The sequence below is a fragment of the Rana temporaria genome, chromosome 2 (genome assembly GCF_905171775.1).
Source record: "Rana temporaria chromosome 2, aRanTem1.1, whole genome shotgun sequence".
NCBI classification, from domain to species: domain Eukaryota; kingdom Metazoa; phylum Chordata; class Amphibia; order Anura; family Ranidae; genus Rana; species Rana temporaria.
The window spans coordinates 391,712,702-391,773,649 of NC_053490.1; the positions used below are offsets into that span (position 1 = coordinate 391,712,702).

Here is a 60,948-nt window from a genome sequence, read left to right on the forward strand (position 1 = left end):
CCCATATAGAACACCTGTCAGTGCCTATCAAAGTGCCCATAAAAGTGCCAATCAGTGCCCTTCAGTAATGCCTGTCAGTAGCCTCTCATCAGTGCTGCCTATCTATTGGCATCTATCAGTGCCCATCAGTGCCACCTATCACTGCCGCCTATCAGTGCCATCTATTATTGCCCATCATTTTTTTCCCCCCAAAAAATTATTTTTTAGTTTGTTTAGCAAAAAATAAAAATCCCAGCGGTGATCAAATACCACAAAAAGAAAGCTCTATTTGTGGGAAGAAAATGATAAAAATGTAGTTTGGGTGCAGTGTAGTATGACCGCGCAATTGTCTCTGGTTCCCACCAGTGGCAGTGCGTCCATAAGGGTACACGGGCGCCGCCCCCTCTCTCCATCCACCCCCTCTATCACCAATGGATAGATTCTTGGTAGTAAGGGTTAACTTATCGCATTTCCAAGTGAAGACTCCGACTACAAATAACATTCATTAGAAGTACACAGATACACACCAGTATGGGAATAATACAAGCTTCCGGGCCCAACATTTCAAGTCCTGAGCTACTAGCCAGGCCTTAAGGGTTACTTGCCACCAGTTGGCCTACCCAACCCCTACCGTGCCCCACCCCTAATTCCGCCCATAACCACCACTCTTGTAAATTATCTCATGAAATTACATTTAAATATTTAATGCAGAATTAGGTTACAAAAATATAAATTAACAACAACTTTATGAATGCAGCCTCACCATTGCCCATCAATGCAGCCTCACCAGTGCCCATAAGTGCAGCCTTACCAGTGCAGCCTCACCTGTGCCAATGAATGCAGCCTCACTTGTGCCCATCAATGCAACCTCACCAGGGCCTATCAATGCAGCCTCTCCTGTGACCATCAGTGCAGCCTCACCTGTGCCCACCAATGCAGCTTTACCAGTGCCCATCAATGCAGCCTCACCTTTGCCCATCAATGAAGCCTCATCTGTGCCCATCAATGCAGCCTTACATATGCCCATCAATGCAGCCTCACCTGTGTCCATCAATGCAGCCTGACCTGTGCCCACCAATGCAGCCTCACCTGTGCCCATCAATGCAGCCCTGCCTGTGCTCATCAATGCAGGGTGACCAGTGCCTACCAATGTAGCCTCACCTGTGCCCATCTTTGCAGCGTGACAAGTGCCCACCAATGCAGCCTCATCTGTGCCCATCTTTGCAGTGTGACCAGTGCCCACCAATGCAGCCTCACCTGTGCCCATAATTGCAGCATAACCAGTGCCCATCATTTCAGTGTCACCAGTGCCCACTAATTCAGCATCACCTGTGCCCATCATTGCAGCATGACCAGTGCCCACCAATGCAGTCTCACCTGTGCCCATCATTGCAGCCTCACATGTACTCATCATTGCAGTGTTACCTGTGTCTAACATTGCAGCCTCATCTGTGCCCACCATTGCAGCTTCACAAGTGCCCATCCGTGCAGCCTAGCCTGTGCCCATCATTGCAGTGTGACCTGTGCCCATCACTGCAGCATGACCTAAGCCCACCAATGAAGCCTCACCCGTGCTATCATTGCAGTCTCGCCTGTGCCCACCATTGCAGCCTCACCTGTGCCCATCATTGCAGTGTGACCAGTGCAGCCTTACCTGTGCCCATCATTGCAGCGTGACCAGTGCCCATCAGTGCAGCCTCACCTGTGTCCATCATTGCAGCGTGACCAGTGCCCATCAGTGTAGCCTCACCTGTGCCCATCATTGCATCGTGACCAGTGACTATCATTGCACAGTGACCTGTATCCACCATTGCAGCGTGCCCATCATAGCAGCCTCGCCTGTACTCATCATTGCAGCCTCGCCTGTGCCCATCATTGCAGCGTGACCTGTGCCTCGCAATGCAGCCTCACCTGTGCCCAATATTGTGGCATGACTGGTGCCCACCAATGCAGCCTCGCCTGTGCCCATCATTGCAGCGTGACCAGTGCCCACCAATGCAGCCTCACCTGTGCCCACTATTGCGCCTCGCATTTGCCCCATCATTGCAGCATGACATGTGCCCATCAGTGCAGCCACACCTGTGCCCAAAATTGCTCTACACTCTCTTTTCCTAGCATGGGCTGTGAAGGTGTAACTGAATGCCACCACTTCCCCTAAACTGGCCATAAAATGATTGAAGGGCAATTCAAAGCTGCCTGTAAGTTGGTATGGTCAAATCTAGCATCCCAGAATGCAACCACATCCTTTCAGTAAGACTTAGCAAAGGTGTGGATGAAGGTTTTCAGCCTCACAAACCAAGGAGACAGAATCATGGTGCCAAAGGACACAGGAAGCACTTACTGCTCTGGTAGAGTAACAGGGAAAGTTGGATTAAACTGGCCTTAGACTGATCAAAATGTATTCAATTTGCAGGGACCATAAGAGTTTAGATGAGCGTGTGGTTGTCCCTGCCTAACAGAAGTTAATCTTTTGATCGACTTCTATTAAAGGGACATGCTGGGAAAAAAAATTGTCAATCAGCGACTGCAACTACTCATCAGTGCATTCTGACAGTGGCAGGTCCCACTGTCAGAGGAATACACGGCCTAAGTTGGGAGGATTTGAATAAAGAAAAAGGGACTGTATATGGTCAACTATAATGAACTGCTAGATTTTTAGTAATAATTCAGAGACAAGAGAGACATTTAAATAGAATACTAATAAGGGGTGGGCAACACAGCAGTGAAATATTAACAAACCCTCCAACAACAGCATAACAACTACTTGTAAGAAGGGCCGTTAGCTTGCAACGCAAGAGCTGCCTAGAGGACCTTACAGCTGAAGTTGGCATCAGAAGAGGACTGAGCATCCACCTGGTAAAACTTGGTGAACGCGTGAACTGAAAACCAATTGGCCGCCTTGTAAGTCTCTTTAAAGCAGAGGTTCACCCTAAAATAAATTTTCTAACATTACATGGAGCTCACTCTCGACATCGACAGTATGACGATTTTTATTTATTTTTTTGCTGTACATACCTCTTATAGCTATTTTCTTCCCCGGCTTCCGGGTAGTGCCTCCCGCGGGAGTGGGCGTTCCTATGCAGCAGTTAGTGATTGACGTGATGACAAAAACTACCCACCCGTCGCATAAGGAGCGTTACGAGTTGCCGAAGGAAGCCGAACGTCGGTGTGCAGGCGCCGTAGAGTGCCGATTCAACGTTCGGCTTCTTTTTTCGGCAACTCGTGGCGCTCCTTATGCGACGGGTGGGTAGTTTTTGTCATCACGTCAATCACTAACTGCTGCATAGGAACGCCCACTCCCGTGGGAGGCACTACCCGGAAGCCGGGTAAGAAAATAGCTATACGAGGTATGTACAGCAAAAAAAAAAAATCGCCATACTGTCAATGTCGAGAGTGAGCTCAATGTAATGTAGACATGTGCAGGATGAAAAAAATTGTTTTGTTTCGTTATTTAATTAAATTAGTTTAGTTTGTTGCATTCATTACATTCGTTTTCGGGATTCATTTCGTATTCGAAAAAAATTCTACCGCATTCGAAAAAACTGTACCGCATTCAAAATAATTCTAACACATTCGAAAAAAATTATCAAATTCGAAATAATGCTACCACATTTAAACAAAACTATATATAACCATTTCCTGAAATTCAAAATTCGTATAGAATTAAATCAAATTTGAATAGAAAAGATTAAAATAGAATCGAAAATACTAAAAAAGAATAGAAAAACAATAGCACAGAACAGAAAAAAAATATTTTATATATATTTATATAACATCTTCTGAAATTCGACTTTCGTATAGAATAAGATCGAATTCCAATAGAAAAGATTAGAATAGAAAATATTATAAAATAACAGACTAGAAAAACAATAGAACAAAAGCGAATAAAATATTATATATTTTATTCTATTCTGTTCTATTGTTTTTCTAGTTTATTAACTTTTCTATTTTCTATTCTATTCTATTCTTTTCTATTCCAACTCGATTTCATTCTATATGAAATTTGAATTTTGGAAAATGGTTATATGTAAAAAAAAAAAAAAAAAATCGAATGTGGTAGTTTTTTCTAATTTAGTAGATTTTTTTCAAATGCGGTATTTTTTTCTAATTCAGTAGATTTTTTTCAAATGCGGTAGAATTTTTTCGAATGCAGTAGATTTTTTCTAATCTAATAACATTTTTTAAATTTGATCGACTTCAAATTCTAATATGAAACTAATCTTTTATAATCTTTTCTATTCAAATTCGATTTCATTCAATAAGAAATTCGAATTTCATATAAAATGAATTCAAATTCGAATAGAAAAGATTAGAATGGAATAGAAAAGAAAAACAAGAGAATAGAATAAAATATTTATACTATTTGAATTTCGGTAGACTGTCATGTTCTATTTTATTACATTCTATTAACTTCTATTCTTTTTGATTCTATTGCTTTATTGTTTTATATTCTATTTTATTGTAGTTTTTAGAAAATCGATTTCTATTTTTTCAAATTCGATTTTGTTTTCAATTCGATTTCAATTCGAATTTCGTTCGCGTTTTTTCAAATTTGTTTAAATTCGTTCATTTTGTAATTCGGATGCATACGAATTTCCGAATTAAAAATTTGTCTGAATTCGAATTAGTAACGAAACAAAATGCACATGTCTAATGTAATGTTACAAAATTGTTTTTAGGGTGAACCCCCGCTTTAAGTCTATGAAGCTGATGCCGGACGCTAAAGGTTCAAGAGGTACTCACTGATCTAGTGGAGTGCACATGACAGGAAGGTGGAACCTCATCTGTAGCCTTTAGGTTTAATGATGAACTGCCTAAGACACCTAGTAATAGAAGCAGACTATCCTTTACAGGGATCTTAAGGAATGGCAAAAAGGGGGTCAGTCATTTGGAAAGAAGCCACAACTGAGAAATAAATTGGAACAATTCCCACCACATGCAAACAATGAAAGGATATGCCCTCGGGATGCGCCTGTGCAGGGCAGAGAGATGGAAGCATTATGTCCTGGTCAAGGTGAAAGGGTGAACCACCTTGGAGAGTAAGGAGGCCTAGGCCCCAAGATAACCTTTTCACTGTGTAACACCGGAAAAGTTTCTGTACAAGATAAAGAGAAAGCTGCTACCTCAGAAATTCGCCTCACAGAGGTGATAGCAAGCCTGGTCCTGAAAGTCCAAGAAGGCACCTACCTACAGTGACTTTTAATGGTAATTTCTAATTCCTTTATAGAGTAAGGTGACCAGATTTTTAAAATGAAATCCGGGGACATTTTTTTTTTTTTTTTTTTTTATTATTGGCAAATGGTAAACAATTTTATAAGCATATTTTCCTTAAATGATATATGTGGATATATTTAGAATTTTTTGAGATATGGCTACCAAATGTTATGAAAATAGCTAAGGAGCGCACTACGTAAAAAATGCAGGGCTAAGGAGCGCTCAGGAGCATGCTGCATAAAGAATACAGGGCTCAGGAGTGCACTACATAACGAATGCAGGGCTCAGGAGTGCGCTACATAACGAATGCAGGGCTCAGGAGTGCGCTGCATAACGAATGCAGGGCTCAGGAGTGCGCTACATAACGAATGCAGGGCTCAGGAGTGCGCTACATAACGAATGCAGGGCTCAGGAGTGCGCTACATAACGAATGCAGGGCTCAGGAGTGCGCTACATAACGAATGCAGGGCTCAGGAGTGCGCTACATAACGAATGCAGGGCTCAGGAGTGCGCTACATAACAAATGCAGGGCTCAGGAGTGCGCTACATAACGAATGCAGGGCTCAGGAGTGCGCTACATAACGAATGCAGGGCTCAGGAGTGCGCTACATAACGAATGCAGGGCTCAGGAGTGCGCTACATAACGAATGCAGGGCTCAGGGGTGCGCTACATAAAGAATGCAGGGCTCAAGAGTGCACTACATAACGAATGCAGGGCTCAGGAGTGCACTACATAACGAATGCAGGGCTCAGGAGTGCGCTACATAACGAATGCAGGGCTCAGGAGTGCGCTACATAACGAATGCAGGGCTCAGGAGTGCGCTACATAACGAATGCAGGGCTCAGGAGTGCGCTACATAACGAATGCAGGGCTCAGGAGTGCGCTACATAACGAATGCAGGGCTCAAGAGTGCACTACATAACGAATGCAGGGCTCAGGAGTGCACTACATAACGAATGCAGGGCTCAGGAGTGCACTACATAACGAATGCAGGGCTCAGGAGTGCACTACATAACGAATGCAGGGCTCAAGAGTGCACTACATAACGAATGCAGGGCTCAGGAGTGCACTACATAACGAATGCAGGGCTCAGGAGTGCACTACATAACGAATGCAGGGCTCAGGAGTGCACTACATAACGAATGCAGGGCTCAGGAGTGCATTACATTAAGAATGCAGGTGGTTCGGCTCCCACCTATGATAGATAGCACACGTGTCGGCATTGGACAAGTGTGCTGTCTGTCAAAGGAACCATACCAGGATGTGGGACTTTGTGATAGCACCCGGCAATTCAGCTCTCGGCTGGCTTCCGAACTCCGCCGCTCCAGCCCTCTGCACTGAAATTCCTCCAAGTCTCCCTCTGAATGCTAGTCACCATTCTACCACGTTCAGATGTGTGGCACTCGGGGTGGACCACCCTTCCTCTGCCTCAGCACCTGCCCTGCAATCCAGGGACAAATCTGGGGACAGACAGGCTCTGGGGACAGTGTCCTCAATCCAGGGACTGTCCCTGGAAATCGGGGACATCTGGTCACCCTATTATAGAGGGCAATAGTGGCCCTTTTGCTGGAGAATAAGGGAGCAATGGGCAAAAGGAGCATAGTAAAATGTCCTCTTTGGGATGGACAACTAGTATTTTCAGAAGTTAGAAATACAGAGACTGTCATTTGCTAAGTACAGGTTTTCTTTAAATTGAACTTTTCAAACGGTTTTGTTATTCAAAATGATCCACGTAGGCCCAAAATGTATAAGGAGCATTAACTTCTAACCAGGTTGATCTAAATTATATAGTTTGGTTGTAATTTTGCTGACCTAATCTGCCTCTAAGGCCATACATGGGCCAAATTTCGAAATCATTTTCTTTTGAAAATCTTATCCAAGAATTTTCGATCGTATTTTGCACCATTAGTGGGGCTGCAGCAACAACCGATTTTTGTGCGGCCATTGAATTTTAATAATCGGACATGTTGGAAATTTTTTGAAATACAAACGATTTTGTCCGAGAAATGTAATCGAAAAAGAAATGCGCAAGAAAAGAAAATTCCCGGAAAGAAAAGGATTCCCAGCCACAAAAATAATTTTCTGTAGCAACATGAGGTGAAATTGAAGGCTTAGGTGGTTAAATTTCGAAATCAATGGTGGTACCATTGGATCACAAAACGCACAAATTTTCGAAAGAAAATAATTTTGAAATCCGATCATGTATGGCCAGCCTAATGCTGCGTACACACGATCGGTTAAACCGATCAGAATGGTCTGATGGACCGTTTTCATTGGTCAAAACCGATCGTTTGTGGGCGCCATCGGTTATTTAACCATCGGTTAAAAAAAAGCCAACTTGTTTTAAATTTAACCGATGGATTCCTAACCGATAGGACAAAATTGATCGTTAGTAGGCACGACCATTGGTTAAAAATCCACGCATGCTCAGACGGGAGCGCTCGTTCTGGTTAAACTAGCTTTCGTTATGGAGATGGCACATTCTACATTTTTCAAATTAGTGCCTTGTTTATTGCAGCGCATTTTTTTCTTCGTTCTATTGCTAGAATAAAGACGTTGAGTGAGTGAGAAACTTGTAAAGCGCAACACATGCGAACTAAATCGCCGTTGTTTTGCTGATGGTATTTAGGCCCCTGTCACATTTATACGACTTCAAAGTCGTGCGATTTTACCGCGATTTTGGATCAGTACAACTTCGACTTTGCCACAACTTTGGCATTAACCAATAAAAAAATACATGGTGTGAGGCAATTCCTTTTCCTACCACCGCAGTTGTCATTGCTGCTGCGGCAGTAGCAGTGCATGAGGAAGAAGAGGAGGAGAGGCGGAGGCGGAGAAGACGTTGATATTGGGTACATCCCATCATTGCCAATCGTAAAGATAGGGGTCAATTTTGGGTCCTCTATGATGAAGAATGAGAAGAATGCTCCTTACATTGGTGGTCAGTGGGAAGGATGTCCCTTACATTGGTGATCAGTGGGAAGAATGTCCCTTACATTGGTGATCAGTGGGAAGAATGTTCCTTACATTGGTGATCAGTGGGAAGAATGTCCCTTACATTGGCGGTCAGTGGGAAGAATGTCCCTTACATTGGCGGTCAGTGGGAAGAATGCTCCCAACATTGGTGGTCAGTGGGAAGAATGTCCCTTACATTGGTGGTCAGTGGGAAGAATGTCCCTTACATTGGTGGTCAGTGGGTAGGATGTCCCTTACATTGGTGGTCAGTAGGAAGAATGCTCCTTAAATTGGTGGTCAGTGAGAAGAATGTTCCCTTCATTGGTAGTCAGTGGGAAGAATGTCCCCTTCATTGGTGGTCAGTGGGATATTGTCTTTGTAGTTTGGGTCACACAAATCATAAATAGCTGGGCACTCACGGATAAATCGAATGATTTGGTCATTATCGAGGACGTCTCTTTTTTTTACCTGTTTGGAGCACATTGTCCCTGAGGGAATAACCAGGAAGTGAATGTGTGGTGGAAAAATGTGCTTGAGAGGGGCTTCTATGCTGAAAGGATTGGGTGGGACAAGGGTTAAAAAGCTGCTTGTGCTTACAAACTTGTACTGAAATCGTGTCTATATTATTCAGGTACCATTTGCATGCTACTTGAGGGTTTATTATTGGGGTCTATGGACATAAAGTCGCATGGAAGTTGGACCAAAGTAGTGCAGGGACTACTTTGAAGTTGGCACTACTTAAAGTCGTGCCAGTATGAATGGTGTTCATTGAAAATCATTGAGAATGACTTGTCATACGATTTTTGCAGTACAAAATCGTGAGACAAGTCGTATAAGTGTGAAAGGGGACTTAGAGTTCTCCCACACTGACTTATTTTATTTTTTGCTTGTGATCTCATGAATAATCCTTTATTTTTTTTTATTTTTTTTAAATAAGCCAGATCTCCAAAACAAATTTTTTGTATTCCACATTGTTTTTTTTTAATTTCGGGTATTTTTTTTCTCAAGTTATCACAACAATGCCCCCACCCCCCCTCGAGGAGGTTGTGTCCTTTGTTAATTACACATTGTATTTCTGACATGTTTGATGGCTATTCACCAGAAAAAAACACAATAGACAAGTATTTAACTTAAATTAAATCTCCATTTATTCTGGAAAAAAAAATTCAACATGAAGGGCAACAATTGACCAATCAGCCAAATATATACAGACTTTGGACACCAAAGGCACATTCCACCATGATAAATAACATCAAGAGTCCCTCTAATTTGGGTCACAATGTGCTCCCCAAATCCCAGAAATCAGAAGCAGATGTCATACATGACCCCAAGCTGTGGTACTACAACCTCAGATTTCTGGCAGTTCATCTGGAAGCCAGGGAATCCCTTTCTGGTCTTCCTTGCAGCCTTCCCTCCACGCTTCACTGAATTTTGTGGTCTCAGTCAGCAGGCCCCTGGAGGTGTGACTCTGGGTAAATACAGGAAGTGAACAGGCAGTAGCGTCAGCTGCCCACACAGTTAAAATGGCTGCAGCCAGACATAGTGGAGGGAGCTTTTAGCAGCATATTTGGCAGGTACAAAAATCACAGTATATATATATATATATATATATATAAATAAACAAAATAATATGCAACGTGGTTGGAGGGAAGATTCAGAATAGCAAAGATGTTTTTATTACTAATTATGTGAGCAGACTGCAGTTTCTCTTTAAGCAAATGACAAACCATGTACAAAAAATCTAAAAAAATCAGGAAAGGGGAAGTAGGTCAAAGCGAGGTCAGGCAAGGGGGCAGAATGGTAAAGGGAATAGCAGGTCAAGGTAGAGGTAGAACAGATAGCAAGAATAGGGGCATGGTCACACTGCTACATTATATAAAATTTCCCTTTAGGATTTACCAAACCAAATAATATGAGGTCAAACCTAAACACTTTCAATTTGTATGCAATCAGACAGGCCCTTGCACTACATAGTTGAAGGGAAATGTAATAAGAAAAAAACTGTAAACATTTATGGCCAGGCTTTTCTGGTTTCAGAGGTGGGGGTTAAATAGCCTCCCAGTAGACAGCATCAGATAGTAACTAACTAAAGATATGGCTTGCTGCTGGGGGATAACCTCTGATGGACACTAGCCCAATCTAGACCATTGACCACTGGCAAGTGTTCTTGTTGCTCACCATGCTCCTGATACAAGTCAACTCAGACTATATACTTGGACATTGGTCTGATGTACCCACCTAGAAATTATATTAGAGGGTGACATGCTCCCCCGTAACCCTCCAGGATGACAGGGAGTCAATCTTTCTGAATAAAGCTGTGGCTAAAAGATAGACACAGACAATATAGAACACAGCCAGGCAACAAAAGAAAATGTTTTTCTGGTGAACTGATGTTGGACACTGGGCATGCATTGGTGCCAATACCAAGCATTTTCATGAGTACTCGTGAAAATGTCTCTGGTACCGATACTTTGCGGTGCAATTTGCGTCAATACAAAATTAATGGGCGCAAATTGCACTGTAAAGAATCGTATGCAATTTCCCCCACCGGTCATGTGTGTGTAAAAGCGAAAAGCGCCATCTAGTGGGCAGTTTATTAAAAATGATAGAACTCACACTGAAATCTTTAAATACATTAAGAAGGGGAACAAGGCTCAGGAGGAAGAACACAGGGACATGACCTAAAACTAGCAGGAGGAAAGTTCAAAAAAGTAATTTTAGAAAGCATTTTACCGAAAAAGTAGTTGATGCTTAAGATACTAGGAGATCCATTTAAAGTTTAGAGGTGATAGTCACAAGGAAAGCCACTTGGTCAGGGAAAAATAAATAAAAAAGAGGCATGTTCTTGACTGCCTCTAAGGTAGACCTTGAAAGAAACTCCAGGACTAGGTTCAAACCTATGGGAACAGAGGGGTTTTTGATAAGGGATCTATGTAAGTGACACCCTGGACAAAGATCTTAATCAGAAAGTTGGACTCCAGGAGGTCTCTGGACCAGGCTAGCCAATGCAGAGCCCTTAATTGTTGATGGTACCAATGCCTAAACACTGGTCCATAGGTCAAAGTCCATGGGCACTCAACCTAAAATAAATCTCCCAGGTCCGATAGAATGGTTGGTTTCAACTTGCACACCTTTAGCTTAATTAATCACTATGGCAAAATTGTTGCCATTTTCTCTCGTTTTTCCTTTAACGAAGAATGCAACACAAAGGAAGGCCAGTAGTATGGGAACTCTTGTAAATGGTTTTAGCATTTCATTCTTTTCATTTAGTATGCTGCCACTCAAAAGCCAAAATAAAAAACATTTTTGTCCTACCTGCCAAATCCTCATCTTGGGAGTACATTCTGGGATAAAGGATAGTATGCAATAGAAACACTACTTTATACAGCCAGCTTCAGTATTGAACACTAGAAAAGCAGAGGAGTAAAGACAGTCCAGTATACCCATGCCCACTTGCACCTTGCCTCAATTTAGTAGCAAGCCATGAAAGGAGTGGATCATAAAACTGTAAGAACAGAGTAGACAGATTGTTGTCCTGTTATGTACTCCAAGAAAAGGATTAAAATGGATTATAAAGCCGAAACATTTTTTTTTTTTTTACAAAGAACGGATTAATAATATAATATGTTTAGTCATCAGTACCACTCTCCCCACATCCCCTTTTACCTTTTACTTACCCGAGCCCTTGTTCAATAAAGCACTGTGGCGTCTGCAGCTTGGACCAATGTACGTATGCATGCATGAGCCATATCTATGTGATCCCTGTAGAAACTGGAAATCACTGTAGTATGAGCACCTTTCAAAACATAAAAAGGAAAGATTTTCCCGGTTCCAGGGATACAATCATGATCCACCACACCAAGGCAAGCCTGGTCTTGCTGGTTAAGCGTGCAGGAGGATACAGAGACTAGACCCTCCAGTTCCATGCTGCCAGAAAAGTTGAGTTGCAATGTTGTGGAGTAAAATTGGGCATATGGAACTGCCTTGAAGGGGGACACCAATAAAACCAAAACACTCATGCAAAAACAGAGGGTCCTATGCCTCCTGAACTGCAGAGTCCAAAAGTGGGAGCAGAGGCAGAAGCTTGCCCAAAATAAGGAAAACCTTGGCAAGGGCTGTGCCCAATATCAGGCCTGGATACTCAAAGCAATGAGACAGTTCTAGTGCCGATTTCTGAAGATTTAGGTTCTCGCTGAATCACTATATGGCTGCACAGTCCAATCAGAAATTGGCTGCCAAAACATGCCATAAAAGCAAGTGCAGGCAAGGCATTTTCAGAGAGCCCAGGCTCGTGACCTTTGGCAAGATCGATCCAGGTTAGTCAAGTCTTTCAGAATGCCTCTGGGCAGTCACATGACCTCCTGCCGCTCTCCTCCCCCGATCTAAGGGCTACAGGGGTCGGGGCAGAGATCAGTGGTGCCGTGACCTCCCGGCTGCAGTTGGTGATGGGGGGGGGGGGGGGCTGAGGGTACCGTGACCGCACAGAGGCTATGTGAAAAAAAAGGATTTTTGTACTCACCGTAAAATCCATTTCTCTGAGTTCATAGACGGACACAGCATCCTTTGACCTTAGGGTTATGTTCCTCCTACCAGGAGATTTTAGGCAGAATTCTTACAGCACCCAAGGTGTTAAAACTTTCCTTCATGCCGCTCCTCCCAGGGGGCGTGGCTCCCCCAGGCATAACCCACACCCTGCTTCAGCAGCTTCAGTTCGTAACAAGCAGTACAAACCAAGGAGGGGTGGGTGCTGTGTCCGTCTATGAACTCAGAGAAATGGATTTTACGGTGAGTACAAAAATCCTTTTTTCTCTTTCGTTCATAGACGGACACAGCATCCTTTGACCTTAGGGACGTCCCCAAGCAGTGTAAAAAAAAAAACGAGGGGTGGGAAAAATAACGCAGCAAACAACAGGTTACACCCCAAACAAAACCGGAGTTACTCAACGGAGGAACTCCAACCTTAAACTGCCGCCTGTAACACCCTGCGGCCGAATGAGGCATCAGAAGATGCACTCACATCCACCTTATAAAACTTTGAAAAAGTGTGGACCGACGACCAGGTCGCAGCCTTACACACCTGTAACACAGAGGCTTGGTGTCGGAAAGCCCAGGAGGCTCCAATCGCCCTGGTCGAATGCGCCGTGACCCGAAAGGGAGGCGCCCGCCCCTTCAGGGCGTAGGCCTGAAGCACAACCTGTCGGATCCACCTGGAAATGGTGGCCGACGAGACTGCCAGGCCCTTACTGGGACCGGACACAGACACGAACAGCGAGTCCGACTTCCGGAACGGAGCTGTCGCCGACAAGTAAACTCGAAGGGCCCGAACCACATCCAGAGAATGTAAAACGGCTTCCTTCGGGTTCTTCGGCTGAGGACATAATGATGGAACAACAATGTCCTCGTTAATGTGAAAGGCCGAAACGACCTTCGGAAGAAAAGAAGGTCGCGGGCGCAGCACCGCCTTATCCTGATGGATGACCAAGTAGGGGGCCTTGCAAGACAAGGCCGCCAGTTCAGACACTCGTCTGATAGAGGTAATAGCTACCAGAAAGACCACCTTCTGCGACAAAGTCAGCAAGGGGATCTCCCGAATGTCCTCAAAGGGGGCACGCTGAAGCGCCGAGAGGACCAAGTTCAAGTCCCAAGAAGGTAGCGGAGGGCGCACCGGGGGGCCACATGCCGGACCCCCTGCACAAACGTGCGAACCAAAGAGTGCGCTGCCACGGGACGCTGAAAATAAACAGCCAGAGCAGAAATCTGACTCTTGATCGTGCTCAAGGCAAGAGCCTGGTCCACTCCCCGCTGTAGGAACAGCAGGATCCGGGACACCACGTAAGTACGGGGGTGCCACTTCATCTCCTCACACATAGAGATGTACGCTTTCCATGTACGATGATAAATTTTTCGAGAAGTGGACTTCCGTGCACGTATCATGGTAGAGATTACCGGGCCCGACAGGCCCCGGTCCTTCAGTACCTGGTTCTCAACAGCCACGCCGTTAAAGCCAGTGACCGTAAAGCAGGATGGAAGATCAGGCCCTGAGACAGGAGATCTTCCCTCAGAGGCAGGCGCCAGGGGGCGTCTGCCACCAGACGTACCAGGTCCGCGTACCAAGAGCGACGCGGCCAATCTGGGGCGATCAGGATCGTTGGAATCCCTTCGGCTTCCACCCTGCGCAGCAGGCGGGGTAGGAGCCTTAGAGGAGGGAAGGCGTAAATCAGGTGATGCTGACCCCAGGGAGCCACTAACGCGTCTGACGCGTCTGCCCACGGGTCCCTTGACCTGGCCACAAACCGTGGTACCTTCCGATTGAGACGGGACGCCAGAAGGTCCACGTCTGGAGTGCCCCATTTTTGACACAGGATTTGAAAAACCTCCGGGTGGAGAGACCACTCCCCTTGATCCAGAGTCGTGCGACTTAGGAAGTCGGCTTGCCAATTCTGAACCCCCGGAATGTATACCGCTGACAGGGCCGGAACGGACCTTTCGGCCCACCGAAGTATGTGAGCGACCTCCGTCGCCGCGGCCGAGCTCCTTGTGCCGCCCTGATGATTGACGTACGCCACGGCCGTGGCGTTGTCGGACTGGATCCTGACAGGACGGCCCTGCAGCTCCAGGGACCACCTGACAAGGCACAGCTTGATCGCTCGGAGCTCCAGGATATTGATCGGCAGGCGGGACTCCTCCTGAGTCCAACGCCCCTGGGCTGACTGGGTGCCCCAGACGCCCCCCCAGCCGAAGAGGCTGGCATCCGTCGTGACCACTGTCCAGCGGCACGGAAGAAAAAAAGACTTCCCGGACCGAAGAACCGGAGACGTCAGCCACCATGCCAGGGAAGACTTGGCCAGATGGCTCAACCGAATCTGGCGATCCAGAGAAGATGGGACCCTGTCCCATCGTGACAGAATCTCCTTCTGTAGTACCCTGGTGTGGAATTGGGCATACGGAACCGCCTCGAAGGAGGCCACCATCAGACCCAGAACCCGCATGCAGAAGCGAAGAGACGACCACTTCTGGGTCGACAACTGTCTCACTGCAGATTGCAGAGTCCGCAGTTTTTCCGATGGGAGGAACACTTTTGCCTCCCCCGAATCCAAAACCAGCCCCAGGTGTTCCAGCCTCTGGGACGGAACCAACACTGATTTTTTGAGATTCAGAAGCCAGCCGAACTCCTGCAGAGTCCGACACGTGATGGACACGTCCTCCTCTAACTCTGAGCTTGAAGAAGCTCTCAGGAGAAGGTCGTCCAGGTATCCCACGATAGCGATCCCTCGCTGCCTTAGCAAGGCCAGGATCGGGGCGAGCACCTTGGTGAACACCCGTGGTGCCGACGCCAGCCCGAACGGGAGGGCCACGAATTGATAGTGGTCCTCCCCGATCGCAAAACGCAGACACCTTTGGTGGCTTGTGCAAACGGGGACATGCAGGTATGCGTCCATGATGTCCAAGGACGCCATGAAGTCCCCCTGGTGGAGGGCCGCTATGATAGAACGGACCGACTCCATCCTGAATCGCTGCACCTTGACAAAGGAGTTGAGGGCCTTTAGGTCCAGGACAGGGCGAACCCCTCCCTTCTTGGGAACCACGAACAGATTGGAGTAGAACCCCCGAAACCGTTCCAGCGAGGGAACCGGCACAACCACCCCTCTGTCCAGAAGATCCTGGACAGCCCCGGACAGGGCTAGCCGACGATCCGGAGGAAGCTGGAGGTTGGATGGAAAAAATCTGTTTGGGGGACAAGAGAGGAACTCTATCTTGTACCCCGAGGCGACCACCTCGCAAACCCAACGGTCGGTCAGAAGAGAGTTCCACCGATCCGCGAAGTCGTGAAGCCGTCCCCCCACCCAAGACCCGGGCGGGGGCAGACCTTCATGCGGAAGCAGGCTTTTCCGCAGGCTTGTTTGGTTTGTTAAACCAGGGGCGCTTACGCCCGGCAGCAGGGGCTTTTGCCCCCTGCGGACCTTTTCCAGCCGCGCTGGGCGCACGAAAAAAACGCTTAGGGGTAGTAAAAGTAGGACCTTGCTTGCGGCGATGTTCCTTACCCTTCCCCGACTGAGGGAGCAAGGTGCTCTTGCCTCCAGTGGCATCCTTAATGATGTCATCCAGGGATGCCCCAAAGAGCCGTCCGCCTTTAAAGGGCAAATCCACCAAGGCCTTTTTTGAGGACTGGTCAGCCGACCAGCACTTCAGCCATATAAGGCGGCGCAGAACCACTGCGTAGACAGAAGCCCTGGAAAGCAAAGGAATCGAATCCATAGCCGCCTCACAGAGAAACTTCTGACCCTGAATCAACTGCTCAGCCAGGTCCCTAGAGGACTCGGAAGCACCCTGGACCTCCAGATCCTGCAGCAGGAGCTTCGCCCTTTCGGTTAGCGTCTGAGCAACCAGGGCGCCGGCCAGAGCCGGCCTTACCGCCGAACCCACCACCGAGAACAGGGAGCGGGCCACGGCCTCCACTCTCCTATCAGCGGGGTCCTTGAAAGCAGGAGCCCCCTCCACAGGCAACGTAGTAGCCTTACTCAGTCTGGACACAGGAGGGTCCACCGACGGAGGAGTGACCCACTTTTTTAAAAAGTCCTCCTCCAGGGGGTAACGGGTAGCAAAGCTTTTAGGAACAGTAAAAGCCTTTTGCGGTGTATCCCATTCCTTATGCAACAAATTGTCCAAATAAGGAACACAAGGGAATACCTTAGCGGTACGCGGTGGTTTGCGGAATCCAAAAGGGACTGACACCGCTGGTGTCTCCGCCACATCCTCTAAATGAAGAGTCTCACGTACCGCAGTTATAAGAGCTCCAACAAATTCCTTGTCAGCAGACTCCGCAGCAGAGTCATCCTCGCTGTCCATGTGGGTTAAGCCCGCATCCTCTGACATGACAGAACCAGAAGCAGCAACAGCGTTATCAGATTCTGCGTCAGAGATATCCCCAGAAACAGCCTCCGGGGGGGGGGGCGCTTTTTTACCCCCCAACCGAGCACTGGCAGCTTCAAACCTGGTGAGAAAAGACTCCAGGACAGCCGACACCGATTCAACAGATGTGGCAGGGGGAGGGGCGCTAAGGGTTAATTCCGGCATTGTGAGGAATGAGGGGCCTGATTCAGGCTCCATATTGCAGCTGCCGTGTCACCCCCACTGCCAATGGCAGGAAAAAAGTCCCCCACAGGTCACCTCCCGGCCGCTAGAGCACAGTCTGGGGCCCCCTGAGACTCACCACCCCCCTGGTACAGCGCGGTCTGTGAAGGACAAGTGTGTGCTGAGGAGAAGCTGCAGCGCTGCGTCTGTCCCCTCAGATGATTCGCGGTCTTTTTTCCCCACCGAAACGGCCACTAGAGGCCGAACTAGTGCTGAAAACGGCGCCGGCCACAAGAAAATGGCCGCCGAATAATACAAGCGCGGCTCCGGCAAAATGGCCGCCGTTGCGCAGTTTTAAAAAGACAGTGTACCCAAAAATGACAGTACACCAAAACAGTACACAGCACACACAAAAATGCCCAGAATGTCCACCACAGTCCCCTGCAGTGACACAGAACAGCCCCAGCCATACCCGAGTGAAAAAAATATGAGCCCCAGAGAAAAAAACCCCCTGCACAGCCGTCACCCAAAGGGGGAAGGAGGGAGAGGAATAAGGGAGAGAGGAAAGCAGGGGAAAACCCTCAGTCGACCTCCCAAGGGAAAACATTCCAGCCAGACCACTTACCTGAGTAAGGGGCCACTACTTACCTGTCCTGCGACTACCCGGCTGGAGGTATCCCAGACAGAACCAACGTCCGCGAACGGCATGGCTGTCGGCCAGACACACTGTGACAAAGCCATAGAGACCGGTCATATGTGTGCCCTAGAACCGAAGTTCCCCGGCCGCCCCTGGAGCAACGGGGCCCGTCGTGGACGTCCCAAAGCGGAGCTGAGGGCCGGCACACGCTCGAAGGCCGAACCTGGGGGGACTACAAGGGTCGAGGACCCAGCCTGTCACCCAGTCGGCTGTTGATAGAAGAATCGCAGGATTCAAAATAAAAATAAAATAAAAAAGCGAGAAAAAACTCGCAAAATGCAAAAAAATTTGCAAGAAAAAACTCCAGAGTCCAGGACTCCAGAGAGAGCCTGACTCTCCTGACGGTTAGGCAGAAACAAACTGAAGCTGCTGAAGCAGGGTGTGGGTTATGCCTGGGGGAGCCACGCCCCCTGGGAGGAGCGGCATGAAGGAAAGTTTTAACACCTTGGGTGCTGTAAGAATTCTGCCTAAAATCTCCTGGTAGGAGGAACATAACCCTAAGGTCAAAGGATGCTGTGTCCGTCTATGAACGAAAGAGAAAAAAGGAATCAATTGGCATTATTTTAAACATACATTTACACTGTGTAGTATACCTTGGTATAAGAGGGGCTGGCAGTAATCCTACTCTGACTTTACAACTACTTCAACTGAGGCAGGCTGGGAGTGGATGGGGTATACCAGGCTGTCCTTCAGTTTTGTCTTTGCCCAATTCTCCAGAAGGTGGCAGTGGTTTCAGATTATTATTCTTTGTCCTATAAAGAATACCAAGAAAAAACTATTTTCTATTTCTGGCAAAGGTTTACATAAAACTGTTAGTTCATTCTCAGCATTAGTCTGACACTCATTGTATGCAAATAAAAGGTAACCACTTGCTTACTGGGTACATAAACCCCCTTCGTGCCCAGGCAAAATTTCAGCTTCCGGCACTGCGTCGCTTTAACCGACATTTGCGCGGTCGTGCGACGTGACTCCCAAACAAAATTGACGTCCTTTTTTCCCCACAAATAGAGCTTTCTTTTGGTGGTATTTGATCACCTCTGCGGTTTTTATTTTTTGCGCTATAAACAAAAAAAAAAGAGCGATAATTTAAAAAAATATATATATTTTTTACTTGTTGCTATAATAAATATCCCAATTTAAAAAAAAAAAAAAATTCTCAGTTAAGGCCGATACGTATTTTGACGTATTTTTGTAAAAAAAAAAAAAAAAAAAAAAAAAAAAAAATCGCAATAAGCGACTGGTTTGCGCAAAAGTTATAGCGCCTACAAAATAGGGGACAGAATTATGATTTTTTTTTTTTTACTAGTAATGGCGGCGATCTGCGATTTTTATTGGGACTGCGATATTGCGGCGGACGTATCGGACACTTTTGACACAAATTTGGGACCATTTACATTTATACAGCGATCAGTGCTATAAAAATGCACTAATTACTGTATAAATGTGACTGGCAGTGAAGGGGTGAACACTAGGGGGTGAGGAAGGGGTTAAATGTGTATTCTGGGTGTGTTCTAACTGTGTGAGGGGAGGGGGGTGACCGATGCTGTGTCACCATGTACAAGGGACACAGATCGGTCTCCTCTCCTCTGACAGCACGTGGAGCTTTGTGTTTACACACAGAGCTCCACGTCCCTGCTGTGTTCCCGACGATCGCGTGTACCCGGCGGACATTCGCGGCCGCCAGGTACACGCATCGGCTTCCCAGCGATGCGCCGGGACAGTGTTTACCCGCTGCGCGCCCCCCAGAGGAGCGCGCGGGTAATGCACTTTAAATGACGTCCAAAGACGTCCATTTGGCACCTGAGAGCCGCGCTGTTGACGTCTTTTGTCAATAGCGCGGGTCTCAAGTGGTTAAACTTCTGCATTCAGCCTATCAAAACCAATTTATGGACCATAAAATATGAACGCCTGCATTTCTGAAAGAAATAGAAAATGCAACATTTTCCCAAAATTACCAAAAAGACCAGACATGTCATGTAGAAAAACCAAAGCAGGTTACATTTATCCTGAGTATATATAAAATAATACAAGCTGCATGAAATAGTTTATTAAATAAAAATATATCTAAAACAACCAAAACACTGTTTTACATACAAAAAAACACAGATTCCAGGTCCAACCGTGATGTCAGAATTCTTTCAATAACCAAGTCAGTAGTGTGCAATGTAGGCCTTTCCATTTAAACTTGTTTCTTAATGTCCAGGATAAGGATTTACGTTGCCTGCTTTTAATTCCAATAATTGGAGTCCTCTTCATCCTAGAAAAGCCATAACCATGCGAAGCAGGCATGGTGATACAGGCCAGTTTCACTGTGTAACACAGTTATCTCCCATGTCCTGGGCATAACAATCACTTATGGTAGTACGTAAATCCTCAATGTCCTTTTTAAGATGGTCTATTCCATTCTGATACCTTTCAAAAGACAGTAAATCTGATGGTTCTTCTTGGTCTTCTACAATTGATGTTGCTATTGAAAAGAAGAGTGTACAGTTAGCTTGAACAAAATGTCAAGAAATAACTACATATATCTGTATACTTGGATACACAAAAATATCAGTCTTTGAAAAGTCGGTTCTTGAAAATGACAGCTATACAGGTATTGACATGGTTGTGTCCACTTGGGAGAGTGGTGATGTGAATAGTGCCATCATTAAAGTAGATCTCCAAATAAAATCGCAACAAACCTCAAAACCTACAATTGCCTACAGGTGATGCATCAAAAGCCTTAAAGGAGTTGTAAAGGTAAAAGTTTTTTTACCTTAATGCATCCTATGCATTAAGGTAAAAAAACATCTGACAGCACCGCCCCCCCCCCGAGCCCCCGTTTTACTTACCTCACCGTTCGAAAGTCCCGGGCGCGTGCTTGTCATCTTGCTCGGTTCCCAGCCTGGCCGTCGATTGGCTAGGCTGGGCGGATTGATAGCAGCACAGCCATTGGCTGGCGCTGCTGTCAATCACAGCGGATGACGCGGCGCGCCGGGCCGAGTGATACAGTCGGCGGCTATGGCCGCTGCTGTATCACGGGAGCGCGCTCGCAAAAGCTTTCCACCATGCGAGGGAGCTCGCATGAACGTGGAAAGCTTTTGCGAGGAGGAGCCGAGACAGCCACCGAGGGACCCCAGAAGACACGGATCCGGGTCACTCTGTGCAAAACGATCTGCACAGTGGAGGTAAGTATAACATGTATGTTATTTTTATTTTTTTTAAATTGTACCTTTAGTGTTCCTTTAACAAGTTATCAGTTTAGCTACATGGGTCTTAAAACTATGGCCCTCCAGTTGTTCAGGAACTACAATTCCCAGCATGCCTAGTCATGTCTGAATGTCAGAGTTTTACAATGCCTCATGGGAAGTGTAGTTCCGCAACAGCTGGAGGGCCGTAGTTTGAGGATCCCTGGTTTAGCATGAACTGTGGCCAATAATTACCGTTCTCACTCCATCCTATTATGTGTAGCACAATTGTCATTTTCATATGCAGGCGCACACGACACATGGGTAAGAGAGCTGCCGCTCCAGGTGAGCTCACTAGGGTAATTGATGTCCACTCAGAAGCAGATGGGTGCTGGCAATGCACAGGATGTGCAAAAACAATAAGGATATGGACAGCCGCACTCCAGTAACTTGAAAAAAGACGTGCCCTTTATTGGGTACAGGAAAAAATGCACTACAGATATCAGCACACAGTGGGATAAACAGCTGACGCGTTTCGCATTGAGTGTCAATGCTTAATCATAGCTATGATTAAGCATTGACACTCAATGCGAAACGCGTCAGCTGTTTATCCCACTGTGTGCTGATATCTGTAGTGCATTTTTTCCTGTACCCAATAAAGGGCACGTCTTTTTTCAAGTTACTGGAGTGCGGCTGTCCATATCCTTATTGTTTTTGCGCACACGACACATGGCGGCGCGGAGAACTTTTTTTTGTTTGATGCTACTTTTTTTTTTACAATTCTTGGTCATCAGAATAACCAATTTTAACGTAGACCTGGTGGTGCCAAAATGACTAACAGAAAGCCAACAGTTAGCTTGACAGCAGTAAATATACTCCTGGCTGCTACAGAACTAGTCAGGAGTGTGTTGAAAATTCCTTCCATCTGACCGCTTCTAGGGTTGCTCATCTGTCCCTAACCACGGGTGAGTGGATACAGGCGAACAGCGACAGCTGCTGTCAGCCTGTCACTACTTTGTAAAGGCTGAACGGCCACCTCTAGTCGCATACATCGCTCATCCCAACTGCAAGGGTCAACTAAATTCTTGCCACTGGGATCTTGTCAATGCATGTAATCACCCAAGTGAGGGAGGCCCAAGTCCAATCCAAGAGATCACCAGCACACCATGTTTAGATAAAAAGACAGGACATTTTTCAAAGCAAAATTTCAAGACCACTAAGAGCCTTTTTCTTAAACAGCAGCGGCTGGGCAGATCCACTCATTATAAAAGCTAAGTAAAGAGGGTAAAACCATTGGAGGAGGCAGAGTGCGAAACGCCACTTAACAGACCTTGAAAATTACACTCTGGACTAGGGTTGCCACCTCACCCCTTTAAAACCGAACACATATGAATGACACAGGCTCTGTGGCCGATTAAGGTGGTAATTAAACTCACTTGGCGACTTATCTGCATTAAAATTAGCCTCCGAACATGTGTCATACATATGTGTTCGGGTTTAAAGTGATGAGGTGGCAACCCTACTCTGTACCTCAGCAGCTGATATTTTTCCTGGGACCAGGTGGTAAACAGGCATTACCCTGCTTTTGGAAGCTGGTGTGTCCCATCCCTCTGAAGAGGCCTTGGCACCAGTCTTAGCTGGCTTGGAGGGTAATTTCTTCTTGTAAAGGTACGTTACGGTCTTAGACTTGGCATTGAAAGACTGACAGGGATGAAAGGAACCCTTCCTAACATGAGTTTTCGAAGATCTACTGGTAGGAGGCACAGGCCTTTTGATTCTGGAGATTACTCTGAAACCCCCCCTTAATCTCCATAATGTACTGATCCAAAGAGGGGCCAACTAGGCATTCGTTTTTCAAAAGGGAAACCACTTAAAGCGTTTCTTGCATGGGAGCTCATCTAACAAGCCATTGACAGTGCGAGTGTAGACAAAGGCACCCCCAAGGATGGAACTAGAATGATAGGTCATGCACTTAGTCCAGGCAGCAATGGTTTGACAGACTGCCACGAACACATCCTTAGGTTGCACGACAGGGCCTGCGAAGAAAAAGAGCTTTAAAGAGTGCTTCTAAATCCTTATCTACTGGTTTTTGACGCAGAATTATCCTCAACAGGGATTGCGAGGGTCTTGATAAGACAAAATATGGTACATCTACTACAGGAAGTGACCACTAAAGGAAACTTCTCCAACGTGGCCCATACAAATACTAGGCGTCACTTGGGGGATGCGCACAGGAACAGGCGAGCCGGTGACTAAATTTAGCATCAAGAAAATTTAACCCTAGCCATCCAGGACTTCTGCTGCAACCGTCAGAAGAGACTGACCTCTTGGATGCACGCCAAAGGGATTCCAAGCGAAAAGGAGAACCATGGGCTGAAAGATGAGGATATGATCTGCCCCCCTCTCCACCTTGGCCAATCAGCAGAGGCCTTGTACCCTTTGATAAAAATACAATCCAAAATGGCAGAGAGGCAATACAGTTGACCCTATAGCCACGAGAAGAGGGGAAAGTCCATCATACTACTGCCAGAAAACTGTGCTGCTTACTCTAGGTAGCACAAGTTACAAAAGTATATTACAGTATTGAGCAGCAGATGGACCATTTGGGCACACAATTTAATTCATTGGGTCCCACATGCCCAAAACTAAATTTTAAAGTGCTAGGAATTCTCTTTTAAAGTGGTTGTAAAGGCTGAAGGTTTCTGTGCATGAAGGTAAAAAACCTTCAGTGTCCAGCTGCCCCCTCAGGCCCTTCTCATTCAGCCTGCTGAGGCAGGGAAAAAACAAAACAAAAAACACCAACCATACTCAGGCCACCTTAAGCCTGCTGCCTCCATCTTAAAGGGGTTGTAAAGGTACAATTTTTTTCCCTAAATAGCTTCCTTTACCTTAGTGTAGTCCTCCTTTACTTACCTCGTCATTTGATTTTGCTTTTAAATGTCCTTATTTCTTCTGAGAAATCCTCACTTCCTATTCTTCTGTCTGTAACTCCACACAGTAATGCAAGGCTTTCTCCCTGGTGTGGAGTGTCATGCTCGCCCCCTCCATTGGACTACAGGAGAGTCAGGATGCCCACTAACACACAGCTCCTTTATCTGCAACGTAGAGAGCGTCCTGGCTCTCCTGTAGTCCAAGGGAGGGGGCGAGCACGACACTCCACACCAGGGAGAAAGCCTTGCATTACTGTGTGGAGTTACAGACAGAAGAACAGGAAGTGAGGATTTCTCAGAAGAAATAAGGACATTTAAAAGCAAAAGTCGAAGGATGAGGTAAGTGAAGGAGGACTGCACTAAGGTAAAGGAAGCCATTTAGGAAATAAAAAATAAAAAAATTGTACCTTTACAACCCCTTTAACGGCAACATGTTTACTTGATCAACTCAGCTCTATGGACTATATTGGCACATTGACAAACAATTTTAATACAAGTATAATGGTGACAAGCTTACAGTGTACTCCTAGTAGCATGGACAGGTTGGGGTCTGAGCCCTGCATTCTTTGGCTTAGCAGAATGCAGATAGATCGTAGGTCCTTTTGACAGCGAGTCATCTCTTTGAAAAGCTTGAGAAGTTGATTAGCCTCCATCTGTACAGGCTGTCCCTCTACACACGCCAGTCGCATCTGCTCTTGCAGGGTTACATTGCGCTCCATTAGGTCCTGGTTTTGTATTGCCATCTGGAAAGAAACACATATGTGGTTTATTGAGTAAATGGTTTTAAAGAACAAATGGTAACATGTGATGTTAGCAACTAATAAGAATTCATTCTTCTCTGACCTATGGGTTCTTGTGATATGGCATACTAAGCCAGAAATATTAATGTTTATTTAGTAAGAAAAAGTTTAGTCTCATCAATAATTGCAGATTTTGCATTGCAATTTTACTGTACGGTAGTTTTTGATGGGACACTTACATTCTTATGCTTGTTTTTTTCATTGCATAAATTAGAGATGGGTTAGAAACTACTAGAATATATCTTTTAGGGGGTTAGTATAATTTAGCTTTTTCTCTCTTAACAACCATTATGAGAATAAATTAAACCAGGGAATGTATAGTTCCCCTGACAGCATACAACACTATATCAACCCTTCCCCAACTACTCCCAACATGAAATTGGTTTTGAATGTAGTTTCTCTTTACAACGTATCAAAACCCAAAAACAAAATGTTTACTATATTGTAGTTTATAATCTTAAACTGAGGATAGCTACATTCGTTTTCTTTTTTTCTATCCTATTTTTCCCTGGTGATACGGCCAGTAACTCTTGCTGTCCCAAGATAAAACTCACAGTATCTGTGGAGGAGCAGCATTGTCACCCTAGGTTGCTTTCCCAATTTGGACTACAAACCCCCCTTCCCTCTACATTACACAAAAGATGAGAATTGTGAAGGCTAATAACATTGTTTAAAATGTCAGTCCAGTTACAAGAATACATGTTTTATGATGTTCATGTCACTCCGTAACGCTGATACTCGCTTCCCGCGCTGTGTTTGAACGCCGCCGACGACATATACCGAGCGCAGTAAACTCGGCTCCCCTCGCGGTTATGCGAGAGGAGCCGAGCATGGCCGAGTGTACTGCGCTCGATATATGTCCGCGGCGGTGTTCAAACACAGCGCGGGAAGCGGGGATTGGCTCAGAGACAGCGCGGGAGAACACCACGAAGGCCGCAGACGGACGCCGGACCGGACAAGGCCGCCGGGCAAGACACCAAAACTAAGTAATAAAAAAAAAATCCAGGAATTTCACGTCTAGATTAGGGGTGCGCGCTATAGGCAGATAAATACAGTATATAGAGTGACAGGGAGAGGCCCAGTCACTGAGAATATAGAAAAATGTGACACCGGATACACATTAAGGGTTAATACGACTTGTTTATGAGCAAAGAGTTGCGTTTTTGTCTCTCTGGATTCTGTAGTTCTGGATCGTAACTCTCAGTTCAGCGTCCAGAGTTTATCTGGTGCCTGCAATCTGTGCGAGTACATAGGTGTGCAGGGCTGTTATAAACTCAAATCTGAGGATCGCTCAGAGCTTTCAGTTTGGTGACCACTCCTAGTGTGGAAGATGGAAGGTCTCATCCAGGGGTCCCCAGCCAGAAGCCAAAAGACAGGGTCTCATTGAGGGGTCAGAGGTTCCCAGCCTGAAACCAAGAGACAGAGGGTCTCACTGAGGGGTCAGAGGGCCCCCCAGCCAGAAGCCAGCAGGTCTTATTCCAGGAGTCTGGTTGACTCATCAGGGTGTCAGAACGCCAATCCATAGGCCAAAGGTGGTCCATGCAGCAGGGTGAAGGTACTAAAGGCTAGAGAGACTGTGTTGTCCAGCTGTCCTGGATATTTGGCTGAGACTGGTGAAGTGTGGTACTGCAATTGAAGCGGAGTGAGCAAATGAGCCAGGTGGCTCGGCATTTTTCACTATTTGTATTCTGCTGAAGCCGGAGAAGATCCCCTGAGTGGGAAACTTTACGATGGACTATTTTGCTTTCTGCCTTTTTAATAAAAGTGTTGTTTCTGTCTGCTGTGGATTCACTGTGTGAATGCATCTACCACAAAAGCCAACTACCCCATGTCACGGTATGTATGGGGCCTTAGATTATAAGCTACTTGAGGGCAGGGGCTGATGTGTACATTACGTATCTTGCTGCAACAACAACGAAGATATGAAACAAGGAGGGTGCGCAGAGCAGGATTTTAGCTTGTAGCCTCTGGAAACCACCACCTCTAAACAAGCAACTAAGATTTTAAGTCTACGGTCTGTGAGTGGACTGAGTGCTAGGCTTGATCTTGAATTTGGAGGTTGAGGCCTAGGAGTATCTAAAGAAATATATATATATATATATATATATATATATATTTTTTTTTTTTTATTATGAGAGGTTATATTCTAATGCCACGTACACACGACCGTTTTTCGGGTTGTAAAAAATACGTTTTTTTTAGGTCATTAAAAACGATCGTGTGGGCTCCAGAGCATTTTTTACAGTGTAAAAAATGGCCATTAAAAATTGCTCTAATTTTTCACGTTGTTTTTAATGTTGTAGTTTTTTACGTCGTAAAAAAATGGTCGTGTGTGGGCTTTAACGACGTGAAAAAAACACGCATGCTCAGAAGCAAGTTTTGAGACGGAAGCGCTCGTTGTGGTAAAACTACCGTTCGTAATGGAGTAAGCACATTCATCACGCTGTAACAGACTGAAAAGCGCGAATCGTCTTTTACTAACACAAAATCAGCTAAAGCAGCCATCCGCATTGGAACTTCCCCTTTATAGTGCCGTCGTACGTGTTGTACGTCACCGCGCTTTGCTAGAGAATTTTTTTTTCACGATTGTGTGTAGGCAAGGCAGTTTTAATGATCAAGTTGAAAAAAACTTTTTTTTTTTTTCTAGACCCTCAAAAACGTCATTTTTTACAACCCGAAAAACAGTCGTGTGTACGCGACATAACAGTTTTCTGAATTCCTGCGTCCCTCAAGAAATTAGAACAACGTTCTTGGCCAAGTTAAAGACGAGTTGGCTTACCTCTTTCATTGCAGCCTTCAGCTGTTGAATCTCAGTGCAAAGAAGCTGTTCTGCTTCTTTTAAGGCCTGACCCATGCCCTCTTCATGACCGACCTGCTCTTCCAGTTCCTGCAGAGATTTAAGCAAACGGGGTCCTTAGAACAGTCACAAGTGAATTATTAGCTTGTCAATGGCATATTGCATGAAATGGAAGGTGATAAGGCAAGGCCCTCTCTGCTGTGGTTTCTTGTAAAAAGGTACAGATTGATCAACGCTACAGTGTGGGAAAACTGATGGCACTCCAATAGTGCACTCTGTACAGCAAGTGTATCTTAAGGCTCCATGCACACTGAAGCTGATAAACTGCAGTTTATTGGCGTTTTGGCTTTTTTTTTTTAAAGCCCATAAACTGAACTCTATGTTAGCCTATGTGCCCATGCACACCTGGGCGTTTTTTAGTGTTAATGAGCTTTGGAGTTAATTGGCTTTTTTCTGAACGCCCGAAATTTGCGTTCAAAGTGACATTTTTTGGCGGGGAAAAAACGCAAAACGCTGAAAAACGCTGGTGCCAGCGTTTTTTTAACCATTAAAAAAAAAGTAAAAGAAAAAAGCTACACTCAAACACCGATTAAAGCTATTGCAAAAACGCAAAAAAAAACGTTGAAAGGCTCCCTGAAAAGCTACTGGAGTTTTTTTTATAGCTTTTATCAACTTCAGTGTGCTTGGAGCCTTACGGTTCACACTAGGGCGACACGACTTCCAGAGGCGACTCCGACACGACTTGAACATGAACCACAGGGCGATCTGGGGCGATTTACAACACAACTTGAAGTCGTCTCCAGGACAGGAGACTTTCCAGTGGCCAATAAAACAACAATCAGCTCTGGGAGAGGGAGGGAGGGGTTTGCCTGAGAAATGTATGTTATCTTCCTGGAAAGTTGCTTCAGTTAAGACAGTGATCAGACTTGGAGGCGACTTCCATTGAAATCAATGGGTACAAATCGCCTACAAGTCGGATTGAAGTAGTACAGGAACCTTTTCTGAAGTCGGATCGCCTTGAGTCGTGTGTATTAACACCGCTCCCATTCACTTCCATTGTTTTTCTCTACAGCACGACTTGGGACAACTTGAGGCGACATGAAGTCGGATCGCAAGTCGGTCAACCCTGTTATCAGGCAGCAAGTAAAAGGTAGAGAAACAAATAAAAATCAAAATAAGAGCAAGCGAGGTAAAATAAATACTTTCAGAAGCTGCATTAATGACAAAAGTCCGAAAAAAAAGGATTTTTGTACTCACCGTAAAATCCATTTCTCTGAGTTCATAGACGGACACAGCCTTAATTGACCTTAGGGTTATGCTTCTTCCTACCAGGAGATTTAGGCAGAATTCTACAGCACTTAAGGTGTTAAAAACTTTCCTTCATGCCGCTCCTCCCAGGGGGCGTGGCTCCCCCAGGCATAACCCACACCCTGCTCCAGCAGCTTCAGTTCGTAACAAGCAGTACAAACCAAGGAGGGGTGGGTGCTGTGTCCGTCTATGAACTCAGAGAAATGGATTTTACGGTGAGTACAAAAATCCTTTTTTCTCTTTCGTTCATAGACGGACACAGCCTTCATTGACCTTAGGGACGTCCCCAAGCAGTGTCAAAAAAATTCGAGGGGTGGGAAAATAACACAGCAAACAACAGGTTACACCCCAAACAAAACCGGAGTTACTCAACGGAGGAACTCCAACCGTAAACTGCCGCCTGTAACACCCTGCGGCCGAAGGAGGCATCAGAAGATGCACTCACATCCACCTTATAAAACTTTGAAAAAGTGTGGACCGACGACCAGGTCGCAGCCTTACACACCTGTAACACAGAGGCTTGGTGTCGGAAAGCCCAGGAGGCTCCAATCGCCCTGGTCGAATGCGCCGTGACCCGAAAGGGAGGCGCCCGCCCCTTCAGGGCGTAGGCCTGAAGCACAACCTGTCGGATCCACCTGGAAATGGTGGCCGACGAGACTGCCAGGCCCTTACTGGGACCGGACACAGACACGAACAGCGAGTCCGACTTCCGGAATGGAGCTGTCGCCGACAAGTAAACTCGAAGGGCCCGAACCACATCCAGAGAATGTAAAACGGCTTCCTTCGGGTTCTTCGGCTGAGGACATAATGATGGAACAACAATGTCCTCGTTAATGTGAAAGGCCGAAACGACCTTCGGAAGAAAAGAAGGTCGCGGGCGCAGCACCGCCTTATCCTGATGGATGACCAAGTAGGGGGCCTTGCAAGACAAGGCCGCCAGTTCAGACACTCGTCTGATAGAGGTAATAGCTACCAGAAAGACCACCTTCTGCGACAAAGTCAGCAAGGGGATCTCCCGAATGTCCTCAAAGGGGGCACGCTGAAGCGCCGAGAGGACCAAGTTCAAGTCCCAAGAAGGTAGCGGAGGGCGCACCGGGGGGGCCACATGCCGGACCCCCTGCACAAACGTGCGAACCAAAGAGTGCGCTGCCACTGGACGCTGAAAATAAACAGCCAGAGCAGAAATCTGACTCTTGATCGTGCTCAAGGCAAGAGCCTGGTCCACTCCCCGCTGTAGGAACAGCAGGATCCGGGACACCACGTAAGTACGGGGGAGCCACTTCATCTCCTCACACATAGAGATGTATGCTTTCCATGTACGATGATACATTTTTCGAGAAGTGGACTTCCGTGCACGCATCATGGTAGAGATTACCGGGCCCGACAGGCCCCGGTCCTTCAGTACCTGGTTCTCAACAGCCACGCCGTTAAAGCCAGTGACCGTAAAGCAGGATGGAAGATCGGGCCCTGAGACAGGAGATCTTCCCTCAGAGGCAGGCGCCAGGGGGTGTCTGCCACCAGGCGTACCAGGTCCGCGTACCAAGAGCGACGCGGCCAATCTGGGGCGATCAGGATCGTTGGAATCCCTTCGGCTTCCACCCTGCGCAGCAGGCGGGGTAGGAGCCTTAGAGGATGGAAGGCGTAAATCAGGTGATATTGACCCCAGGGAGCCACTAACGCGTCTGACGCGTCTGCCCACGGGTCCCTTGACCTGGCCACAAACCGTGGTACCTTCCGATTGAGACGGGACGCCAGAAGGTCCACGTCTGGAGTGCCCCATTTTTGGCACAGGATCTGAAACACCTCCGGGTGGAGAGACCACTCCCCTTGATCCAGAGTCGTGCGACTTAGGAAGTCGGCTTGCCAATTCAGAACTCCCAGAATGTATACCGCTGACAGGGCCGGAACGGACCTTTCGGCCCACCGAAGTATGTGAGCGACCTCCGTCGCCGCGGCCGAGCTCCTTGTGCCGCCCCGATGATTGACGTACGCCACGGCCGTGGCGTTGTCAGACTGGATCCTGACAGGACGGCCCTGCAGCTCCAGGGACCACCTGACAAGGCACAGCTTGATCGCTCGGAGCTCCAGGATATTGATCGGCAGGCGGGACTCCTCCTGAGTCCAGCGCCCCTGGGCTGACTGGGTGCCCCAGACGCCCCCCCAGCCGAAGAGGCTGGCATCCGTTGTGACCACTGTCCAGCGGCACGGAAGAAAAGACTTCCCGGACCAAAGCACCGGAGACGTCAGCCACCATGCCAGGGAAGACTTGGCCAGATGGCTCAACCAAATCTGGCGATCCAGAGAAGATGGGACCCTGTCCCATCGTGACAGAATCTCCTTCTGTAGTACCCTGGTGTGGAATTGGGCATACGGAACCGCCTCGAAGGAGGCCACCATCAGACCCAGAACCCGCATGCAGAAGCGAAGAGACGACCACTTCTGGGTCGACAACTGTCTCACTGCAGATTGCAGGGTCCGCAGTTTTTCCGATGGGAGGAACACTTTTGCCTCCTGCAGAGTCCGACACGTGATGGACACGTCCTCCTCTAACTCTGAGCTTGAAGAAGCTCTCAGGAGAAGGTCGTCCAGGTATCCCACGATAGCGATCCCTCGCTGCCTTAGCAAGGCCAGGATCGGGGCGAGCACCTTGGTGAACACCCGTGGTGCCGACGCCAGCCCGAACGGGAGGGCCACGAATTGATAGTGGTCCTCCCCGATCGCAAAACGCAGATACCTTTGGTGGCTTGTGCAAACGGGGACATGCAGGTATGCGTCCATGATGTCCAAGGACGCCATGAAGTCCCCCTGGTGGAGGGCCGCTATGATAGAACGGACCGACTCCATCCTGAATCGCTGCACCTTGACAAAGGAGTTGAGGGCCTTTAGGTCCAGGACAGGGCGAACCCCTCCCTTCTTGGGAACCACGAACAGATTGGAGTAGAACCCCCGAAACCGTTCCAGCGAGGGAACCGGCACAACCACCCCTCTGTCCAGAAGATCCTGGACAGCCCCGGACAGGGCTAGCCGACGATCCGGAGGAAGCTGGAGGTTGGATGGAAAAAATCTGTTTGGGGGACAAGAGAGGAACTCTATCTTGTACCCCGAGGCGACCACCTCGCAAACCCAACGGTCGGTCAGAAGAGAATTCCACCGATCCGCGAAGTCGTGAAGCCGTCCCCCCACCCGAGACCCGGGCAGGGGCAGACCTTCATGCGGAAGCAGGCTTGTCCGCAGGCTTGTTTGGTTTGTTAAACCAGGGGCGCTTACGCCCGGCAGCAGGGGCTTTTGCCCCTTGCGGACCTTTTCCAGCCGCGCTGGGCGCACGAAAAAACCGCTTAGGGGTAGTAAAAGTAGGACCTTGCTTGCGGCGAGGTTCCTTACCCTTCCCCGACTGAGGGAGCAAGGTGCTCTTACCTCCAGTGGCATCCTTAATGATGTCATCCAGGGATGCCCCAAAGAGCCGTCCGCCCTTAAAGGGCAAATCCACCAAGGCCTTTTTCGAGGACTGGTCAGCCGACCAGCACTTCAGCCATATAAGGCGGCGCAGAACCACTGCGTAGACAGAAGCCCTGGAAAGCAAAGGAATCGAATCCATAGCCGCCTCACAGAGAAACTTCTGACCCTGAATCAACTGCTCAGCCAGGTCCCTAGAGGACTCGGAAGCACCCTGGACCTCCAGATCCTGCAGCAGGAGCTTCGCCCTTTCAGTTAGCGTCTGAGCAACCAGGGCTCCGGCCAGAGCCGGCCTTACCGCCGAACCCACCACCGAGAACAGGGAGCGGGCCACGGCCTCCACTCTCCTATCAGCGGGGTCCTTGAAAGCAGGAGCCCCCTCCACAGGCAACGTAGTAGCCTTACTCAGTCTGGACACAGGAGGGTCCACCGACGGAGGAGTGACCCACTTTTTTAAAAAGTCCTCCTCCAGGGGGTAACGGGTAGCAAAGCTTTTAGGAACAGTAAAAGCCTTTTGCGGTGTATCCCATTCCTTATACAACAAATTGTCCAAATAAGGAACACAAGGGAATACCTTAGCGGTACGCGGTGGTTTGCGGAATCCAAAAGGGACTGACACCGCTGGTGTCTCCGCCACATCCTCTAATTTTAGAGTCTCACGTACCGCAGTAATAAGAGCTCCAACAAATTCCTTGTCAGCAGACTCCGCAGCAGAGTCATCCTCGCTGTCCATGTGGGTTAAGCCCGCATCCTCTGACATGACAGAACCAGAAGCAGCAACAGCGTTATCAGATTCTGCGTCAGAGATATCCCCAGAAACAGCCTCCGGGGGGGGGGGGTGCTTTTTACCCCCCAACCGAGCACTGGCAGCTTCAAACCTGGTGAGAAAAGATTCCAGGACAGCCGACACCGATTCAACAGATGTGGCAGGGGAAGGGGCGCTAAGGGTTAATTCCGGCATTGTGAGGAATGAGGGGCCTGATTCAGGCTCCATATTGCAGCTGCCGTGTCACCCCCACTGCCAATGGCAGGAAAAAAGTCCCCCACAGGTCACCTCCCGGCCGCTAGAGCACAGTCTGGGGCCCCCTGAGACTCACCACCCCCCTGATACAGCGCGGTCTATGAAGGACAAGTGTGTGCTGAGGAGAAGCTGCAGCGCTGCGTCTGTCCCCTCAGAGGATTCGCGGTCTTTTTTCCCCGCCGAAACGGCCACTAGAGGCCGAACTAGTGCTGAAAACGGCGCCGGCCACAAGAAAATGGCCGCCGAATAATACAAGCGCGGCTCCGGCAAAATGGCCGCCATTGCGCAGTTTTAAAAAGACAGTGTACCCAAAAATGACAGTACACCAAAACAGCACACAGCACACACAAAAATGCCCAGAATGTCCACCACAGTCCCCTGCAGTGACACAGAACAGCCCCAGCCATACCCGAGTGAAAAAATATGAGCCCCAAGGAAAAAAAAAAACCTGCACAGCCGTCACCCAAAGGGGGAAGGAGGGAGAGGAATAAGGGAGAGAGGAAAGCAGGGAAAAACCCTCAGTCGACCTCCCAAGGGAAAACATTCCAGCCAGACCACTTACCTAAGGGGCCACTACTTACCTGTCCTGCGACTACCCGGCTGGAGGTATCCCAGACAGACCAACGTCCGCGAACGGCATGGTTGTCAGCCAGACACTGTGACAAGGCCATAGAGACCGGTCATATGTGTGCCCTAGAACCGAAGTTCCCCGGCCGCCCCTGGAGCAATGGGGCCTGTCGTGGACGTCCCAAAGCGGAGCTGAGGGCCGGCACACGCTCGAAGGCCGAACCTGGGGGGACTACAAGGGTCGAGGACCCAGCCTGTCACCCAGTCGGCTGTTGATAGAAGAATCGCAGGATTCAAAAATAAAATAAAAAAGCGAGGAAAAAAACTCGCAAGATGCAAAAAAAAAAAAAAAAATTTGCAAGAAAAAAACTCCAGAGTCCAGGACTCCAGAGAGAGCCTGACTCTCCTGACGGTTAGGCAGAAACAAACTGAAGCTGCTGGAGCAGGGTGTGGGTTATGCCTGGGGGAGCCACGCCCCCTGGGAGGAGCGGCATGAAGGAAAGTTTTAACACCTTAAGTGCTGTAAGAATTCTGCCTAAAATCTCCTGGTAGGAAGAACATAACCCTAAGGTCAAAGGATGCTGTGTCGGTCTATGAACGAAAGAGAAAGTCCGTTATTTTTCACAGCCATGGTTCACTAGAAATGCACGTACAAGTTCAGTTACAGAAGGGAACAGAATAATTGGTTGGTTACCTTTGCTTTATTGCACATCTGCTCCAGCTTTTTCTTTTGGCTTTCCATCACCTATAAATAAATAGACATAAGTAAGAAGTTCACTGGTTCCTTTTTGCAGGATCTCAGTTTATAGGAGTATGTACCTTTCTTAAGCCTTCCTGCTCTTTTTCATGAAATGTTATTTCCCGTCTTAAATCCTCTGCCTCCTGTAATAATCTCTTTTCTTCCACCTTCCAGTCCGTGGTTTCCAGCTTTTTTAGTTCCTTCTGTAAACTAATAAGCAGATCATTCCAAATGTTAGAAGATGGTAGAGCTGGGGTCTCAAACTAGCGGCCCTTCAGCTGTGGCGAAACTACAAGTCCCATGAGACCACCAATTTGAGACCTGTCAGGTAGAGGAAGTCATTTGGCTATGTGCATCTTATTAAATGGGTACCTTTCAATAGTATGCAGATGCTCCTGTACTTTGAAATTCTCAGCTGCAAGCTTCGCTTCATTCTCCCTACAGGTTGCTCTAGCTTCTGCCAGCTTTCTTTCTAGGTCACCCATTTGCTCCTGCATAAGGCAATTCTTCTCTTGGAGTTCCTTCATCTGATAGAAATAAAAACGTGACACATGATACAGCCTGTTAACAGAATTCACACAGCAGCATTTGTTTTACAAAGTTCTTCTGTACAATTCACTTCCTGCAACAGGTCAACTGTCCAGCAAATGTCAGTTACAAGCAGTTCCAGACTAGGTGGTCAATCAACAAGCATCAGACTGGAGCACAGCCATCTCTATCCACATACATACTGTATATAAAAACTTGCATCGCCTTCCCCGATCCGCTTCCCCTGCAGCTGCGTGGAATTAAAGCTTCATTTCAGAAGCTTTCTTGAAAAATACCATGCAACAAAATTGTTACATGATATCAAGTTTCATTATTTTGCAGACCAAAACGGGTAACCTTTGATTTGCATATTATGTCAAAGAAAACCTAGCAAATAAAAAAAATATATAATTTTTTTAAAACCATGAAATGCGTCCTTTCCTTCCTTGTCAAAGCTGGAGCTATATCAAAATACAGTATATACTTGAGTATTTAGTGCTGAAAATGCCCCCTCTGCTTTTACATGTGTGTGTCCATCTGCAGACTCGTGTGCCCGATCTCCTGGCACTGATGTCAGTCTAGTCAGCAGCCATGCAGTGTAACAAAGCCCCACCTCCTCCTCGTCCGTGATAGGCGGGAAACGCGGACTCACTGCTGGGAAACAGTAAAGCCCCGTACACACGGTTGGTTTGGTCCGATGAGAATGAACCGAAGTTCAGTTTTATCGGACCAAACCGACCGTGTGTATAGGCTATCGGTCGGTTTTCCTTCGGTCCAAAATTTTAAAACATGCTTCAAAACCGAACCGATGGACCGCTGCCCCATCGGACCAAACCGATGGTTAGTACAGAAAAGCATTGGTTCAAAACCCACGCATGCTCAGAATCAAGTCGACGCATGCTTGGAAGCATTGAACTTCGTTTTATTCAGCACGTCGTGTGTTTGACGTCACCGCGTTCTGACCCGATCGGATTTTGGACTGACGGTGTGTACACATATCAGGCCGTACGGCCACTTCAGAGGTGAACCGATGAAAACGGTACGTCGGACCATTCTCATCGGTTTTGTCCGACCGTGTGTACGGGGCCTGAGGCCGCATACACACGGTCGGTCCAAACTGATGAAAACGGACTAAAGTTCAGTTTCATCGGTCCAAACCGACCGTGTGTACGCCCCATCGGTCTGTTGTCCTTCGGTTCCAAAACAGAGAACTTGCTTTAAAATCGAACCGATGGACGCCTGACCGATAGGTCAAAACCGATGGTTAGTACACAAAAGCATCGGTTCCAAACCCAGGCATGCTCAGAATCAAGTCGACGCATGCTTGGAAGCATTGAACTTAAATTTTTTTCAGCACGTCGTTGTGTTTTACGTCACTGCGTTGGACTCGATCGGTTTTTGAACTGATGGTGTGTACGCACATCAGACTATCAGTCTGCTTCAGCGGTGAACCGATGAAAACGGTCCTTCGGACCATTCTCATCGGATGGATCGACCGTGTGTACGCGGCCTCAGTGTTCCGTCACGGACGAGGAGACGGGGCTTTGTTACACTACACAGCCTCCGACTAGACTGCATATCACAGCGCTGGAGATCAGATGGACACCGCACCAGTACATGAGGCACAGATCAGGTAGGGAGATGGGCACAGTGTGGCATGCAGCTGGGCACAGTGAGGCATGCAGATGGGCATTGTTGACCCTCTTTTCCACTTACAGTAGCTGCTGCATTTCTCACCCTAGGCTTATACTTTTTTTTACCATTATTCTTTATTAAATTTTTCTTTCAAATATTAACAATTCAATAAAAAAATGATTTTTTTTCTTCTACATCATAGAATAAATATGCAGAAAATAAGGACACATTAGATAATATACTAAAAAGCACCTCAGGGAAAAGCGATAACTGGGCCAAGGAGCCTATATCCCATGTGTTCTACTTAAAGCGGTAGTTCACCCTCACTCACATGATTTTACCATCGAGACAGGCATTGTAGCGCGAGCTACAGTATGCCTGTCCCGATTTTTTTAACCCCGGACTCACCTTGTAATCGTACATTGTAGATTTCGGCTCCCGCGGGGAATGGGCGTGCCTATGGAGAGGGAGGATGATTGACGGCCGGCCCTGGCACGTCACTCTCCCCGAAGACAGCCGGAGTAGGTCTCGGCTCTTCACGGCGCCTGCGCACAGGCTATGCGCAGGCGCCGTGAAGAGCCAAGCCTATTTCGGCTATTTCCGGAGAAGCGTGACGCGCCAGAGCCGGCCGTCAATCATCCTCCGTCTCCATAGGCACGCCCATTCCCCGGTATCTTCGATGTACGAGTACAAGGTGAGTACGGGGGTAAAAAAAAAAAAAAAATCGGGACAGGCATACTGTAGCTCGCGCTACAATGCCTGATTTTATGGTAGAAGGAAAAAAAAATTTTTTTGCGTTCATAGGGTGAACCCCCGCTTTAATTCCAGTATTATAAACGTTAAATTGTTCAATATTTCCTCCCCTCCTATTACTACTGAATTGATCTTATTACAATTAGCTTCATAGAGCAATGCGCTCGCCCGTTCTCTCTTTTCCCTTGGCTTAACCAAATCGAACTAAAGAAACGCAACACCACTGAATTATCAAATGTGCGTTTTTCCAATCAGGTATTCTATTTTAGTTATTCTCCAGCCCTGCAATGCATTTTGCCTTCTAGGGAGGGGGAACCCATTTTGTCCAGCCAAGGCCTCCACATCTTCTCAAATTCCTTAAGGTTACCTCTTTTTGTATAAACTGCTCTTTCTTTACAAATGGTCTCGTTTATTACCCAGATTCAAACCCTTACTGCCGGGGGTATTGTCGCCTGCCATCTCATAGCCATTATTTTTCTGGCTTGAAACAAGCATCTCAATATTGCAACTGTGGTACTCTTTTGCTCCTCCCATTCCTTCCTATATCCCAATATACATAGTGTGGCCTCCATCTCCAATATTGATCCGAATGTGTCACTCACGATATTAAGCACTCCCTCCCAATACCGAAACAGCTTTGGGCATCGCCACACCATACGAATAAGATCTCCGGACCCCTGGCATCTCAGACATTTATCATCCGATCTTCTGCCATACTTGGACGCTTGGGAGTATAATAGGCTCCATTTATCAACATCAGGTGGGAGACTTTCGGCGGGGGTGAAACTGATACCTTCGGTCCCATCTCTAGGATTCTCCTTCACTGTTCCTGTGTTATTTCCCCTATATCCTCTTCCCATCTCTCTCTTACCTTCCGGAGTTTAAGCCCAGTGTTGACTTTTTTGCTTATCTGTCTGTATATTTCGGATACAAGACCCTTAGTTGAGCCTACCTTTAGTATGTTTTGAAAGTGTGGCATTTTGTTCCATTCTAAGATTTGTGTCCTGAATTGGGCTTCAAAGGCATGCCCCAACTGGAGGCAAGTAAAAAAGTGTTGTGGTATGTTAAATTCCTATCTCAAGTCCATCACCGTGGTTGTGGCATTCCTGGTACTATTACTTCTCTCCAATCAGGTCCACCGGTAATAACTCAGATTTCTCCCAATTTATCTCTAGGCCTGTAAATTTACCAAATTCCTCCACTATGCTCATTGCTTTTACTTTTTAATGATTGCTCTGCATCTCCCAGGAAGAGCAGGATATCGTCCGCATATAAAGTGATTCTTTCATCTCCTGTCTTCCTCTGGAAGCCGGTTATCTCAGAGCTTGATCTTATAGAGATGGCCAAAGGTTCCATCGCTAGGGCGAAGAGCAGGGGTGACAGAGGGCACCCCTGTCTCATCCCTCTCTCCAACACAATATTTTCCGAGAGTTTATTATTAATTCTAAGCTTGGCACTAGGGTTGTCATAAAGCATTTTTATCCAGCCAGTAAATATAGGGCCAAATCCGAATTCCCCCAACACTCTCCAGATACAGGGAGTGCAGAATTATTAGGCAAATGAGAATTTTGACCACATCATCCTCTTTATGCATGTTGTCTTACTCCAAGCTGTATAGGCTCGAAAGCCTACTACCAATTAAGCATATTAGGTGATGTGCATCTCTGTAATGAGAAGGTGTGTGGTCTAATGACATCAACACCCTATATCAGGTGTGCATAATTATTAGTCAACTTCCTTTCCTTTGGCAAAATGGGTCAAAAGAAGGACTTGACAGGCTCAGAAAAGTCAAACATAGTGAGATATCTTGCAGAGGGATGCAGCACTCTTAAAATTGCAAAGCTTCTGAAGCGTGATCATCGAACAATCAAGCGTTTCATTCAAAATAGTCAACAGGGTCGCAAGAAGCGTGTGGAAAAACCAAGGCGCAAAATAACTGCCCATGAACTGAGAAAAGTCAAGCGTGCAGCTGCCAAGATGCCACTTGCCACCAGTTTGGCCATATTTCAGAGCTGCAACATCACTGGAGTGCCCAAAAGCACAAGGTGTGCAATACTCCGAGACATGGCCAAGGTAAGAAAGGCTGAAAGACGACGACCACTGAACAAGACACACAAGCTGCAACGTCAAGACTGGGCCAAGAAATATCTCAAGACTGATTTTTCTAAGGTTTTATGGACTGATGAAATGACAGCGAGTCTTGATGGGCCAGATGGATGGGCCCGTGGCTGGATTGGTAAAGGGCAGAGAGCTCCAGTCCGACTCAGATGCCAGCAAGGTGGTGGTGGAGTACTGGTTTGGGCTGGTATCATCAAAGATGAGCTTGTGGGGCCTTTTCGGATTGAGGATGGAGTCAAGCTCAACTCCCAGTCCTACTAACAGTTTCTGGAAGACACCTTCTTCAAGCAGTGGTACAGGAAGAAGTCTGCATCCTTCAAGAAAAACATGATTTTCATGCAGGACAATGCTCCATCACACGCGTCCAAGTACTCCACAGCGTGGCTGGCAATAAAGGGTATAAAAGAAGAAAAACTAATGACATGGCCTCCTTGTTCACCTGATCTGAACCCCATTGAGAACCTGTGGTCCATCATCAAATGTGAGATTTACAAGGAGGGAAAACAGTACACCTCTCTGAACAGTGTCTGGGAGGCTGTGGTTGCTGCTGCACGCAATGTTGATGGTGAACAGATGAAAACACTGACAGAATCCATGGATGGCAGGCTTTTCAGTGTCCTTGCAAAGAAAGGTGGCTATATTTGTCACTGATTTGTTTTTGTTATGTTTTTGAATGTCAGAAATATATATTTGTGAATGTTGAGATGTTATATTGGTTTCACTGGTAAAAATAAATAATTGAAATGGGTATATATTTTTTTTTTGTTAAGTTGCCTAATAATTATGCATAGTAATAGTCACCTGCACACACAGATATCCCCCTAAAATAGCTAAAACTAAAAACAAACTAAAAACTACTTCCAAAAATATTCAGCTTTGATATTAATGAGTTTTTTGGGTTCATTGAGAACATGGTTGTTGTTCAATAATAAAATTAATCCTCAAAAATACAACTTGCCTAATAATTCTGCACTCCCTGTATAGCCCCATTCCACACTGTCAAAAGCTTTAGTCACATCCAGTGACAACACGGCTCTTGATCCCTCATTCTCCGTCTGGGTTTGTAAATTAAGAAATGTCCTTCGGATATTCATACTAGTGAATCTTATTAGCTATGAATCCTGTCTGATCTGGGTGGATCAGTTTTGAAATAAGTCTATTGAGCCTAGCTGCTAAAACCTTAGCCAATATCTTGGAGTCTAAGCATAAGGGGGAAATTGGTTTATATGCGGGATCTAGGGGGTCCTTCCCTTCTCTTTGTATAACTATAATGGTTGCTTCCAGCATCAACGCAGGAAGTCTTCCCTCCACGGCCGCTCCATTTAGTGCTTTTATGAACTCTGGAAGTAATATTTCTCCATAATATTTATATACCTCCGTCGGAAGCCCATCTGGGCCGGGCGACTTTTGGTTTGCCATATCAGCTACTGCCTGCTGAATTTCTAGTTATTGGGATTTCTAATTAATCCCTTTCCTCTTGTGCGATGGTCGGTATCTCTAGCTTCCAATAAATCCAATAAATCCTACATTTCTCCTTCCACCCCCACCCCCACCCTCTGTGCAGTATAGAGTTTTTTATAGTACGCTCTAAAAATCTGCACTCTCTCCTCCTATAGATCCAATACCCCTGATAGTGGGGGGGTTTAGACTTCACCAATTGCGCCAGCATCTTTCCTACACTACCCTCTGCAAAGGAAGACTTCCGCAGACAGAGTCATCTAGTCTCAACATTCCATGCAATTGCCATCTTATAATCTTGCTGTTTATCTAGCCAAATTTTTTTCCTCCTGATGTTTGATCTATTACATAGTTATTTTCAGCCTCTAATGCCTCTCTATGGGTATTTTCCTCCCATTCTCTGGCTCTTATTAAATTTGGCCACCTGCTGGATCAGGATACCCCTGACATATGCCTTCAGGGTATCCCAGTCGCCGCGGTGCCTTCATTATTATCTAAAAAATCCCTCAGTTTGGCAGGACCTCATCTGTTTTCTTTATTAGCTCGAACCAATATGGATTGATTTTCCACTCTGGGCTTTTTTTCCCTCTAAATTTAAAGTGAGAACCATTGGGGAATGATCTGACACCTCCTCTTGGCAAGTATACAATCTTTCCCATATTCTGCAGCGCTCTATCATTCCCCAAGGCCATATCTATCCTGGAAAGCGTCGAATGCAAGCTTGAATTGCAAGAATATTGCTGGACGCGTGAATTCCGCACTCTCCACATATCCATTAATCCTACTTCATCCAGAAGTTGACTCAAGCGGCTCTTTTTTATAGGGTCAGAGTACGACAGCGCGGGAAACCCATCAACCTTTTTGTACAAGACCTCATTGAAGTCTCCTACCACTATAACCGACACTTCTTCCTTACCCAACATAAATTCATTTAATCTAAACATTACATCCATTTTAAAGCGGAGTTCCACCCAAAATTGGAACTTCCACTTAACCCACTCCTTGCCCCCTTACATGCCACATTTGGCATGTAATTTTTTTGGGGGGTTAGTGGGGGCTGCAGGAGCAGTGGGACTTCCTGTCCCACTTCCTCCTTCTGCCGAGGGGCATCGTAGGCTAATAGCTTAATCGCCTACAGGGAGGGGCTGCAGTAGGCGATCGCTTGGGACACGTGACAGGTCCCATGCGATCGCCTGTCCAATGAGAGAGCGCAGCGCCGCTCGCGCATGCGCAGTGGGTGCCCGGCCGTGAAGCCGAAAGCTGCCACGGGCCGGGTGCCCACACTTAGGATGAAGACGATGGAACGTGGAGCAGGGGAGTGTGTGTTTATTAAAAGCCAGCAGCTACACTTTTTGTAGCTGCTGACTTTTAATAAACACAAAAAATGCCTGGAACACCCCCTTAAATTGTGGGGGGGGGGGGGGGATATATAGCAGGCAGGGGGGGGGGGGGGCTTATCAGAATCTGGAAGCCTCCTTTAACAAGCCACCCCCCCCAGATCCCACCCACTTGTAAATAAAGTCATGGGAGGGGTGTCACTCGGTTACATCATTACTCAAACTCATTCACACACGCCTGGATCTTGGGGCCCTCTTGTTAAATAAGGCCACAGACCCCCACAGGTTGTGGGGAAGAGGCCCTTTTCCTCCAACATAGGGACAAGGTGTGTACGAGGGGGGTGCTGGGGTGGTCGCAGGTTTTTTTTTTTTTTACCATGTGATCAGCTGCTTCCAATCACAGCTGATCACACAAATTCCGGCATTTTCTTTTCTTAGCGCTGTCAGTGTCTGAGGAAAGTAAAGCAGATAACAACCTTTCCTGTGGTGACAGGGGAATTTACAATGATAATCAGGGTGCTGATCATCAGTGCACATTCGTGAAGAAGAAAATTACTTATTTGAATTTTACAACAGAATTTTTTTCTTTAAGATTCAGTCTTTTTCCGTTTGTTTAGCAAAACATTAAAAACGCCAGTGGTAATTAAATACCACTAAAGGAAAACTAAAAAAAAAAAAAAAAAAAAAAAAAAAAAAAGGATAAAAATTTGTGCGCAGTGTTGGATGACTGCACAATTGTCATTCAAAGTGCGACAGTGCTGAAACAGGAACATTTGCCTGGGTAGGAAGGGGATGAAAGTGCCCGGTATTGAAATGGTTAACTCAACGTTTTTCATGAATTGCAGGTGTAATGGAACGTCCCACACTCCGCTTGAGTGCTTCCGTCATATACCGCTTCCCATCAGTCTGGATATAGATATCAGATATTCCAGCTACTCACAAGCACACGAGACGAGACTTGTTTGTCTGCTGAACATGGAGTGTTTAATAGAACCAAGAATACAACCCTATATACAGTTTAAAGAGGAGGTAACCAGAACATAAATTAACATGAGCCAATTAATCATTTACCCAGACTAGGCGGCTCATAGATATGACCTTTCAGGGTAGACGTCACATCTCCTCGCTCACCTGCTATACAATACACATTATCATAAGTGTAAACACAGGACATCTTCACACAATAGCAGGGTCAATTAGCACAGAGAACAGACAGATGGCTGGAGGGGATGGCATTAGCATCTCCCAACAGTATGACTCAGTCACTCTAATATGGCATATACATGGTCCTCAGGCATACAGCTCACAAAGAGCACCGTTCCCCCAAATGCCAGGGCCCATGATCGCAAGGCAAGAGGCTAGCATTCAGTCCCCTCCAAAAGCCTCTGTCCCCGGTGAGTCTGTCACAGCAGGGATTTTTTTTAAATCCATTCTCATGAGGTAATTTATCAAAACATACCCATTTGGAATTTAACACTTTGTGAATTGAGCCCATCGTGTGGGATTTTACCTGATGTAGTTGTTTCTGGTAGTCCTGTACAGTAGGAAGATCAGCCAGGTATCTCTCCAAGGACTCAATCTTCTGCTGCTTTTCCTTGTTCTGTTCTGCCTCTTTTTGACACTTTTTTTTCAGAGAATTAATATGCCGCTCTCTTCCTTTCACCTAGAGGGAGGGGGAAAAAAAAAAAAATCAAGGAGGTGTTGGGTCAGTTTTATTGTAATATTTTTTGAAAAAAACACACAAACAAACACACACACACACACACACACACACACACACACACACTTTCCCTTTCTGCTAGTTAAAAAAAAAAAAAAATAGATTACAGTGGCTGCCATATTTTTTTTTTTTGACAGAGGCATGGCATATTAGGTGCTGGCATTGCCAAGGACCAAGGCATGTACTGTCAATTGTTCTATAATAAACAAGCCTATGAAAACATAACTTGAGAGGAGGCTTAGGTCACCATTTGTCAACCCGGTTCTTGCAGCATACCTAGGAAATGGAAGGCACATATGTCCGATTACAACAGAAGAACAACCTGTAGAGACTCTGGTAGCCTCATCACATTGGTCCATGCCAGTTTGGTGGACCCTGCGAAGATTAGCGTGGACTAAATGGGAGTACTTTGTACACATGCTAATACCAAAGCCTACCCCAACGCAGTGCTCTTAATGAAGACACTTAGTGGAACTGTTAAAGCAGGTCAGGGGTTTTGTTACAAACAGTGTAATCCTGGTCTGTGCTTTTTGCCCTTTGCACCTTGAGGGTGCAAAGAGCTAGATTCTAGTGAAGACCTGTTTGTAGGAAGGCTAGAATGTGAGGCACAGAGTAAATCACTGAAGTTGAATTATTTGTAGGATTTTAAGGCACGATATTAGATCTTCCTGGAAGTAGTCCTTCTTGCTTTCAGCAAGGTAGGAATCACAGACTCAGAAATATCCTTTTCAAACAACCATGTCGTTAAAGTCAGATACTGTGAGGCAGGCTGCAATAGAGTGCCATGAGATAGCAAATCTGGCATGTAGGGAAGAGGCCGGAGATAGTCTTCTGGATCAGATTGTTGCAAGTGGAATCACAGTTTCCCCAATTTTGTGCAGCAGATGAGGCACAATTTGTATTGGAGGGAAGGCATAAATTGAACGGAGACCAAGAAAAACCGGAGGCCAGAGCTAAAGAATCCCTGGTTCTGGCGACAAACAAAAATATATAATGTTTGGGGGTTCTGAGTAATTTTCTAGCAAAATAATGATGATTCTAACATGCAGGAGAGGCATGCCAGAATAGGTCTAGGCGGAAGTGGTTAAACATCTAGGGTGAACAAAGGGTTAAATGCGTGCCTAACCAGTGTTTGTGTGCACTGGCAGATGCTTTTACTAAGGGATAAGCTGGTTTTTAACCCTGCTCTGGAGGAAAACAAAAACCGCCACATCCCCGGCTGACAGGACAGAGCTCTGTATTGTTACATAGACAACGCTCTGTCCTGTCTTCCTCCTCGCCGATCAGCGGGTGCTGGCGGTCATCCATTGGGGCTGGCACCTGCTAATCACTGCACAGCAGGCATGCCCCCTATATATATATATATATATATATATATATATATATATATATATATATATATATATATATATATACATATATATATACACATATACATATATACATACACATACACATATATATGTATATTTTACATATACGGCCCACACTGTAGCAGTTACGCTACCGTGCACGGTCGGCAAGTGGATACTTAATTGAATCTGTTCAGAGAGCTGGGCTCGTTGGGGTGGGACACTCCCTGTTCAAACTGGACAGCATATTTAACTGGGCGGGATTGAATGTGAATTGTGAGTCCTTAAAACCCAACCAGCAGCTTCACAGTGAGCTTTCCAGAGGAGAAACTGACAGAAGGTAGGTCTTTGCTTTATAGAGAAAGCAATGATCTGGTGGTGGGGCTTCAGAGGGCAGGATCTGAGAGAGCGGAACACACTCTCTCTCTCTTACACACACACACACGAACAGAGCAGCAAAGGATTTAGCTTGGCGGGATTGAATGTCAATTGTGATCTATACAATCTAGTCCAGCATCATCATAGCTATCTTTTCAGAACAGGCTGTGTAAAAAGGGGTTTACTACTTGAGTAATGATAGATCTGTGAGGCGGAACTTGGTGTAGGTGTGACTGGGCAGGTTTAAATGCCAATTAAAATGTATTCAAGCCCACCAAGCTTCAGAGCTTTGAGGGAAATTACATAATTTACAGAGTCTGACAGACTCTGGTCACTGCAGTAAGTGGCTGTGGAAGTGACAGTCTATCAGCAGAATATGCAGAGTGTCACATGACACAAAGCCACAACAAAACCCATAATATCAAGGGACCTGCAGACAACCGAGCAACAAGGTACAGAGGTATGATCTATGCTGGGACTGATCATTCCATTCAGTCCATATATACACACACACACACACACACACTACATGCATTTACACCAGGGTTCGACAAAATCCGGGCGCCAGGTCACAATTGCGACTAGAATTAGCGACCTGTTGCCTGGGGAAGGAAGCATAGGCATCTTGTGGTGGCCGTTGGTATGACAAGACAACCAGCAAGGCTAATGCTAATGGAGCTTCCCCTGTGGTTTCACTGCCATCTCCTTCCCTCCAATTAGAACCCCCAAACATTATATATATATTTTTTTCTAACACCCTAGAGAATAAAATGGCGGTCGTTGCAATACTTTGTCACACCGTATTTGCGCAGCGGTCTTACAAGGGCACTTTTTTTGGGAAAAATTACACTTTTTTTAATTAAAAAAAAATAAGACAACAGTAAAGTTACCCCAATTTTTTTTATATTGTGAAAGATAATGTTACGCCGAGTAAATTTATACCCAACATGTCACACTTCAAAATTGCGTCTGCTCATGGAATGGCGACTTTTAAAATCTCCATAGGCGACATTTAAAAAAAATTCTACAGGTTGCACGTTTTGAGTTACAGAGGAGGTCTAGAGCTAGAATGATTTCTCTCGCTCTACCAATCGCGGCAATACCTCACATGTGGTTTAAACAACGCTTTCATATGCGGGCGCTACTCACGTATGAGTTCGCCTCTAAGCACGAGCTCAGCGAGACGGGGAGCGTTTCTGGCTTTTAACTTTATCTGGCTCCTAGATTCCAAGCAAATTTGTCAAACCCTGATACATATACACACACACACACACACACACACAAACACACACACACTTACTCGCTCCTCTTGTCTTTTCAATTCATCAGAATGCTTTAGGGCTGCCTCCTTTATAGCCTCTCTCATATCTTTATTCTCAGTCTCCACGGCGCACAGTTTCTTCTCCAACTCTGCCTTCTCACGGCTAGAAGACTCTGTCTTCTCTGCAAATTGGGCTCTCAAGAAAGTAACTTCCCGTTGAAGGTCCTAAAATAAAGCAGGACACTTGAGTCTGTTGGCTCATACAAATAAAAAAAAATGGGTGAGGGAGTGTCTGGTCTAAAAGTACTTACCTGCAACCTGATCAGGTACATATCATTGTAGGAACTGGTTTGGCCTAAAAGTGCACTGTGTGTTTTCATCTCACTCTCTCTTACTCTCTGTTCAAGCTGAGAGATATGCTGCCTCTGCCTGTAATCAGGAAAGGAACACAGACTAAATTGTCAGTCCCATTGGATTGATGAATAAAACTGGAGAGACCAATAGTAAAAATATCTGGGGATGGTTGTAAGTGGGAATTAAACCAAAAGAACATGCAACATATTTGCCTAGGCTCAGTAGAATTATTTTGTGACCAACATACATCATGTGGAGCTACACTGATGGTTGGTACAGAGCAAAGTCAAGTCACTACATATAGCACACCCATCACCTACAATGCACTGGTGCTTATGGATATGATCCACTTTACACCAACTTCTTCAGTAGCAGCAAAAACACAGCCCTGCTCAAGCCGTTTCAAGACCAATGGAATGTTAGTGGGGCTCAAGCACAGAGCAAATGGCTGTAAACTATCCAAATGTATCAATTCATCTTAACAGCATTTTCTGCCTGTGATACCATGACTTGTATACCTCTATTAAGAATGTCAAATTAGTTACTATTCTTTCCTTTTTTTTTTAAGTTGCTGGTTGCCATGGTTGACCTGTCAGCACATGGAACCACTATGTTGACTGACAAAGTGGCTTCTGGAATTGCATTAAAGTACATTTAAAACCTTGACTAAGGGCCAGATGCAGTGCAGTGCCTTTTTTCTGCAACAGAAATGCATGGACAGACGGTTATATGATTCCAATGGCATAGTTCACACAAGTGCAAAAAAAATTATATTTGAACATGCTGCATTTTTCTGCACACACCTGAACGAATCAAAAATGCACCCGTGACGGACCCAACCAGGACAGGGGCTTTTGGAGAGGACTGTAGGCTAGACTCTTGCCTACCGATTATGGGCCCCCGGTATTGAGGGGGCTCTATTCTTTGGGAGGTGTGTGCCTGGGGGACCTTTGGAGTAGTTTTACTTCAGATTCAATTCCTTGTCTCCCCAAAACATACAGACTCTGGGAACTGGAGGACCTGGATACAGAATTGAGGCCTCTGTGCCCAAACCAGCAATGACTGCTTCAAACCCCTCCTAGACTCAGACTCCAAGCAGAAGATTATAATCAGCTGAAAACAACCCAATTCTGAGGTCTCCTGCTGCCATGTGTAATCTACTTTATTATGGTTTATTTTCTCTCATTGTGTAATTCCCTATTGTGTTGCCACTAGGTGTGAATTCTCTTTGTTAATTGCATCACCTATTGTTTGTCTGTCTGCCAATTCTCTTGGCGATGTGATTAGTATCGTGTTCACTTGAACTTGTTACTGAAACATTGTGGGGTGTTTAAAAGTGGATGTAAACCAGATTCATGAAACTTGAGCTGGGCACATATCTGCAGTGTTTTGTTATCTCTCCTCAAAGCACTATGTCCCATTGCTTTGTCCTGCTCCATTCCTCCATTATCAGCCTGATAACTTTTGACAAGCTCTCCGAGACGGGAGCCTGAACTGTGTGTCGGTGTGGTTGTTATAAATAGATAAGCACACAGCTAAACTTTTCACAGGCAACCTCTGCATGTGTGGGGAGGGGGTATGTGCCAATCAGCTGTCTCACAGTGTCTAGCAATAATCCCCTCCTACAGGGGAATCGGGAAGAGAAAATTCAGGATGTGGACTTTCTAAACAGTATATAAAAAGGTGAAGAGAGAAGATTTACATGTAAAACGTATTTAGGGAGATTTGTTTAATGTCATTTGTTTCATCTCTTTGTATCGGAGGCTGTTCACTTCACTGGGTATATGAGGATTAAATCCACTTTAAGTGTTTATGTTAAATTAATTTACCATTTTAACCACTTGACCTCCGGAAGATTTCATGACCAGGCAATTTTTTGGCGATACGCCACTGCGTTACATTAACTTAATTGCGCAGCCGTGCGACATAGCGTCTCCCCGCAGGGATGTAGTCCCAAGGGAGGGGGCGAGCACGCCAACTAACCCCCAGCCAGCACGGCTCGGATGATGGGGGCAAGCTTACTGAGGAAGAACAGGAAGTGAGAAATTCAGACAAAGAAAAAAAACATTTAGAAGGGAAATCGAAAGAGAAGGTAAGTGAACCAATAATGCACTAGCTTAAAAGGAACCCAGAAAAAAAAAAAAAAAAAAAAAAAAAACACGCGAACCTTTACAACCCCCTTTAAAATTAATCCATCACTTTTTTAGATTCTAAACATAATCAACACACAAGAACACTATTGTATTACATTTTTACAGATGAAATATCACTTAAGAAATAATATTCTTTCCCACCTTTCCAACATCATCTGTTTTTCCAGCAAATTACTTTCGTTGGCCTGCATAACTCTCTCCCAATCATTGGCATTCTGGTGCATTGCTGCAGGATGTATCAACTTTGTGGAGTAATCTCTCATGATCTGAAAAAAAAAAAAAAAAAATGTATTCATGTTCTAAGCCCATCTCTGGGGAAAGAAAGAAATGCTCCCTTGCTGCAAGGATTCAGTGTTTTTTTTAGGCCTAGGGGGCCACAAAATGCAGTTTTACATATCAGATTCTGATTCCCCAGCTGGTGGTGTTCTCCTCTTCACCTTTGCACTTAACGTCTGGAGGGAGCATACTGGAACGGAGGATCGGGTAAATAAAACTGCTTTTTGCGTCCCACCAGACTTACAAATTAGCAGTTAACCTTTACATTTCTAGACAGCATCAATGCAAGGGAGCACTTAATCTTAAAGTGGATGTAAACCCTCACATACACCCAGTGAAGTGAACAGTCTCAGATGATACACAGAGATGAAACAAATCTCCCTACAAAAGTTTTACATGTATATCTGCTGTGTTCACATTTATACACGGTTTAGAATGTGCACGTCCTGTTAGAATTTTCTCTTCCTGATGATTCACCTGTGGATTCTTGTCATACACTGAAACAGCAGATTGGAGGAAAGGCACACCCGCCCCTTCCACATAAAAAAGGAAAAAAAATGCAGAGCTATGCTGTGAATAGACCAGCTCTCTGCTAATTTATAGCACCCAATGCGACACAAAATTCAGCCTGGTTTTATCACAGTTGATAGAGAACTTGTCAAAAGTAATCATTCTGAAAACAGAACGGATCAGGAGAAAGCCACGGGGCTTTGAAGAGAGATAAGAAAACACTACAGATATATGTACCCAGCTCAAATTTCATGAATGGGGTTTACATCCACTTTAACCACTAGCCGACCAGCCACCGTCATTATACGGCGGCAGGTCGGCTCTCCTGGGCGAGAGCCCGTAGCTATACGTCCGGTCTTCGAGCGGCCACTAGGGGCGCGTGCGCGCCCACGACTCCCGTGCGTGTGCCCGGCGGGCTCGATCGCCGCCGGGCACCCGCGATTGCTCGTTACAGAGCGGGGACCGGGAGCTGTGTGTGTAAACACACAGCTCTCGGTCCTGTCAGCAGGGGAAATGCTGATCTTCTGTTCATACAATGTATGAACAGAGGATCAGTGTTCCCCCTAGTGAGGCCACCCCCCCACAGTAAGATAACACACAGGGACATACTTAACCCCTTCCCCGCCCCCTAGTGTTAACCCCTTCACTGCCAGTGGCATTTTTATAGTAATCCAATGCATTTTTATAGCACTTATCGCTATAAAAATGCCAATGGTCCCAAAAATGTGTCAAAAGTGTCCGCCATAATGTCGCAGTACCGAAGAGAAAAAAAAAAAAAAAAAAAAAAAAAAAAAAAAAAAAAAAATCGCTGATCGCCGATCGCCGCCATTACTAGTAAAAAAAAATATATTAATAAAAATGCCATAAAAATACCCCCTATTTTGTAAACGCTATAACTTTTGCGCAAACCAATCAATAAACGCTTATTGCGATTTTTTTTTTACGAAAAATATGTAGAAGAATATGTATCGGCCTAAACTGAGGAAACATTTTTTTTTATATATTTTTGGGGGATATTTATTATAGCAAAAAATATTATTTTTTTTCAAAATTGTCGCTCTATTTTTGTTTATAGCGCAAAAAATAAAAACCGCAGAGGTGATCAAATGCCACCAAAAGAAAGCTCTATTTGTGGGGAAAAAAGGACGTCAATTTTGTTTGGGAGCCACGTCGCACGACCGCGCAATTGTCAGTTAAAGCGTAGCAGTCCCGAATCGCAAAAAGTGCTCTGGTCTTTGACCAGCAATATGGTCCGGGGGTTAAACAGCAGACATGTTATATCAATCCTTGGAAAAAAAAAATATATATCCAATTACCTGTAGTTTTTCCATGTTTATTCTTAGATTCTCCGAGTATTGGTTTTGTTGCTGTCTCCAAGCACTGTATTCACTCACAGGATGCTGCTTTAATGAATCCATCCCCCATCCTTGATGTGTGCCCCCCGAGAACCCAGCTCTGCTGGTGCGTTCAACGCCTCCAGTCTCTTTGCTTTCGGGTAGAGCGTTGTAATGCGTAACCATTGTGCTAGGCGCAGGGATTTCACGTTTATTATCACTGTAGAAAGTGTTCAATAGACCTGACTGGTTCAGTGTAGGTTCAATATTGGGCATTTCAAACCTTCTCGTGTCATCTGCTGTGGAAGGGTCCAACGTAGGCAGCGTTGGGAAATCAGCTTCTGTGGAAAGCGGGGCTCTGTCCTGTATATGTGTATTACTGGAGGACACTGCCAATGTAGAAGGCAAAACATGAGCTGTGGGGATGGTAACCTGGCTTTTTATTGGCTGGAAGGTGGTACCGGCATTGCAGAATTCTGAAAAGAAGAATATGCAGAATATAGGGTAACCTGGCATCTTAATCAAAATTATAGCAATTAAAAAGAAAACCTCACTTTCATAATATACACCAGCGGTTCCCAACCTTTTTTGCTCCAGGTACCAGTTTCATGGCAGCCAAATTTTCTTAAGGACCAGGGGAGGGCACAGGGACAAAGCAGGAACACGGATCTCTGCCTTCCCATAGTACAAGCACTTCCCACACAGTAACCAAGTGTATATTTTAGGCACACATTTAACCCTTAATGGTTACCCCATCCCAGCCAACATCATAAGTACAGTGACAGTGCATATTTGTAGCACTGTTCACTGTATTAGTGTCACTGGTTCCCCCCCAAAAATAAAATAAAAAAAGTGTCCGATTTGTCTGCCGCAACATCACAGTCCCAGATCACCGCCATTACTAGTAAAAAATAAAATTCCATAAAATATCTCAGTTTGTAGACGCTATAAGTTTTGCACAAAAACCAAACACTTATTGGGATTTTTATTTTTTTTGCCAAAAATACGTAGCAATATACATATTGACCTAAATTTATGAAGGAATTCCATTTTTTTTTTTTTATTGAACATGTTTTATAGCAGAAAGTAAAAGATATTGTCAGACTTTAAAAAATAAAAATAAAAAAATGCAGAGGCGATTAATTACCAAAGGAAAGCCATCTGTGGGGAAAAATAAAAAAGGGACAGAAGCATTAGCCAATGGCTGCGCTGCTATCAATTAACCAATGAATGACCCGAGAAGCCAGTGCGTTCACGGCGTAGGACTTGCGAGGGGTCGTGTAAGTAATACAGGGGCTCGGGGGGGCTAATCCGCGGATGTTTTTTCACCTTAATGCACCTTTACAACCCCTTTAACCCTACATAAAAGGGGATCAAATATAAAAACCTCTCCCACTTTTTTTAAAGCTGAACTCCAGCCATATATGAGCTTTGTAAATCTCCAGACGGAAACGGACAAGAATACAAATCCTTTGGCAGATAGAATATTCCCTATTATGTATTGCATTTGTGTATTGGCAGTTTGCCAGGAGAGCTTGAACAGTTATAATATCAGGACAGAAATACGGAGGTGCCATTGCAGGTGGCACCCTACAGGTCCTGGCAATACACTTTATCCCATTCAGGCAGCCGCCATCCACACGCTGGTCGAATTGTATCCGGTCCCAGCTGAACCGGAGAAACTTTGATCAGTGTATGGGCAGATCAAGATTTGTGTCTCATACATCGAGTAATATTCTGCGTGTGGGGTCAGGGAAGTGACCAGCGAGTTCAGTTGACCTCTGACCCCGGAGATTCCAGCTCAAGGGTCAAACTTGGAAAAAAGCAGGTGAGGCATATGCCTGATCAGTACTGGCTCTGAAACCAATACGCAACTCACCATCTACATTTTCATTGCCAGGAATGCCCCCTTTTCTGACCCCATGAAGAAATGCCATCCGACTTATAGCTTTTCCCGATATCTGAGGAGTCTGCCAGTCTGTGTAAGAACTGCCAACTGGATGTACTGCTGTTGCTGTAACAGAAGGCATACAGTGAAAGACACAGAACGTTACCAATGAGAGTTATCTGTAAAAAAATCAAGTTCACCTTACCCATCCTGCCCGGTGGTTGGAATCCTACACTTTCCATAGCTTTTCATGCAACTAGAACATCAAAAGAAAGAATGGAACTCCATTAGATTATGTGTGAACATTTTTTGCAATCAGTATTTTTAAAGATGAACCCCAGGCAAACATTTGTCCATTTCCAGTCATAGGGCGACAACGCTCTTCAATCACACAGCATTGTGGTCAGGTGAGTCTTAGATGAACATGTTTTAACTGCCTCTCGTCCTGAGAAAACGTCATATGACGTCACCCCAGTCACACCGCTCTTACTTGCCTGCAGGGGCGCTGTGGACACAGCAAGACCCTGATCTCAGTAAAGAGCCAATGATACAGCCCTTTACCCATGAGATCGGCTGTGTCCTATCACATATAAACACGGAAGTGTCCGTAACTGGCTCGTGGCTCACACTGACCGTGAGAGGCCAGGAGAGCCAACCAGCAGCATCCTCTGTACAGGTAATAAGGGTACTGATCATCAGTGCAGCCCCAACAGTGCCCAGCAGTGATGCCAATCTGTGCGGCATATTAGTGCTACCTCATCAGCGTACATCAGTGAAGGAGAAAAAAATTATTATTTACAACATTTTCTGACAAACCAAAACAAAAACAGTGGTGATTAATTACTACCAAAAAGAAAGCTCTATTTGTATGGGAAAAAAAATATATAAAAATGTCATTTGGGTACAGTGTTGTATGACCGCGCAATTGTCATTCAAAATTGGCCTGGGCAGGAAGGGGATGAAAATGCCCAGGATTGAGGTGGTTAAATGAACTTACATATGTCCAAAGGAATCTTGTTTTCTTAAAATTTATGATAAAGTAAATAAGGGTTGGAACCCCGTCAGTTTTTTTTGTACCGACATTTAGGGCTCTGTTAGCAGTAAACATGCCTCCCGTTGAAAAAGGACGTTTGCTACTGCGCATGTGCAGTAGCAAACGTCACTGCAGCCGATCTGTTGATCAGCTGGTATGACGTCAACACAGGGCATGCGTCAGAGGCATTATCAGATCATATGCAAACAGCGGGGGAACGGAATTGTCAGATCAAGCCTTGCTGTTGCAGGGCGAGTTTTGGGCGTATTGCAACCTGCTCTACCACACAGGCAAAACCCGCCGTTAAACACACTATTCCGGCTCCACAACACAGACAAAACCCGCCCTTCAGCACATGGCAAACCTGCCCCGCAACAGCGAGGCACAATCCGACATTAGCGTCCAATACTGCCCATCGAAAAATGAGTCAGACACCCTCTCCTTGGTGAGGGCATGCCGCTGGAAGGCTTTGTTCTAAGGTAAGCAGGGCTTTTTCCCCCCATCAAACAATAGGTGCTAAAACTCAACCAAGACCCCCCAAAACCCCTCCCCCTACACACCCTGCAAATCACATCAAATAGTGGGTGTGGTCAAATTTCAGAAACAGTAGGAGGGTCTTAAAGAGGCATTAAAGGGCTTGTAAAGGTAATTTTTTTCCTAAATAGCTTTTTTTTTTAAACCAGCCACAGTTTGCTACCGCTTTTAGATGTGGCCATCGTTGTCGCTCCTCTGAAAAGTGGATTGCGGTGTTTTGCTTTTCAGTGGTATTTGAAAGGCGGCTTGAAGTGCTCCTCAATGCCTACGTTAACCATTGCAAGGAAGGATGAGCTCTGGCGTGTTCGCATAGTACATGTGCAGAGCCCGCCAGGAAGTCTTCACGGTGCTGGAAGTCTTCACGGTGCTGCGCTAACCACAGCCAGGGAGACATTTCCCGATCTCTGCAGCCGAACATCGGGACAATATCTCCCTGGCTGTGATTAGCGCAGTGCCGTGCAGACTTCCTGGCGGGCTCTGCACGTGTACTATGCGAACACGCTGGAGCTCATCCTTAATTGCATGCCTGCCGCTACTAAACCGCATGCACTAAAGAGCGTTTGTAGATTGTGAGCTCCAACGAGCTGGGCCCGCTGCGCAAACTGTTGGCACTATATAAACCCTGTATAAAAATAATAAAGCCCCATTCCCGTGAATAGATCAAGTCTAGCGGTGGTTCTGACGGCTGTATGTGACTTGTGGTATACATTTCTGCAATGTAGCAGTGTGTACAAACATGGCTGCTGGCCGTTTTTCATTTGCAGCTGATTGATAAATCTGCAGCTCAGCTGCCTTATTTTACTGCTCCCCATCTGTGTAGGTGAGGCCCAACTGTCACTTTTGCTGGACAGCTTGGTCTGTGACAGGAACGGGAAAAATAACAGATTTAAAGGAGTTGTAAAGGAAAATGTTTTTTTCACCTTAATGCAATCTATGCAAAAAGGTGAAAAAACATCTGATACTGACGCCCCGCCCCCCCCCCGTTATACTAACCTGGCTCCTCGAAAGTCCCGCGATCCTCTTCTCCGCTCAGCCTGGCCGCTGATTGGCTAGAGCGGATGGATTGAGAGCAGCGCAGCCATTGGCTGGCGCTGCTGTCAATCACATCCAGTGACACGGCGTGCCAAGGGGCGGGCCCGAGTGATACAGTGAGCGGCTATGGCCGCTCGCTGTATCACGGGAGCGCGCTCGCAATTAGTGACCACCATGCGAGCTCTCGCATGACTGTGGCGAGTAATTGCGGAGAGGACCAGAGACAGCCGCCGAGGGACCCCAGAAGACATGGATCGGGGCCACTCTGTGCAAAACGAACTGCACAGTGGAGGCAAGTATAACATGTTTGTTATTTAAAAAAAAAAAAAAAAAAAAAAAAAAGTTTCTGTAGCGGGGTCATCCTGTCAGAGCCTTACGACAGGTTGTCTCCGCTGGACTTACATTCACACTTGTAAATATGTATGATACCTTTATGAAAGTTATGCATTGTGGGACTACAAGTAGCAGGAGATATGGACTCCATGGACTCTTAAGAGAAATAGACTACACTTCCCACAATGCCTTGTGCCCTTTGAACATGTGACACCTCCGCACAGCCTTATGGGGGAGGTTACTTATAGAAAGGGAGCGGATGATCTCGCTCTCTCGGAACCTGCACTTCTTTCCTCTGCGGAGCTGCCGATATACCACAGCCCTGCTGTTAGGCCAGAAGCCTGGGCCTGAACCCACAGAGACCAGCCGTTCGGAAAGAAGCAAGACCCCAGCATCTAGCTTTGTGTCTGGGATCGTAGAGGTGATCCAGCTGCCAGTTGAACCAGTGGAAAACCCTCGTCCGGGACCTCTGTGCTGTGGAGCGGTGATCCACCAACGTGCCTCCTGAGGAGAATTCAGGCGGATCGGCCTGAAGGGTGAGAGAGCACTTGCTCAACCTCTGACTCTCCATGTACACAGACACTTACAACCATCTTGCAGGCCGGAGACAAGCTCTTGGTCTCGGCCCGACGCTCAGAGGGCCCAGTCGAGTGTCCGGGAAGCCCATAGCAGTGACTTACGCTGACAAGCACTGGCTCATCCCCACTCACGGTTCCATACACTCCGTTTTGTGAGTTTCCTCATCAATTGCCGATTTGGATTTACAATTTCTTATGTGCACCGACTGGCCACAACGAGATCATTAACTTTCTATAGGATCACCCACGAGTATAGACTTCCTTCTAGTTTAGATGAGTGGTACCACTCTTAACCAGGTTTTCTTCACTGTCATTACTTAACGATTCCTGCAAGGGCCCTTGCAAAACCATAGTGAGTTACTGTTTATTAATTGTGGCTGCAATTATAATCTATGCTTGTTACCTCAAGTTTTCACTAAGTAAACTTATTCTTGGTTTTACCTTAAACGTGTCTATGGTGTAAAGCGTATTTTCTTGCCTGGTTGAACCCGTGATAACAGGTAATTTGGTTACCGTTTTATCATTGCTATTGTGGCCCCAGCCCAACAGAGGCCACCATATCTCCTTCACCAGGCTTCAGATGTGTGGGAGGGAGGGTTCGAGCTAGTTAATAGGGGTGAGCTGAGCCAAAAAAAAGAGTAGATCCCCATACCTCCCAACCGTCCCGGATTCCGCGGGACCCTCCCGCAATTCCAAGTGTGTCCCGTGGATCTTGACTAGAGGGTCTGTGGCTGAGGGCTCCATGAGGCGGTGGGGATGAAGAGCCGCAGCCCGCGAGGATGGCCAGGACTGATTCCCTGAAGCAGGGAGAAGAGCTCCGAAGAGCTCCCAGCCCAGGACAAACAGACAGGCTGACTGGAGGACGTGCAGGCAGCCAGAGATAGCAGCAGAGAGATCCACTGGATGGAACAGCTCTGTGACCACCCAGCTATGAGAATGGGCACTGCATGGAAGGTACTGTGTCTCTCTCTCACACACACACACACCTTCCCACAGGCGGGACTACAGACAGTGCTAGGATCTCCCTCCTAAACTCTCAGTACACAGCGCACCCCGCTATCCTGCACTCAGTACACACCGCACCCTGCACTCAGTACGTATCGCAACTCCAAACACTCCTGACCCCTGCATTCTGTGTATTACACCCTCCTGACCCCTGCATTCTGTGTATTACACCCTCCTGACCCCTGCATTCTGTGTATTACACCCTCCTGACCCCTGCATTCTGTGTATTACACCCTCCTGACCCCTGCATTCTGTGCATTACACCCTCCTGACCCCTGCATTCTGTGCATTACACCCACCTAAACTGTGCATTACACACTCCCCATCCTGCATTCTCTGCATTACACACTCCACACCCCTGCACTCTGTATTTTACACACCCACATTTTTCCGTGGCGCGCGCCGCAGGTTGTCCCTTGCCTCAAGTGTCCCTCATTGAGAAGTTCAAATGTTGGGAGGTATGGATCCCAAATCAACCAGCGAATACTTCGGGGGTAGCACTACATTTCCTTTAGTAACGCTTTAATGGCCAGGTAAACAGATAAGTAAACAAGGGTCTGACGTAAGACAAATCATGCTGTATAATGCTAGTGACAATCATCATACTTCCTCCACATTACTCTGTACTGCCAGTTACTCTCTCTGCCACCCGGATCTCCATTTTCGCAACATATAAAACAATACAGCAAGCCAACACCATGTAAATGTCTATCACTGCATGAATCAAGCCTCCTAGTAAACAAATCACACAACAATAGTAACCAAACAACCAGAGCCCGGTAAGGCTATGACTGGGTTCTCATAATACTAAACGTAGCAGGTTTGTGCGGGGGCTCACCTCACCGGTGTGGATCAGCTCCTACCCGGAAGAAGTCCTGGCAACGGGAACACAGCACAGCAACGGATGAGAAACACACAGCCGGAAACTGGGCGGAGTCACCTTCAAACCGTCTCCCCGCCACACCTAGCCGAACCCAGCTTCCCTCTCCGCCAATCGCTGTGTACGACGTTCAGCCAATAGCATCGTGTAGTCGGAGTGGGCGGGGTGACGTCCAGCCAATAGCCGCGTGTAGTCGGACTGGGCGGGGCGACGTCCAGCTAAAAGCAGCATGTAGAACGAGTGGGCGGGTAGGGTGACGTCCTACCAAAAGCAGCGAGTAGTCGGAGTGGGCGGGGTGACGTCCAGCCAATAGCAGCATGTAGTCTGGGTGGGTGGAGCACAGGCACGATTTGTGTGTATAGGAAAGCTTGTATGTAGTGTGAGGTGGCAGACACTGAGAGCTGTTGCTGCTAATACAAGTCAGACCCCTGTCCTGGGAGTCATTGAGGCATTGCAGTGAGAGGGCTCACGTCTAATAATAAAATATAGATCTGTTATAAGAAGTGAATGAACAGTACGCTTGGCACTCCATTGCACGTTGCAGCACCCTAACTTCTTGCCCTCCGGAAGGTTTTATCCCCTTCATGACCAGGCCATTTATTGCTATTCAGCACTTCGCTCCTTTAACCACTTGCTTGCTGGCCACTTAAACCTTCCTTCTGCCCAGACCAATTTTCAGCTTTCAGCGCTCTCACACTTTGAGTGACAATTGCGCGGTCTTACAACACTGTAAGCTTTTTTTTGTGGTGGTATTTGATCACCACTAGGGTTTTTATTTTTTTTAATAAAAAAAAAAAAGACAGATTAAAAAATAAATAAATACAAAACCGTTTTATATTTTGTTATAACATTTTGCAAACAGGTAATTTTTCTCCTTCATTGATGTACGCTGATGAGGCTGAACTGATGGGCACCGATAGGCTGCTCTGATGGGCACCAATAAGGTGGGCACTGAGAGGTAGCAATGGGCTGCATTGATGGGCACCGATAAGGCGGCACTGAGAGGTGGCAATGGGCTGCACTGGTGGGCACTGATAAGGCGGCACTAAGAGGTGGCAATGGGCTGCATTGATGGTCACCGATAAGGCGGCACTGGTGGGCACTGAGAGGTGGCACTGAAGAGCATTGATAGGTGGCAGTGATGGGCACTGATGGGTGACAATGATGGGCAATGATTGGCACTGGTAGGTGACACTGATAGGCAGCACTGCTAGGTGGCACTAATTGGCACCACTGGTGGGCATTGATAGGTGACACTCATGGGCATTGATAGGTGGCACTGTTTTGCACTGGTGGGCCCTGATTTGTGACACTGTGGGCACTGGCAGGTGGTACTGGTGGGCAAAGATAAGGAGGCTGTCCCTTGCACACAAACTGGTGATCTACTTGTTTTCTCCTTTTTTTCACTGTCGTGAGAAGAAAAAAAAACTATTACCAAGATTTTGTTTACATCATGTGATCAGCTGTCATTGGCATAGGGGTAAGGGGCTGATTTTGGCCCCTTACTCTGATCTGTGATCACCTGAGTCTTAGTGACTCTGTGATCACAGCGTGCGCTGTGCAGGGGGAGCGTGCAAAGGGGGGCACCAGGGGCGTACCTAGAGCATTTGGCACCTGGGGCGGATCCTATATCTGGCACCCCCCCCCACCTTAAAATGTAAAAACACCCCACTGTGCCCCCTGCATACCTCTGCATCCTTCAATATCTCGTTGACACTTCTGTGTAGCCCTCTCCACAACTGCACCTCTGGACCCCTTTACATTACACAGCACCCTGCATTACTGGACCCCTTTA

The 60,948-nt window shown here is 46.3% G+C and overlaps 1 protein-coding gene across 1 annotated transcript; it reads right to left on the reverse strand.

The window, feature by feature from the left end:
- Positions 1-19,950: 19,950 nt before the first annotated feature.
- On the reverse strand, positions 19,951-59,291 carry CEP85 (centrosomal protein 85). The gene is made up of 14 exons (XM_040338022.1): positions 59,112-59,291; positions 53,964-54,014; positions 53,750-53,884; positions 51,853-52,346; positions 49,892-50,016; positions 47,555-47,672; positions 47,283-47,468; positions 44,043-44,195; positions 35,076-35,230; positions 34,784-34,913; positions 34,659-34,709; positions 27,598-27,705; positions 24,536-24,761; positions 19,951-20,385 (listed from the first exon to the last, which is right to left on the reverse strand). Exons 2-14 carry the CDS (start codon positions 53,998-54,000, stop codon positions 20,225-20,227), a joined length of 2,079 nt encoding a protein of 692 aa, XP_040193956.1. The 5' UTR covers positions 54,001-54,014; positions 59,112-59,291; the 3' UTR covers positions 19,951-20,224.
- Positions 59,292-60,948: the final 1,657 nt, after the last annotated feature.

Bases quoted from the DNA above. Each gene is read 5' to 3' on its own strand.
- CEP85 (XM_040338022.1), bottom strand. From the start codon at position 54,000: ATGGAAAGTGTAGGATTCCAACCACCGGGCAGGATGG. The intron at 47,469-47,554 runs GTAAGTACTTTT...GCTTTATTTTAG, and splicing joins TGTACCTGATCAGGTTGCAG to GACCTTCAACGGGAAGTTAC. The intron at 34,914-35,075 runs GTACCCATTTAA...TCTGCTTATTAG, and splicing joins CATCTGCATACTATTGAAAG to TTTACAGAAGGAACTAAAAA.